At 47.1% G+C, this 71,849-nt stretch overlaps 1 protein-coding gene across 1 annotated transcript; it reads right to left on the minus strand.

The window, feature by feature from the left end:
* Positions 1-344: 344 nt before the first annotated feature.
* GPD1L (glycerol-3-phosphate dehydrogenase 1 like) lies at positions 345-40,863 on the minus strand. The gene is made up of 8 exons (XM_043967167.1): positions 40,706-40,863; positions 24,895-25,072; positions 21,059-21,199; positions 16,742-16,880; positions 12,187-12,299; positions 6,424-6,657; positions 6,206-6,312; positions 345-2,601 (listed from the first exon to the last, which is right to left on the minus strand). The coding sequence occupies exons 1-8, from the start codon at positions 40,750-40,752 to the stop codon at positions 2,505-2,507; spliced, it is 1,056 nt and encodes a 351-aa protein (XP_043823102.1). The 5' UTR covers positions 40,753-40,863; the 3' UTR covers positions 345-2,504.
* Positions 40,864-71,849: the final 30,986 nt, after the last annotated feature.

The following is a 71,849-nucleotide window of genomic DNA, read 5'->3' on the forward strand; positions in this document are numbered from 1 at the left end:
GGTGGTTTTGCCCATTCACAAATGGGCATCCCCTAGTTACCACCATTACTGGGAATCATTAATACAAGTCAACATTGAACCAAAGGTCACAAGGGGTCAGCAGATGGATACAATCGGTAGAATGATAAATAGAATCCTTAGGGTGCAAAAATTTTTTTTAAATCTGCCCCTTTCCATAATGTGTGGCTATTGTATATTGTGGAAGATTTAATCAATGGACTTTATTTAGAGAGAGTGGTACCAGGGCCTGTCTAAAGAAAAAAACCACCCAAGTATAAAACCCAGAGGAAGAGAGACCTATGTATGCAGAGGAGAATCCACAAAACCCCACCCACCCACCCATGATTAAGCTACCCAGGAGACCCCTGATTAGTGCACAGCCCCTTAGGGATTTTAAAATGACACTTTTTAAATGAATGTACAAACTTTTAAAAGGCTTCCCACCAATCAAGTGGTTTGAAGTCAATTAAGAGAAAAATGGGTCCAATTTGGGGCATTTCATGTGCTTTTCACAGGTGTCCATGTTTCTGATTCTAAAATGCCCAGTGATATCTAGGTTGGAATTTTTTAAAATCCCATAAAACATTCATCTACAATCATTTTCAGCAATAGCAAAAATAAAGAGCAAATGTCTCAGAAAGTGATTGAGCAGGCCCTGAATGCTTGGAGACATTCACACATTCCCTTACCAGTTGTCAAGAGCTAGAGCCTGGGCCCCATAGCTGGAACCCATTTGCATTCGAATCCCCGAATGAAAAAAATCACATGTGGTACATAATGTGCGCATTAGCGAGATTTCCAGAGTCACTTTGATGCATCATAAAGACCTGGCAGGAGATCTGAGCAGAGGACAAGCCGTTCTGGCCCAGTCTCTCACAGGGACTGAGGAGGTGGCCAGGGAGCCGCTTCAAGATTGCCTTGAGCCCAGAGCAAGCCTTCTGAAATGAAATGCAGACAGGTTACAGCGGAGAAGGGCTGTCTCAATGTGCGTGGTTGGCCATCGCTGGGTCTCAGGCAAACCCTCCGGCTTTGTCTCCTCCCGGTCCCTCATCCCTGGCTGGCAGAGTGACGGAGGGGAGAATGTGGAGGAGGGAGAAAGCTCAGGTGGTCTTCCTAGGGCCTCCTTACCCTGCCAGGCCAGGTCACCCTCAGAGAATCATGGTTCCCTGTGGATGGAGGCCCAAAGGCCAGGGTTTGTCATGCAGGCCTTTCCCACTTCACTCTTGCTAAAAATCACACCTGTAGTGTTTTCACAGCTTTCCCAACAGAGACACACAGGATGGCTGGATTAGGCCAAGGAGGAGATGCTTCAAGTTAGAGAAGGGGCCTTGACAGGCAGGCATCGTACGGGCCTGATTCTGCACCAAGTCTCCAAAGATGGCGGCAGTATTAAAACCTTCTTTGGAATGCCAGGCACTCCAAGGGGCCCAGAGATGCTGAAGGCTAGTGAGCTGTAGCAGGCACAGGTAGAGATGCTATTTACACCAAGCATTGATTGGGCGACAACACCAAGCTGGGAAGGCCTTAGAAAACGGTTCTGGAAGTGGGGGTGGGGGAGGCATGTGGTCTTCCCAAAGTTGCTCTGAAAAGTCTAAGCCTAAGCAGCATAGCAGAAGGATGAGTGAGGGGAAAAGACCTGTGGGCCCACACCAGCCCACTGCCATTGCCGCTGGAATAGGAAGAATGCAGGTGGTATGGCCCGATTAAAAATGTCATTAAAAACCAACCCCCCCCCCCCAGTATCGATAAGGAACAATGCTGGCTTTGTTATTGGACCAGGAGCTCCTCGGAGGGACCAAGAGCCTGGTTTTGCCTTTCTTTGTCACCGCCCCCCTAGCCCCCACCCCCATGCTTAGCAAGTACCTGGCAGACGGCCAGCGCTTAATGAATGCTTCTTGATTTGACTGGACTGCATGAGGTAAAGCTATTCCTTCTTTCCCACCCACCACAAGAATGCTGGTTAATTGTTAAAACAAAATTGCCCTCGCCCAGAGACCTAACCTTAACGAGTTCAATTTGAAAAGAAACAAAAAGCAACTAGGAAAGACAGTCCCACTCTCCCAAGCTACCACTGCAGAGTAATACCAAAAGATGAATCCAAAAATTCCCTTTGGTGGGTTTTGGAATGTACGCGCGCACACTCACTCTCTCTCTTTCTCTCTCTCCTTCTCTCTCCTTCTCTCTCTCTCTCTCACACACACACACACACACACACACACACACACACACACACACACACATCGACTTGGGTACAGCTGTGCAACACTTGCATGACGGTGTCTCACACCCCCACATCTTGGCCAATGAAATGAGTTGCAAATCCATCCAGCGCTGGACCATCCACCTACTTCCTCTGCACCGAGGCTAGAAAAGAATGAACCTGGAGAAAGCCACCAACATTCATGTTTGGAGCACAAAGTCAGGCAAGGAGTGTCTGGGCTGAGCCACCATCGGGCCCCCTGGAGAGGCAGAGGCTGCCCGGCGCGTGGCGGGCGCCATCCCCGCTAGATATGCTCTGGGTGGCTTTGGAGGCAGGAAAGCATCTCCTGGACCGGTCGCCCTTCATAGCAGATCTGATAGACGGCCGTGAACAAGGGGAACCTGCAGGGAGGGGAGAAGGGGGCACTCAATAAGACGGGCCCATCTGGCTCGAAGATACAACAACGGATGCCGAAGCCTGCGTGTCACCTGAAAGCGGTGTTTACCCGGTCCCCCAAGCCTTCCTTTACATCCTTTCCCCGCCTTCGTGGTTCTAACCCAATCTGAAGCCTGCATTAATGCTCTGACGAGGCAGCAATGGAGGCAGGCACTGGCGCAGTTTACATTTAAGCCAGTGATGTTGGGTCCAACCGCTTTTCAGCATCTTCTTTTCTATCATCAGCCCCTGTATGTACATGGTTCCCCTGGTTCTGCTTTTTTTGCTCTGCATCAGTCCATACAAGTCTTCCCCATGTGCCTGAATTCCTCACGTTCTTCCTTTCCTACATCACAGTAATATCCCACAGCCTGCAGCTTCTTCACCATTTATCTCCCACCTCTGTGCCTAGGTAGTGCTCATCCCTTAGGTCTGGAAGGCTCTCCCCTCTTCACCTGTCTCTTGGAATCCCAGGTTTCCTTCAACACTCAGCTTAAGCACCATATCTTCCCTTGTCCCACTCCCACTTCCACCAGACACTAGTACCTTCCCCTCCAAGGTTTCTTTCAGTCAATCGACAAGCATTTATTAAGGGCTTACTATGGATCAGGTGGCAAGCTCTGGGAAGACAACTACGGAGGGAAAGCCAGCCCCTGCCCAATATCTGGGGAAGACAACATAGAAAAGGGTAAGGGTGGAAGACAGCCAAGTCCTGCGGACATAAGTGAGCAGGACAGCCTAGAGAGGCATGATGACATGGCTGGTCTGGGCTTTCTTAGTGTGGAGGGTCTGCAACAAGCAGCCAATCAGGGAGAGGCCAGTGGGCCTGAGGGGCTGAGATGTTGTCCAGAGGAGGAACAAGCTTCCAGGGCAAACAGACCCCGGGGTCCCACAGCCACGGTCCCCACACCTAGAACGTCCCTTCCTCAACCTCAACTCCAGATGGGGTAAAGCTTGGGCTGCTTCTCAGCATGTCCCTTCTCTGACCAGGCTTGGCCAAGTGGAAAAGTCCATATTAATTGCTCTGTGTTGCAACTTGTATACACCCACCACACACCTCCCTACTGCACTGGCTGCTGTTTTTAAATGGTTCCAAGTTTCTGATGTGATTCTGTAAGCTGGAAGAATTTTTAAATTCCAAATACCTGGGGGCAGCTAGGTGGTGCGGTGGATAGAGCATCAGCCCTGGAGTCAGGAGGACCTGAGTTCAAATCCGGCCTCAGACACTTGACACTGGCTGTGTGACCCTGGGCAAGTCACTTAATCCCAATTGCCTCACCAAAAAATAAAAAATTCCAAGTACCTGTCCCTCCTTAGCATTCTGCTAAAGTATTGGCTGGCAAAATAACAAGTTATTTCACGTATCACCACAACCAACCAGATATAGATTGCTAGATGAAGGAACTTGGGATCCTGCTGCTGCTTGAATTAACCAGAAAATGAAGGGTTAAGTTTAGTTTCACCCACCCCCACCCCTTCTCAACAGTGAATCAAGTCACAAGATGAAAGTGTGGGAGAGTGATGATTGAATGGGCAACCTATGCCAAGACCCGCTGCCAGGAAAGGTCCCAGGGATGTCGAAGAAAAGCCACAAGGAAAGTGATCAGCTAATTGCATTCCAGCCCAATGCCATGCTGTTCTAGACACAGATGGAAGGCTGGGGACAAAGTGCCTTCATCGAGCACGGCCCTGGATTCAGGAGGACCTGAGTTCAAATCTGGCCTCAGACACTTGACACTAGCTGTGTGACCCTGGGCAAGTCACTTAACCCTCACTGCCCCTCCCCCCCCAATAAACAAACAAACAAATAAATAAAGGAATGCAGAGAAGCAAGGAGAGACTCACATGGACACATGCAAAGTGGAGATGGAAGAACCAGGAAAAATATCAAGGACAATGACGCCTGTGGGAAGTAGAGAGATCTCATTTGTGCCTGTTGTCTCCCTCCATCAGATCGGAAGCTCCTTGAGGCCAGGGGCTCCCTTTTCTCCTTTCTCTGCATCAGTGGCACTTAGTATCGTGCCTGGCACATATTAGCCACTTAATAAATGCTTTGGTTTTTTGTTTGTTTGTTGTTGGTTTTTTTTTTTTTTGCAGGGCAACGGGGGTTAAGTGACTTGCCCAGGGTCACACAGCTAGTATGTGTCAAGTGTCTGAGGCTGGATTTGAACTCATGTACTCCTGAATCCAGGGCCAGTGCTTTATCCACTGTGCCACCTAGCTGCCCATAAATGCTAAATGATTGAGAAATATATGCTCCTATGAAAAAAGCGACTCATGTGTTGAGAAATCATAAGGACCAAATGGCCTCAAAGAAGAGAGATGGGAAAACACCTTCCCCCCACCCCTTCACCCCGATTCTCTGACGAGTTCAGGGGGGTTATGAGTATGGAACCCATATAACAGACATTTTTTTTGGATACTATGAGTAGTTTTGCAAATTTTTTCCCTTCTAAAAATGATTTATCCTAAGGCCAATGGCCCCTTTGGAGACACAGAGGGTCACATTTCACATCATGAAATGTAAGTGATGTAATTTTTAAAAGGACTAAGACAATCTATTTTAATTCCTTGAAAAATGAGTAAGTTGGTAAGAGAATAAAGTACTTACTCCTTTGGGCCGCTCTCTCCTATAGTGTGAGGGAGATAAGAAGCCAAGGCAAAAGACAACTTCTCAAGGGAATGAAAGGAAGAGAGGCAGGACTATGTGAGTCAGGCAGGGAGGGCCCAAAGCAGCATCAGACACAGTGTCTGCTCTCCAGGAGTATCCCCTGCTGGAGAGGTTGCAAGAGAAGCATGCTGCAGGGGACAGAGCCAAGGCAGGAAGACCCAGGTTTGAGTCTTGCCATGACCCCAGCCAAGAGCAGGTGGCGATCCGCCTTGGCAAAGGGAGCTTCCTAGGAGAGAGTTCTTTCTCTGTCACAGAGTGCCCAATGGCAATAAGTCCGGAGGCGCCTGTGACCCTTCTCTCCAGCTCTCGTACCCTCCTGGGTCCCACCTTCTCTTCACTGCCCTCCACACTGCTGCCCATGTCGGACTGTGCCCCAGCCTGACGCTTCAACATTTCCAGAAGTTCCAAGCTGCCTTCTGGATAAAAATAGACAATCTTCAACCTGACATTTGGGCAAAGATCCCCACAATCTGTTACCAAACTAGTGAGGGCATGAACAGAAGCGTTTCCCATCTGTTCTCAAGGTCAAGTGCTCATATTTAAGTAAAAAGTCTGTACTCTGGAGGAATTTAGCAGAGTGTAAATTCCTTAGAGAGAGGGATTGTTTCTTTTTGTTGTTTTTTGGATCTATCACAGCACCAGACAGACAGCAGGCGCTTAATAAATGCTTGATGACTGTCATGCAAAGCGTTGAGCAGTGTCTTAGCATGGGGACCCAAAGGCAGAAGATACGGTCTCGTTGCCCAATGGGACAACAAATATGGTCAGACACAGAGGTGTCACATGAGGAAGCAGTAAATGGGGAAAAGGCCGTCACATCGCACGCCCGGGGAGAGTATACTGAGGGAAGACTGGTAGTGCCCAAGGGGCTCTGGACCTGCCAGGAAGCAGCTACTCACTTCTCCGGGATCCCCTTCTGCTTGAGGATGCGGTACACTTCTGCCGAAGTCTGGGGCCCCTGCAGCTTCTGGCCATTCAGCATGTCCTTCTCCAGTTCCTCAATGGTCTAAAAACAAAAGATCCAAACACTCACCAGGACTGATGACAAAGGGCACTCCCAGCCCAGCTCCTGCCACCCCAGAGGCTCCTGGGGGCTCCTAGGGAACAGGCCAGGTACCTTTCCTGTCTTGACAAATGCTTCAGCTATTCTCCGGTTACGGCCCCCGTAGCACGTGGTGATCAGGTCGGCCACACCGCAGCTCTCCAGGAAGGTGGCCGTGGACACCTGCCCCTTGCAAAAGATCTTGGCAAAAGCAATCATCTCCATGAGCCCCAAGCGGATGACGGCAGCCTTGGTGTTGTCCCCGCAGCAGAGCCCGTCACAGAAGCCGGCTCCCACCGCCACGATATTCTGGGGGGGGAGGGCGGGCAAAGGAGAAACCGAAGCATTAGAAGGGGGTGGGGAACAACCATAAACACTGAGGTGTTCTCGCCCCATCCTGCCACTGTCTCCTCTTCCCAACACCAATCCTGGTCTGGGGGCTCCCAGGGCAGAACTTCCTGCTAGTTCCCAGGAATAGTTCAAGGTCACAGCCTCCTAGCTGTGGAGCTGGAAGCGCCTTTGGGGTCTAGTCCCATCCACTTATTTACAGAGGGGGAAACTAAGGCACACTTGCCCAAGGTCACGTGGGCAGGAAGTGGCACCGTCAACATTCAAACACAGGCGATGGCCGGCCGGGGCACTAAGAGGTTAGATGCCAAGCTCAGATACACAAGACGCAGACCTGGGCCGCCCCAACTCCAAGCCTGGCACTCTATCCCACACTGCCTTCCTAAAAGAGAAGCTATCACTAGGAGACAGACTGAGGGCAAGAATAGAAAATGAACTCTCAGCTTGGCCCTGAAAATACAGAAATGTGGCTGGTAAAAAGAGAGGCCTCATTCGACAGATGCCATTTCATTGGGATATGTCCACTTTGCAGATGAGAAAATGTTGACCGCAGGAGGCCACCTGCCTCCTCCCTCTCATTTCTCAGGTGAAGAAGCAAAGGGTCAGCACCATGGAGTGATCAGCCCAAAATTAATGGCAATTAATGATCCTTGTGATCAGCTACGCTCCTTCCCCTTCAGCCTTTGTTTCCCCCCAGATGCTTCTGCTCCCGAGTCCCCTCCCCTGACTGTGAGCCCCTACCCTAGAGCAGGATTTCAGAATGGGTCAGGGCTCCCGTGTCTCCCAGCACGGCTCCCGAGGCCTCCTGCCTCTTACGCTGCACCCTTCCGCCCTCTGCTGTGGATCACCTTTTATGTGGCATCTTCCTCCCTTAACACTTAGCACCTGGCAGACAGCAGGTGCTTAATAAATGCTCTGTCTGGAGACTGGAGATCATCTAGGTAAAGCTTCAGGCCTCTGATGGCCCCTTTTCCTCATCCCCACCTGGTCCCGTCCTACACCTTTTCATGTTCCTCATACAGGATGTTTCATCTCTCACCTCCATGACATGTAAGCTAGGGGGGTGCAGTGGGCCCGGTTCTGGGACTCAGAAAGACCTCGAGTGACCCTGGGCAAGTGGCTTAACCTTGGTTACAATGTGGGGGTGGGAGGGATTTTTATTTGACTGCTCTATCTCCTGCAGGAGGCTGAGAGCCAGGCTCACTAGGCGCTGGGCACTGTGCCAAGTGCTGGGGACGGCTCCCCCAGGCCTTGGACTCATTGGTCAGGACACAGTAAGCACTGAATAAATGCACGTTGGTTGATGGACAACACATCACTGGGGAGGCAGACAAGACAAGGGAAGACGCCAGGATGCTTGGCAGAGGCACAGGATGGGGTGAGGGGGCTGGGGTTTGCACAGAGGGGAGCAGCAGCCCCTACCCCACCCCAGTCCATCTCGACACAACAGATTTCCTTTGCGATCCCACGTATTTTTATAAAAATATGCCTTGGAGGTGAGCCTCAGCTTCAAGACCCCCAAAAGGCAAAGAACCCCTGATGTCAGCATTAACTTAGCTTCTGACCCCCCATCCCATAGTGTCTACACTGGTGACTCGTCCTTCAGGCAAGAGGAGACTCCTTGGCCCAGACTTCTGCCCCAGCTCATGCCTTCCATGCCCCCTGGTAGGGGGCAGTAAAAGCATAAATCTAGAGAAAGAAGGGACCTTGGAAGTCACCCAACAGTCCACCCTGCCCCCCTGTACAGCCACGGAAGCTGAGGTCAAGTGACTTGCCCAGAGTCACGCAGTAAATATCAAGTGGCAGAAGCAGGGTTTTCTGTCTCAGGGCCTTTTCTGCTGCCTGTGTCTCACCCCACACACATCCCCTCACTTTACAGAGCTCACCCCCTGCTCTTAGAAATGAATCAATCAGTGGGGCAGCTAAGTGGAGCAGTGGATAAAGCACTGGCCCTGGATTCAGAAGGACCTGAGTTCAAAGCCAGCCTCAGACACGACACTTACTAGCTGTGTGACCCTGGGCAAGTCACTTAACCCCCATTGCCCCACCAACCCCCCCAAAACAAAACAAAAAAAGAAGTGAATCAATCCCTAAAATGCCTATTCCTTCTATCAAATGCATCTGGCAAAGGAGAAACAAACCCACAGGCCAAGATCTGGGTAGTGTATCGGGCGACCAGCCTGGCAGACGTGCCTGGTGTCCACCCAGCCATGAGAGCTATCGTCACACTGGAGGGCAGCTAAATCTGTGGACAATGTTTTCTGAGCTAAAATGATCCCTCTTTTCAGAAGGCAGCTGTACCCAGGCCTCCCTCGCCCTCCGTTTGTGGTAGGCCACAAGGCTCTGAAGGTGGAACAGGGAAGTCTCTTCCAAACCCAAAGGGGAACAAAAGAAAGAGCCAGGCTGGCAGACTGACCCTCTCAGCCTCCACACCACAGGGACATCAGGACGCAAACAGCTAAAGGCATCGCCGGCTCTAGGCCAGTACCGCCAACTGCTAACTAACATGGTGGCACTGTCCCCAGGCCCACCTCCTCCCTACAACACCTGAGGCCCACAAGGGCTTCTCTCCTTCATAAACCACAGGCAAAGAACAGCTAACAGGAGGGAGTGGGTCCAAAAGGAAGGAGGTGACGTGGCATCAGAGATCGGGGCCCCAGCTCTGGAGGACCCTGAAGGCGCCACGAGTTTCCACATCCGTACAATAAAGAGTTTGGACCGATTGCTCTGAAGGCCCCTCTTGGCTCTGACCCTGCTTCTGATGGCCCTTGATCTCTCCTGACCCTGGCACTCGTTGCCCTGAAGTCCTCCAAGAGTGCGGACATCCATATTACAAAGGTCCCTCTTGCTTCCAGACCCTTGGTTAAGCTCCGGTGGTTTTGCCATTACCCAGAACACAAACCCACAAGAACTGCTGTTATAACTCCACTCTGCAGCAGCATTGAAAACCAGCCTTGGAGTTTCCAGGCCAATGCTGAGCAATTAGACCCTTGCCAACATCAATGGTGCCCCCTGCTGTCAAGCGGTCATTACCTTAATGAAGTACCATTAAACTGACATTTAGAAAGGGGACCAACAAAGGTCCAGTCGCCGGGGCCCGGCACGGCAAGCATCCCCCTACAGAAGCAGAGAGAGAGAGATGGAGGCTGGCCCGGGGCCCAAGACCTGAATTAGCTTCAGTTAAATGCTTTCCAATTTGCATGGGGGAGGGGTGCTAGCGCCCATGCTGGTCACTCTAGTAAGTGGCTCTTCTATGCTTCCTGCCTGCCCTGCTCCCTCCCCACCCCAACCCACCCCAACACCAAAGAAATGCCTCAGAAGTAGAGTTCTCACTTCTTGGGAGCCCAAGAATAGGACTTTGGGGGAATTATGGTTAAAGTGGGGCAGAATGAAGCATACACGGATCACTGGCACACATGGCCAATGTGTTCATTTGCTTTACTTAATTCTAGAAGAGAGAGTTCTATTTGGGGAAGGGGTGAGTCACTGGGAAGTGATAATGATGGAAAAAAGAAAAAACCCTTGAAACCAAAGGCCAACGCCTTCTCAACAAGCTACTCACTCTTGAGCCTCTTATTCTCTCTACTGTGAGAACGGGAATGACACCCCTGCTGGAGAGATACTGTAGGGAAGCTGTGCCAAGAGGAGAAGCCACGTGTGGACAAGCCATGCCGCCTTAGCGTCTGGAAGCTGGCTGGCTTGCAACTGTAGAGCCCCCTGTTAGTTCTGTCAATCAAAGCTACCAGCCAATTAGCTTGGAGCTGTGTGTGTGTGTGTGTGTGTGTGTGTGTGTAGCCCTGTTTCCGGTTTTGCAGGAGGCTTCTGGGAGGAGGAAGGAGCAAGGGGGCTCTCTTTTGAGGGGACCGCATGTGGAGTGGAACAGAGATGCTGGCTCCTTTGATAGATAGATGAAGGAATCTTGGCCTCTTTCTCTTTCCTCACCAAATTCTTATGCTCCTTAATAAATACTTAAAAGTCTAAACTCTTGCTAAAGCTTTTAACTTATGGCAACCATTCATAGATTTTTAGACAGTCTGCCTAGAATTTTAGTTCTGTACAGATAGCAACCTTACACTACTAAAGAAGGGAGATCATTTGTATGGTGCTTCATATTAAAAACACTTTCTCATCTTTTGATGTCTTATCACATCACTGCTGCCAGATATATCCCTCCTCCCTCCCATCCTCAGTCACCCAGTGTCATCATGACTTAGAGTCTGCAACAGCTCGGCCTCCTCAGTCCCTGGGGTCAACAGAGCCCAAAGCAGCAGAGAAGCATGAGGGGGAGAGGAAAGAGAATGGGCAGCTCCCCCTTGCCCACCCCCAATCGCTGGTAAACCACAAGCTGCTGCTTCTGCTGTTCTGCACAGGGCATCCTGAGCAGCAAGTCACTGCTGACCGTGACCACTGTGGACCAAGGCATACAGAGAAACAACCGGAGGAACTCTGAAAAAAGTCTTATTTTCAAAATGGTGCATGAGGGTGGTACTGAGTGAACTGGTACTGTCCATGGTCCTTGTATACTGCTGACCATTCCAATGAATAAATGGGAAATGGGAGTAAGGGCCAGGTGGAGCTTTAGAGCACTGGTTTTCAAAGTGTGGTCCAGGGACCCCCCTTTTAGGGGATTCTTGAGGTCAAAATTATTGTTGGTACAACACTAAGATATTTTAATTTTTAATACAGTAAACACTGACAGATTTAACCCACATAAATAATGCTCTTTGCAGAGAGGGGTCCACAAAGTTTGACAACCAATGGTTTAGAGAATCCCTAAACAACTTAGGAAAGTAAGTGATGGGGCGGAAAGTTCTGTTTCAAACTCTGAATTCAATACGCTTGCCATGGATGAGAAAGCCAGTCTTTCCTACAAGGTAATACAGAAACCCCATAGCCCATTTTTCCTTTCTTCCCCCCACCCCTTTTTCTTTTTTGCAGGGCAATGAGAGTTAAGTGACTTGCCCAGGGTCACATAGCTAGTAAGTGTCAAGTGTCTGAAACCAGATTTGAACTCAGGTCTTCCTGAATCCAGGGCTGGTGCTTTATCTACTGCGCCACCTAGCTGCCCTCTCTTCCTTTTCTTAATAAGAATCGATGCCCTTTGGATGCCCTTATATCAGTCATTTATTTCTGGATAGACTTACTACCACTCCCTCTGAGAACCAAACTCTTCCTTGTAACAGAGAAGCAGTTAAGCCCAAACCAGCTTTCCACACCCTGCAGGCCTGAAGAGTCGCCCTTTTATTTTATTATTATTATTATTTTTTTTTTTTTTTGCGGGGCAATTGGGGTTAAGTGATTTGCCCAGGGTCACACAGCTAGTAGTGTCTGAGGCTGGGTTTGAACCCAGGTCCTCCTGAATCCAGGGCCAGTGCTTTATCCACTGCGCCACCTAGCGGCCCCCACCCTTTTATTTTTAAGAACCCCAGCTGGACATTCAGAGTGGCTGCACTGGCAATGTCCTGGAGTCTCCCTAGACCTAGCATTTACCTTGAGTGCCCCACACAGTTCTACGGTGTCAGCATCATCCACGACAGTGATTCGGAAATTCGGAGTCTGGAGGAGTTCCTTGAAGAGAAGCCCATTCTTCAGCACCTTGCTGCCTGTGGTCAAGGGGTGAAGGGAAAGGAAGACATTAAGGTATGTTTTTTGTTTGTTTTGGTTTAAAAAAGATTCTTTTCCCATGATCGAGTGGACACAAAGGTTAAGACTTTGGCTGGGTCCCACAGCTAGTAAGTGTCCGAGGCTGGAATGTCTTCCAGGTAAAGGTAGGGGACGGTTGGCGCCAGCCTCCCTACATAAATGCAGTCCCCTCTCATTACCCCCATGGACCATGGACTCTTTCTTCCTTTGACCTACCTTACCCTGTACAGAAAGCTTTTCCTTATCCCCTCAACCCACTGCCTCACCTCCCTTACTATGGCTTTGAGCTTTCTGTCTTTCTCTGTATTCTTCCTCTTTATCTTTATTAGGGAGAAGCTTATGAACATATTTTCTGATTCCCACCACTGCCTGACTTAGGATCTTTTCCTTCTTGGTTTTTAGCAGGGAGCAGGTGTTTAATAAATGCTTGGATTAGTAAGGAAGCAGAAGCAAAAACACAGAGATGTGAGGGAGGATGTTGTGTGTGAGTGGGCACCAGAACACAGCGTGCATAAAGGGGAGTATTGTGCAATAGCTCTGGAAAAGTCAGCCAGAACCCAACTGCAGAGGCCAGCAAGGCTGCTGTCACACCCAGATTATGAGCTGGTGGAGTTGACTAAACAGATTTTTTTCATCCCTTTTTTTAAAATAACACAAAAACAAAAGATATTAGAACCAGGAAAGCACCATCCATCAAGACTACAACAGCGGACACAGAAAGACCAGCAACAAAACAATCAAACCCAAATGCTATACAGAACCACAAAATTGCTAAAATCAAATGTGAAGAAAGGAGAATTCATAATGGACGAAGATGAAATAATAGAAATTGTTATAAAGTACTTTGCTCAGTTACATATGAACAGAACTGTTAAATGGAACTGATGAAAATTTATTAAAAACATAACATATCCATTAAAAAAACCCTAAGAACTAGAGAATTTAAACAACGCAATCTTAGAGAAAGAAACTGAAATCATAAAGGAATTCTCAAAGAGGAAAAAAAAATAAATACTAAGTCTAACATCACGCAAATTGCTTGCAAAAATAAGGAAAGAAGATATTTTACCAAACTCATGTCATGAAACAAATGTAACATTGACACCTAAAACAAGGAGAGACAAAGAAAAGAAAGAAAACTAGAGACCAAATACTGCTAATGAATATTGATGAAAAAATATTAAATAAAATATTAGCATAGAGGAGTGGCTAGGTGGTGCAGTGGATAAAGCACTGGCCCTGGATTCAGGAGTACCTGAGTTCAAATCCAGCATCAGACACTTGACAATTAATAGCTGTGTGACCCTGGGAAAGTCACTTAACCCTCATTGCCCCTCCCCACAAAAATACAAAAAACAAAACAACCCCCCCCAAGGGCCAGTATTATATCTAATGGAGGAATGAATGCTTGAGAGCTTTTCAGTAACATCGAAGGTAAAGCAAGGATGTCCCCATCTGTCACCAGTCTTATTCAAGACAGTTCTATAGTGAGGACAAGAAATGGAAGCAATAAGCACAGGCAAGGGGCAGGAGGAAGAGAACAAGCATGGATGAAGCGCCTGCTGCATACCAGACACTGTGCTAAGCACGGGACAGAAGTGATCTCTCTTCATTCTCACAGCCACCCTGGGAAGCAGGGGCATCACTGTTGATCCCATTTTACAGATGAGGAAATGGAGGTAGACAAGGTGAAGTGCCTCGCCTAGGGCCATACAGCTAGTGTCTGCCTCAGAGAAGAAAAAGGGATGACTCTTGGCAGATGATACGATGGTTTAAAGAGCCTGACAGTTAACTTCAGTAAAGAGGCCAGGCACAGAATCAATCCACGAAAATCTTGGTCTTTATCTTATCAATGAAACCCAGGAGAAAGAGACAGAGAGAGAAAGTCCATTCAAAATCAGCCCCAGGACAGAGAAGGGGACTGGGAGCCACCTCACTGAGACACGAACGAGAAATGTTTAGAGAAATCTTTGGCCATGACCGCAAGTTATGACTCCTGCAGAGGGGCTTAAAGCGACTCTGCTGACTTACACTTTCAGTGACATGGGCATGCCATGACATCTGCTTCCACAAGAGTCTCTTTTTGCCTTCCTAGTTGGCAACTAATCTATGCTATGTGTGTGGGGGGGTGTGTGAGGGAAATATCTGGACCCCCCCCAATAACAGATGTTTGTTACAGTAGCATTCTAGGGTAAACAATCCCACCTTTGAGTTAACAACCAAAAAGAACGGAAGGGCAACATTTTATTAGGCAAAAATAACAGGGGTATGGGAGTGGAAAGACCCAGCCTGGAATTCCAAGGTCAAGCAGGAAAGGAATTAAGCAAGGACTAGGGCAAGTGTCAGAGCCCCATCTTGGAGGTGAGGCCTTCAGACCTGTTTGTAAAACCATTTTACTGGGGAAACGACCTTTCAAAGAAAAAGTCACCAGCAGGAACAGTGATGACTAAAGGGGAGCCCCCCCCCCACCCCCTGCCAGGGCACTATGGGAGGGAGGAGAAAAGCATCACAAACTAAGCTGTTGTTGTTTGTCCTTTCTCAAAGAGGACCATGAGAGATGTCATGACTTGCACTGTATTAGATTTAAATAAGGGAGAGCTATACAAAGCCATCAACCTCACTCTCTCTTCCAGAGCCATCTGGGTCCAGTGGTAAGATATACATCAGGAGGCCTGGAGATGGCCCTGGATGTTTAAGGCAATTGGGGTTGAGTGACTTGCCCAGGGTGACACAGAAGTGTCTGAGGTGAGATTTGAACTCAGGTTCTTCCAACTTCAGGGCCAATGCTCTATCTACTGCACCACCTAGCTGCCCCTTTTAAGCTAAGCAAAGGCACATCAAAGCCAGGCTCCCCTGGCCCCTTTTCTACTTCACCCTATAATTACCCTGTGGGATAGGTTACCCCAGTTTTCTAGGAGAGTGAACTAGAGGACTAGGAGTAGCTGAACAGCTCCTGATTCTCAGACCTTGGAGGCATTGGCAAAGTGCCAGTAGCTGTTCTTCACCCCCTACTGTTCCCAGGGTCAGACCTGTACTTATTTGCTGGCCAATGCCTTGGGTTGATAAAGGAAGGCACAAGGAGACTCTTGTGGAAGCAGATGTTGTGGCAAGTCCATGTCACCGAAAGTGTAAATCAGCAGAGTCACTTTAAGTCCCTCTGCAGGAGTCCTCCTGACTCCAGGCTGGTGCTCTATCCACTGTACCACCCAGCTGCCCCCCAGCCTGCTTTTCAATGGGTGTTGGCCCAATTCCATAATTCTCCTTCCCTCCTGGGAGTTGGCATTGAGACAGAAACGAGACCCACAAGTAGAGGCCCCCAAATAGCAACAGAACAAATGATGACAACAAGTAAACCACATCGAGGTGCCTTTGTCAACGTTATCTCTCTCCATCCCCCCCAGAACCCAGAGACTTTCCAAAAGTGACAGAGCCCAGAGATGAGTCCTGGGACCCTGATGGATGGAAGATCAGGGCTCCGTCCGCCCCACTGGCTCTGGCCATAGACCAGGGACAGGACGTGGAACCACAACATGCCGACTGTAGGCAGCTAGAGACAGCCATGGTTTGGCTAACCACAAAACAACCTGGTGAGGTACAAGCGACATGTGTGACTGCCCCCATTTTACAGATGAGTAAACTGAGGCTCGGATCACTGACCACACACTGGAGAGAGTTGTGGGGCAGAGCTGGCCCCGGCTGGAGATCTGTCCAGCTGGACCCCACCAGTCCAATAACAAAGAGCCCCCCAACCCCCCCACCTCACACATCCTCCAGGGAAACCATTGATTTAGGTCTGAATGGGACTGGGAGGTCACCGAGTCCGCCTTCCTCATTTTACAGATAAAGAAACTGATGCCCAGAGAAGTTGGCTGGCTTGCATATGATCACAAAGGCAATTAGTGACTGAGGTGGGATTTGAACCCAAGGCCTCTGACTCCAGTCCCAAACTGTATCCCCCCAGGGTTGGAGGGAGGCCTGGGGCAGAGTGGCTCCCTGTCCATGGGAGCTTTGGGCAGCCTCCCCTCCCGGAGCCCTCATCCCGGCTCTCTGGAATCCCTGCCAAGAAGCCCTCCCTCACACCAGAGCTGTGGCACCTCCCCACAGAGATCACTTTGGTGTATTCTGAAGAGACTTCTCTGCGTACCTGTCCTGTGCCCTAGCAGAACGTAAGCTCCCCAAAGCGGAGCCTCTTCTGTCTTTGGATCTATTTCTTCCCCATCCACCCAACTGAGCACAGTGTCTGGCATTCAGTGGGTGCTTAATAAGTGCTTGTTGAATTGAAATAACTTGCCCAGGGTCACGCAAGTAATAAGTTCCAAGATTTGAACCCAAGACTTGCCTCAGTATCAAGAAATTCAGAGTTAAAAATGGCCGCCGCCCCAGCCACAGTATGTGCCCTTACCGATCGTGGTCTCACAAAACTTCCCAGCGGCCACCTCATTTGCGATGTTGGCACCCATCAGCACGCTGATATCGATGCCCATCTTCTCTCTGATGATGTCAGAAATAAGTTTGAGCCCTTCGGGACCCTCATCAATTCCCTAGAAATAAGACATAAACAGGTCAAGGCAGAGACGGACAGATCCAACCCAAAAGGCCACTCAACAATCTGCTTCCTATTAAGCTCGGCCTCTCCTCTCCCTGAGATAATGAAAAGGTGAAAAGGGAAGATGGAGGGGCAGTCGTGGAAGGAAAGTAGCTGCGCAAAGGCCGGCGCGGACACCAACCTCGGTAATTCCTGGCTGCCGCTTGTGTTGTTTTCTCATTTTTATCGAAGGCCAAGGATTCATTTTCTTTCCAAGGCCCACTAATGCTCAAAATCTTATCTGCTCAAAAACGTTCACAGCCACTCTGTTCATACCCCAGGAAACAACTTAACGTCTGGAGCCAGGGACGGGCTGCGCAGGCTGTGCTCCGAGCAGACTGGGAGGCTAAGGCTCCACCAATAATCATGGAGAGGAAGAACACAGCAGGAGAAGGTAAGACCCATATGAAGCAAAGCCAGTCTGGAAGGGAAGCAACGACAGGAAATGCTGAGCGTGACTACCTCAAGGAGGGCGGCTGCCGATCACACGTCTAAAACGAAGTCTGTCCACCTTGTTAGGCCCAGACACACACGCACAGCATAAATAATTTGTGTTTTATTTAAGCTTTTGAAGAGAAGGGCTAGCCCTGTCCCCAGTCCCTAATGGGTGCTTAATCAATGCCTGACTCATCTGTGCACAGCTCTTTTTTCCCATTTGTAAACTGAAAGGATTGGACTAAGTCCCTTCAACTCAAGATCAAGGATCCTAGGATCCACAATATGATTCCCACACTCATACATTGTTGAAGGAATTGCAAATTTGGTCCCATCACTCTGGAAAGCATTTGGGATTATACCAAGAAAAGGGACTGAAATGTACACATCTTAGACCTGGAGATTCCACTGCAAGGCACAGACCTCAGGAAGGTCAAAGACAGAAAGGAGAGCCCAAATACTTATAATAGCACCTCTTGTAAGAATATTAAGAGTTAAAAAAAAACCCCACAAGAATGTACTATAGGGCTTGTAAAAATAAAACAAAAATGGGGCAGCTAGATGGCACAGTGGTTAAAGTACTGGCCTTGGATTCAGGAGTACCTGAGTTCAAATTCGGCCTCAGACACTTGACACTTACTAGCTGTGTGACCCTGGGCAAGTCACTTAACCCCCATTGCCTGCAAAAAACAAAAAACAAAACAAAACAAAAAATAAAATAAAACAAAAATGATCATCAGATAAAGATCTCTAATGTAAAGTAAAGGCCCCAAACTTAAAACTCAGCCCAAATATCCCAATGATTGTTATCAATGGCTGAAAAGAAAGGAACATTCCTGATAGCCAACAGCTAACCTTACAGGTACCTCCCATGTGGCATGCCTCCCCCCGCGCCCCCCCCTTTTCTTCTCCACTGGGGGAATGAATGTGACCTAACTGCCGGCTTTGCTGAGCTGGAAAGGATCCAGGTTCAAGTATAGACTTGTCTGAGGAGCCGGCTCAGCTCAGGCTGGCTTGTTCCCAGAAGGTCCTAGACCAGGTCTGACTTTTCATCAAGCACAAAAAGGACAGAGACAAAATAGCCCTTGGCTGCCCAGCTGAGAAGCATTTGTTGAAGCGCTTGATGTGCACCAGGTGTGTGGGGAGAGTAAACATGCTGCGCCTGCCCTGGGGGGTGGGGGCTCCCATTCTTAGACTCCCTCCCACTGCCAGAGGATGCCAGCAGAGAGGTGGGAAGGGAGGCAGAGGGTACCAAGACTCAGGGCTCCTGGGCTGGCTCCCAACACTGACTATACTTTGATGCATGATCTCTGTGCCATGCGCTGCTTCCCACCTGGGGGCTCCCCCTATCTAAGGCCTCACAACACCTGGGAGCAGGAGGCATCAAAGGAGGGGCAGCTCAGGGGCAGGGTGGGTGGGCATCAAGGGCTGACTTCTCCAAGTCCCCTCAAATAAACATTCAGGAGCACAGACCACCCTGGAGATAAGTGGAACCAAGGCACAGACATTCACTAATGAGGGTGGAGGAGAAAGCTTCTGCAGCCTTGGCCAGCCTGGGGAGGCATGGTGATACCCCAAAACTGAGGGCAGGCGGGACGAGGAGATGCTCAGTTATCATTGAAGGACTGTCTGGGGTGCCCAGAATACTTTGGTAAGGACTGGGTCTGTGAATGCATCAAGTCAGGGGACTGTGCTAAGAAAACTCAGGCCCATCAGTGCAGGCGGGCACCACCTCTGTACCTTGTGGACTCAGAGCTGAGATTCCCAAACTCTTTGGTCTCAAGACATCTTCATACTCTTAAAACCTGAGGGCTGTGCTGCTCACTGCACCCCATCCCCACCCCACCAAGGGCAATGAGGGTTAAGTGACTTGCCCAGGGTCACACAGCTAGTTAATATCAAGTGGCTGAGGCAGGATTTGAATTCAGGTCCTCCTGAATCCAGGGCCGGTGCTTTATCCACTGTGCCACCTACCTGCCCCTCAAGTTTTTCTTTATCTGGGTTTTATTTACCATTATTAGAAATTGAAATGTTTTTGTATTATTATGAAAATAGTTTTGACCTTGCGGACCCACTGAAGGGGTATCAGGGATCCCTGAAAACCAGACTTCTAGGAGGGGGCATAATGAAAAAAACAAGCATTTCCATGTTGCCTATGTGCCAGGCCCTGTGCCAAGCACTTTACAAAGATTAGCTCATCTGACCCTCACCACCACCCTGGGAGGTTAGCACTCCTATTACCCTCATTTTGCAGCTGAGGAAATCGAGGCAGGCAGAGGTTAAGTGACTTGCCCAGAGTCACACAGCTAGGAAGTGCCTGAGCTTGAATTTGAATTCAGGTGTCCCTGATTCAGGAAGTGATAAATACTTGCTCTCCTCTACATTGCTTAATCAATGCTTATCATAGTGTGCGCTGCTGAAAATGGACATTTCACAGAGAAATGGAAGAGGCCAAAAGCCCGTAGGCTACCCAGAAGCCCTATTCACATACATCATAAATGCTTGGCTCACTGCTTGAGCACCCAATGATGTGACTAAAGAAAAGAAGGCCTGCCACCTTGGGCAACATCCAAATTGGTTTTCAGTGTAGAGCGTGACTGGTCAGAGCAGCCCAAGGAGTGCAGAGCTGAATGAGAGGGGCAGCTAGGTGGCCCAGTGGATAGAGCACCGGCCCTGGATTCAGGAGGACCTGAGTTTAAATCCGGCCTCAGACCCTTGACACTTACTAGCTGTGTGACCCTGGGCAAGTCACTTAACCCTCACTGTCCCCCCAAAAAAAAAAGGTCATGGAGGACATTTTGAACCCCAAAAGGCAAGGCTCTAGTAACTACTGACCCATCTCTATGCTATCTGTGTAGAGTGGTCAGCCGGTCAATTAACATTTATTAAGCAAGCACTGTGCTGAGCAGTGAGGGGGCCAAGAAGGGCAAAAGCAATCCGGGCCCTCACCCAAGGAACTCATGTTCTCAGAAGGGAGACAACAGGGCCCATGGAAGGTCACCTGGAGGGGAAGGCCCTCCTAGCTGGGGAACATTCCACCTGAGTCAGGGCAGGGGCAGCCAGGCGTGTGGGAGGAGGCCGGTGCGCCAAATGGCTGGATCCTAGCGTGTGGGGAGGACATGTGGCTCCAAGATGCCTGGGAGGGTGGGAAGGGGTCAGCTAGCAAAGGGCCAAATCACAGGTTTAGGAGGACAGGGGCCCAGGGGCCCCGCTAGAAAAACAAAGCAGGATGAAAGAGCAGGCACCCAGACCATGACATGAAGGTGGACGGGCAGTCGGTCATCTCTGTGTCCAACCTTCCAGACTCTGTCGGCGCGATGTCTCAGCGGCTGCCTCAGCTCTTAGGGAAGCATGCTGGCTAGAGCTGGCCTCAGACCTAGAGAGATCTGAGTTCAAGTGCTGCCTCTGACCCCTAGGGGCTGTGTGACCCCAGGCAAGTCACTAAGCTCTCTGTGGGCTGGGCAACAGAGCAGGTGCTGACCTGCCCTGGTGGAAGGAGTTTCCCACGGTTATCCTCTACTCTATGCCAAGGATAGCACAGATTTAAGTTAAAAAAAAACTGGCCTCTGTGGAGGACCGATGGATAGACCTGGGCAGGAACCAACCGCACAGGATGTGGGCTTGCGATCTGCACTGGTGGAGGGAAGGACCAAATCGGGGAGACCCCAGGTCCATGGAGGATTAAAGTGCCCCACCTACCTTGATGAGGGTGATCCCCAGAGCTTTCTTGGGCACTTGCCCAGTGATCTCATCACAGATCCTGTGAATGAACTGGTGAGGAATCACAAAGATCAGGAGGTCAGCATCTCCAACAGCATCACTAAGACTTGGGACAGCAATCTGCACAAGGGAAGGAGAGGAGACTTTAGGGAGTCCCCTGGATAAATCCCACCACACACAATTTCCTCCAGGCCCCCCAAATTCACCAAGGATCGACTCTGTGCCCAACACCAGGCAAACAACCAGAAAGACGGCAAAGAAGGGTCGAGATGGAGTGGTAAACCTGCATGAAGTGTATCTCCAGCACCACACCTTTGCCTAGGCTGTGCACCACACCTGAAAATCATTCTCCCGCTTTCACTGGGACTCTGAGTCCTCAGCCTCCTTCAAAGGTTCAGCTCAAGAACCGCTCCCACTGGGCAGCCCCTCCTTATCCCCCAGCTGTCTGAGGAGCAGGAATGCCCAGCCCTCTAAAGGACCCTGGGCACCTTTTCTTGACTTAGTCTCACTACCCCCAGTACCTAGCACAGAGTCGCTGCCTGAGTCGACCAAGACCAGGACCTTGCCTTCTCAGGCCGTGCGCGTGTGTGTGTGTGTGTGTGTGTGTGTGTGTGTGTGTGTGTGAGCGCACGCACATGTGCACCTGTGCAGGGCTCTGCCCACACCACACAATGCCTGTGGCCAAGCCACTTTAGCCCTCCATGCTTCAGGCGGCTCCTGAGGTTCTCGGCTGCAAAGGAGGGGCCTCCGTGCCCAGGGATGGGGCAGAGGGCCGGCTGGTGATCTTGGGAATACAGAGAATCCCGAGTGAGGAAACTCCCTCACCTGCCTTAAGGGGATGACCCTCATAACCCCATGAGGATCCCCATTTTCTTTTTTTCTTTTTCTTTTTTTTTAATGTATGAGGTATTTTATTTTTTCCGTTACATGTAAAGATAGTTCTCAACCTTTGTTTATACATGCTTTACAATTTCAGATTTTTCTCCCTCCCTCCCCTCCCTCCCCCCTCCCCTAGACAGCAGGTAATCTGATATAGGTTATATCTATATATCTCTATACATATACATATATATATATATATACACACACACACACATACATATATATACACATAATAACATTAATCCTATTTCTGCATTAATCCTGTTACAAGAGAAAGAATCAGAGCAGTGATGCAAAACCTCAAAATAGAAAAAAAAAACAACAGCACCCAAAACAAAAGAAATAATATGGTTCAATCAGCATCTATACTCCACAGTTCTTTCTTTCTTTTTTTTTCTTGGATTTGGAGATCCTCTTCCATCGTGGAGGATCCCCATTTTCTACGTGTGTCAAGGCTACTCAGTGAGGAGGGGGGATGTGAGCCGAGCCCAATCTCCAATAAAAGCCACCACACCTGTGTAGCCTCCCGCCGGCTGCTGGAGCCTTAGCTCTGGCTGGAACAAGGCCCCAAGATGTTAAGAGGTCAGCGATGACAGGAAGAGGAGAGAAGAGAAGGCCACGTCTCCAGCTGCCAGGGCGGGCCCTGGGCACCAAGTTTCTGCTTTCTTTCCACAGCTGGAGGCTTCATTAATGAAGTTCCATCAACACAAAGGGCCAGGGGAACTTTGTTCAAAGACAATTCCCGGCTCCACAGTCTGAAGTGCTCAAAAGCCAAGGCCCCGAAGCCCACAGACTAACAACACTCCCATGCTGGATCCTGCTCCCCTCCTTCTCATCTCCCCTACAGGACTGAGGCAGTCAGAGCACTTTGCTCCGAGAGGGAAGGACACACAGACAGGGGAATCCACAGGTATGACCACCGACAACACAGGAAATGGGAGAGCCGGAGCCACAGGACGTTGGCCAAGTCTCCTGCTTCCCCAGCCGGAGGGGGAGGGGGGTCTAGGACCCTCCCAAGTTTTCTATGGCCCACTGGCCATCCCTCAACGCTGCTCTCCATCCCCTAACTCCTGCCCCAAAAATGACACCACTGATGAAATTGCATCAACTCTCCTCGAATTTGGCCAGACCGCACCCAACCATGCAGGGAAGTTTACTCCACGGCAGGAAGCTCATTGTGTTGGGGGGTGATCTGAGTGGAGATAATCTGTCTCAGGGCTGTCTAGGTGGTGAGGCCGGCCACTAGGATTGTCTTTGGGCTAAGAGACCAGTCTTATTAATAAAATGACTACATTACCCAGAAGCCCTCTCTCAACTTCTTACAAGTCACAGAACTATCTTCCTTGTCTCCCCAACTCAAAACTCCCAGCTTTTGTCAAAGGCCTCAGGGCCCCCCCAAAGCACCTCGCATTTAACGGGGTCGCAGTTATTCCTTAATGACACAGCATAAATGCACGAAGCTGACACTTACATGGGCTTGTTGGCCCCTTAAGAGGAGCGGTCACTGCACGGTCTTTGTGCCCCTAGTCCCTGTGCACTGGCCCGGGAGGCACTTAAATTTGTTGATTGACCTCAGAGGCTAGCCCAACCCCCTCATTTCAGAGATGGGGAAACTGAGGAGCAGAGATGGGATTTGAACACAGGTCCCCTGTATGAGGTTGGGATACTGGAGACAATTGATCTCTGTGAAAATATTTTAAACTAATTTAGGGGGGACTAATCTGACTGCAGGCTTAATCTAACTGGAGGAATAATCTGGGGACTTCTGAAGGGCTGGCTATCTGACTGCTATTAATTTAATACGGGCTCCCAAATTGATAAGCAAAAGATTAAGAAGCCTCTTAATTAAATAATCAAAGCAGAATTTGTTTATAAAAACAATGCAAAAGATAAGGGTAAAGAAATGCAGATTATACAACCTGTCTGCTTTTAATTCAGTAAGGGCCATGGCAGCCTCTTGCCTTAGGGTATGCTCCAGCTCTAACTGTTTCATTCTCCTTCCTGGCTCTTAGTCTCCCCCTCAGCGTCTCTAGTCTCCTCTGGCCTTCTCTATCCTTCCGTTCTCCCAATCTTCCGGCCTCCCCGCGTCCTCTCCTAGTTCTCCGGCGTCCCCCCTTCACTGTCTGGCTAGCTCTGTATATCTCTCCCTTCGCTGTCAGCCCCCTTTTATTAACCTGCTCTCCCAGGTGAATCTTAAGTCTGACTTCACAGGACCGCAGCATGAAAGCTGTAAGTCATGAGGTACGCTGGAGGCAGCCTGGGGGTGCAACAGATAGAACACTGAACTGGGAGTCAAGAAGCCAGAGTTCAAATCCACTCTCAAAGACTCACAGCACAACCTGGGGAAGTCACTGCACATGTGCGTGCTTCAGTTTCCTCCTCTGTAAGTTGGGGGTAACAATGGCACCTCCCTCCCAAGATTGCTATGAGGATAAAATAAATTGATATTTGTAAAGCGTTTTGCAAACCTTAAAGTGATCACAGCCCAACTGCCATACCTTATTGACAAGGAGAGTGAGGCACAGGAAGATGAAGTCATTTGGCAGGTCTAGGGCCCTATCCACTAAGCCATACTGCCTCTGTCACCAACATGTAGAAAGTACTTTATAATCACTACACAGCAACCCCAGGAGGGGGATGCGACAGGCAGCATCATCTCCATCTCAGAGACCTGAGGTTACTCCTCTGCAGTCACACAGCTACTAAGTGTCACTGTCTGGATCAGAACCCACATCTTTGCAATCTCAAATTCTGTTCTCCAGCCATTCTAGTGCCCGCCACCCACTGCCTGCTCTAACCACCATTATACTCTGCCTCCTACTACCTGTAGATTTCTGGGGGCACAACCTTCCAGAACCCCGGGTCCCCTCTATGCCCTGAGGAGGCCTCGGTGAAGGACTCAGCCTGAGCTCAGGCCCTCCCCCCCCACTCACCACATTTTCAGGCAGCTTGTGTCCCGGGAGGTACTTGACATTCTCATGATCATTATTGATGATGTCCGTGAGTTTTCGTCCATTCACCGTTTCCTCAAAGACCCACATCTTGACCATTGGGGCAAACTTCTGATGCGTCTTGACATTATTGCCAATGATTTTGGCCACGGCTGAGCCCCTACAGAGAGCAGAAAGGACGGGCCACGGTCAAGGTCTGCCAAGGCAGGGTCTGGGCCTAGCCCCCCCAACCAAGCCAAGCGACATCATCTACAAATCCGATGAGGATAAGGTCCCCTCTCACTCCTCACTGGCCATTAGGAAAGTCCGACCAGAGGAGGTGGGGAGAACATGGAAGAAACCACAAGATGCCGGACAGATCCAAGACTTCCGGCCCTGATCTCAAACCCAAAGGCCCTGGCTCCCAATCAGCTCAAGGATCACCCCACAGGCCTTTGTTAAGTGGCCACAGCCTATGCCAGGTGCTAGGGAGGGGCCTGGTATGCCCTTGGCACAGGGCACTCACGTGAGGAAACTCCCTTCACCAGGGCAGATCATCTCCTTCTTGGCATCTCTGAGCAGGGCTTCCTAACCTGAGGCTTCTGGTTGTGTTTATAGGGGGCATGGAGCTCCCACAGCCAGGACTTTGGGGACAGCTCCAAGTCCTTGAACTTGAGGAGCTTCCCTTGGGGGGGGGGCATGAAATGCCCTTTTCCTTGGAAGCCAAAAGTAGCCATCAAAGTCTAAAGGGACGATGAGGGGAGGGGAAGAGATAAACCCAAGATCCTTCCTGCTAGAAGCTGAGGCTAGAGGATCCCTGGAGGGGGCAGGACAGCCGAAGTCCTATCAGGTGACCACACTAAGCCTGGCACCAATGTGGTGAGTGCCCAGGAGTGTGGGGTGATGTGGCTGAAGTTTCTGTGTCAATCAGGAATGGGGGTGGGGCCAATAGGGTAGGGGGAAGGGGCCTCAGCATCAAGGACGTCCTTGGTGAATGCAGAGCCGAAAAGTCTGGCAAGTGAGGAATAGACGATAGACAATCAGTCAGCCCATGTCCCCTGCTGACCCTCACTCAATGCCAAGAGACTCAGTGGAGGCCCCCCAGTGCCTCGATTTCCCATCAGCCTCTCACTCCCTCCTCCCTCCCTGCAGCCCGAAGACCAATGAGGGTGCCATTCCCTTTCCACAGGACAGCCCACACCTAAGATGGGACTCTATTCCTCCAGGACCCCCAGTGCTTAGCACTGTGCTTGGCACACCATGAGCATCATCATTCATTCACCTGGGATGCCCCCACCTCCCAGCATAGACAAGAACCTCGGAGGATGGGCCAGGTGTGGCCTGGCTGCTCCTGGCAAACCTGGGAGGAGTGAGTGCCATGCTGGCGAGGGAGTTTGGGGAGAAGAGCAGGTTGGGCCTCAGAGAAACATGAACAAAAGGAAGGAGCCACATCAGGAAGCTCCTGGAATGGCCCGGGGTCAGTCACCTCATTACCAGGAGTAGAGTCACTCCAACCCCCAAAGCCTTTCAGTGCCAGCCTGACACCCAGGGGTCTAAATCCCAAGCAAGGTCTACATCTAATCTTTTTTAAAAATTTTGTTTGGTTGTTGTCCTTTGTTCTGTTTTCATGTGTGAAGCAATTGGGGTTAAGTGACTTGCCCAGGGTCACACAGCTAGTAAATGTCAAGTGTCTGAGGCCAGATTTGAACTCAGGTCCTCCTGAATCCAGGGCCGGTGCTCTATCCACTGAGCCACCTAGCTACCCCTGGTCTACATCTAATCTTGCCCCTTCCCATGTCCCTCGGGCAGTGAATTAATATTTTACAGGCCAGGCACCATGTTAACTCAGTGAGTTACAAATACAGAAAAGGCAGCCAAGTCCCTGCCCTCACAGAGCTTACAGTCTAATGGGGAAGACGACACACAAAAGCCAGCCAAGAGGGGGTACTGGGAGGGTCCTAAGGAGTGTATGTGAGCAGGAAATGGAGAGCCAGCAGGAGCAGGTGTCCCCCCACTATAGAGGGAACTCTCCCCCCCGCCCTCCAATCCAAGGCTGGGTCAAAGCTGCCGTGTGTCAAAAACAAGCTCTGAGGCTGCCCAACAGACTTCAGCAAGCATTTATTAAGTACCAACTGTGCCAGGACATTATTTTTTTGTGTGTGAGGCAATTGCGGTTAAGTGACTTGCCCAGGGTCACACAGCTAGTAATTGTTAAGTGTCTGAGGCTGGATTTAAACTCAGGTCCTCCTGAATCCAGGGCCGGTGCTCTAGCCACTGCTCCACCTAGCTGCCCCATATGCCAGGACATTATTAAGCACTTCAAAAGCAGGCTTTGACTTTGGAGTCCAAGAGAAATACTGACAATCCCTGGGTTATGTCCCACTGGGGAAATTAATTGGTAAGCGTCCAGTATAGAAACTCCCTCTACTGCCTATCTTGGGGCAGTGAGGGGTCAAGTCACCAAGCTGAGGCAGGATTTGAACCCAGGTCTTCCTAGCACCAAGGTTAGCCCTCTAACCACTGGCCAGAGGGGCCAAACAGACCAGGGCCCCTTGGGGCCAGGCCCACAACATTCCTGAGTATGGGCCCAAACCAGATGAAAATGTACTTCCTGTCTGATTTTAATGTGTTGATGTACTAATAAAAAAACCCAAACTTACAACCATGTGGTTTTCTAAGTCAACATGTGGTCTGCAAAGATCCTCAAGCACACTTTGGGAGCCCTCCTCTCCATCTGAGTTTGACCCCTGCCAGGCCACATGGCCTTTCCCATCCAGCAGGACCCAAGGGGCTGAGGAGGCAAAGGTGGATTTGGTCAGTGAAGGGATCTCCCCTTACTTAGGAGACATGGAGGAGGAAGTCTGTATAGGCCCAGGCGGGCAAACTCAGCCGCTCTGGGCAGTTTAACATGTCTTCATCTTGGCCTAAAGGAGAACCATGCCTGGTAACCAGGCACACAGCCCTGTGATCCCCAGCCTGCACCCCTGTGTCCTCGCCGCTGAAACATCCTTATTCCTTCTGGGCCTAAGGTGCCACAGTCATCTCTTCTAAGAAGCCTTTCTTAGGAGTGAGTGCTCCTTCAGCAAGCTAGCCAGGGGTTGTCTTTATTTTTTCATTTATTTATTTATTTATTAAAGTGAGGCAACTGGGGTTGTGACTTGCCCAGGGTCACACAGCTAGTAAGTGTTAAGTGTCTGAGGCTGGATTTGAACTCAGGTCCTCCTGACTCTAGGGCCGTGCTGTATCCACTGCGCCACCTAGCTGCCCCTGGGGGTTGTCTTTAAACTTCTCCTTTGCACAAACCTGTAATACATTATGTTTTTACATATGTATGTATTATGTGTGTATAAATATGCATATATACACACACAGGTATATATCCATTTATATATACATACACAAATCTACATCTATCTAGTATCCGTCTGTCCATCCATCCAAATATAGTGTCTCCTGTCCCCTAAGAGAGAGTAAGTTCCCTGAAGGCAGGGACTAGATCTTATTTCACTCTGAGAAAACCAGGGCCTATCAGCTTAATAAATCTTTCCTCTTCAACAGAAGCATACTAAGAGGCCCCAGTCCTGACATGATGATACAGGACCCTCAGCTGGCCCTGAGAGAAGCTGTCCACGCCCACAGGGAGGTCAGGAGGTGCCCTGGCCGAGGGGAATCCAAGCAAAGTCTCCCACTGGTACCTTGGGCAGTGATCCGAGGACTCAATCTCTTACCCAAGTGGCTAAGAAAGGAGATAGCTTGTTCCTTGTGGGCCACCCTTGGGAGACAGACAGTTCTCAAACTTGGGGGGGGGGTCTGTGGACCCACCCACCCCGGACCACCCAGTCCGTTCTTTCCCACAAAACACTCAGAATGTTCCTTCCTTCCCAGGATCCCACAGCTGTCAGGGGGCTCCAAGGCCACCAGTGGGGGTGAACAAGAATCCATTCAACAAGGTCCCCACCAGTGATCCTCCAGCGAGGAGGAGGAGCCACCCTGACCAAAGGCAGCCCCTTTCAGGTTTCAATCAAAAACTCTGCCCTCGGTCTCTGTCTCTCTGCAATCTCTCTGGACTCAGGCAGAAGAGCTCTCTGATCTCCCCCATGAGACAGCCCTCCAGATAGTTCAACATAGGCATCCTTCCCTCATCTCTCTCTGCCAAGTCCTGTCCTCTCCGGGCTCACCGGCCCCAGCTCCCCCGCCCGCTCCTGCTCCTGCTCCTGCTCCTGCTCCTGCTCCTGCTCCTGCTCCTGCTCCTGCTCCTGCTCCTGCTCCTGCTCCTGCTCCTCCCCTCCCCCAGCACGATCTGAGGCCCCGGGTCACTTCCTTCTGGACGTGCTCAGAATGACAGCTCGGGTGCCAGATGGGGTGTGAGCAGAGCGCAGGACAAGGGGATCATCAGCGTCTTTCAGCAACACCTTCCAAGCCCTTAATGAGATTAGGCATGTTTATGCACAGCGCTGGGCGCCAGCCCCCAGGTTCAGGGAGTACCGCTGATGCTCAAGGAGGAGGTGGCACTTTAGCTGGCCAGTGATCCCGAGGGGAGACCAGGAAAGGGCGGGACACAGCAAGTGTTTGTGACCGGACATGGCGCATGAGGGAGAGACAGAGAGACAAGGATGAAAGGGAAGCTCCTCGGATCCTTGGACAAAGCAGAAGGGGCCTTAGAGACCACCTGGCCCAAACTCCTATTTTACAGAAGAGGAAACTGAGGCAGTGCTCAGGCTCCAATGCATTTGCGTTTCATTGCACGGAGCTGAGTGCTGGCTACAGGATGGAATTCATGGGGAGGAGGAACAACGCAGCTCGTGTGGGAGGAAGGCCGGGGAGCCATCAGTGTGAAGGAGAGGACATCCCTGCTCTGGACAAGGCTCTGAAGAGGGAGAGCTTAGTTACCAATTCATAGCCTAGTCCAAAACACCACATGTGGCCAGGGCTGGCCTGTCCCACACCCAGAGCCCTCCTGCCCCCCACATAACGGCTTCAGACCAATGGTGAGGCACACAAAGATGTCCTGGCAGGCAGACAGGCAGACAGAGAGAGAGACACGTAGATGGAGAATGTGGGCCTCTCTATCTCTGACCCCAACCCCACTTCCAGAGAACCAGAGAATTCCTTCATTCCAGGTATGTCTCCAGCCAGTATCTGGCACACAGTAAGTGCTTAATAATTGCTCTCTCTATCTGGTGCTCTAAGCTTTGCAAGCCCTGCTGCTAACTTCTTGGGTGAGCAGGGTTAACCTTTTCCCTACTCAGATTACCTCGCCCCTAGAAAGGGAGAGCTGGTCTATATTTTATTTTTTTATATTTTTGCTAGAACTTTTTTTTTTAATTAATAAAGTATTTTATTTTTTCCATTACATGTAAAGATAGTTCTCAACCTTTGTTTATACAAGCTTTCCAATTTCAGATTTTTCTCCCTCCCTCCCCTCCCTCCCCCCTCCCCTAGACAGCAGGTAATCTGATATAGGTTATATATATATATACACACACACATATAATAACATTAATCCTATTTCTGCATTAGTCATGTTATAAGAGAAAAAAAAATCAGAGCAATGATGGAAAACCTCAAAATAGAAAAAAAACAACAGCATCAAAAAAAAAAAGAAATAGTATGGTTCATTCAGCATCTATACTCCACAGTTCTTTTTTTTCCCCTGGATTTGGAGATCCTCTTCCATCACGAGTTCCCTGGAACTCTTCTGTGCCATTGCATTGGTGAGAAGAATCTAGTCCATCACAGTAGATCAACACTCAATGTTGATGTTACTGTGTACAATGTTCTTCTGGTTCTGCTCATCTCACTCATCATCAGCCCATGCAAGACCCTCCAGGTTTCTCTGAACTCCTCCTGCTCATCGTTTCTTTGGTCTATATTTTATTAACAAAGACGTTTTCTGCATTACCACCTCGGACTGTAGAACAGAATTTGGGAGAGCCAAGTCAGAGGGCCTGGGTTCAGATCCCAGCTTGAACAGGACTTTGGCCAAGTCACTTACCTTTTCAGGGAGGAGGCAGATCAGGTGGCCTCCAGTTTTCAGTTGGGGGGATTAGTATTCCTTTTGTCCTGATAGCCTGCCTGCCTTCCTTCCCTCGATGTCTATGAGGCGCACATGCCCCCCAAGGTGCTGGGCTGCCCCCTGGGCAGCATCCGGTCCTTCTGTCTAGATCTCAGAGAAGAGGCACAAGGACCAGGCAATCAGGCCCTAATCCAACTTTTCCAGCCTGTCACAACCTCCCCTGGCAGAGCCTGGAGAGGCCAGGGTCACCTTGAGCCCATTGGAGGCATCCGAGAGGAAATGGCGATGACAACCCATGCTGACACGCCACTGCTTTGCCCCTCTAGGAATCTGGGTCTGAGGCCAAGGCCAGGCAGGCCAGCTCCAGCCCTCAGACCAGGCTGCATCCCCAGAGGGGTCTGGAATATATGACAATGCCCTTGAGAAAAGGATGTGGGGAGGCTTATCCTGAAGAAGAACCATCCTCCAATATTCAGCCTGGCATACAGTAAGCGCTTAATGTTTGTGGACCGATTGCCCTCCACAAGCATTGATTTAAGAGCTTCCTATATCTTGTGTGCCTCCACAGGACAGAACAGGGACCAATGGCTGGAAGCCACGAGGTGTCAGAGCTCAGTCTAAAAAAAGCACCCACAGAACAGGGGACCTCGAGGGGAGTGAGTGAGGCTGAACCACGAGGCCTTGAAGGCCCCTGTGCCTTTCACATGACCGTCTGGACTCTCGCTCTACTAGGCCTTGTTGTACTGAATAACATCTGGGTCACGCCAGGACCAGTCTGTCTGTTAGATAGAGATTCTGGGGTAACAGAATTTCATTTTCCTTGGTGCTTCTCAGACCAGAGGCTGCGGGAGCACATCTGGATGGAAAAAGAAATCTTCTTCTGAGTCAAGGCCCCCCCTTTTATAGATGTGGACAACTGAGGCCCAGGCATGTTAAGCAGCAGGGGTTAGGATTTGAACCCAGGCCCTCTGCCCTCCAGGTCAGGGCTACCCAGGTGGAGGAGGCCCGTCCAGCCCTCCTCCGGATAAGCCTGGTTCAGGTAAAAGGGTTCAGGCATCATTCTGCTTTCAGCCTCTGTGCGGTGTCACGAAGCTGGTGCTTCCATCTCTGGCCTTCCCTCCTGGGTGACCACTAGGTGGGAGCCCCACAGCCCTACAATTACCCCAGCTGTCAGTGCAGATCCCCTAGGGGAGCCTGGGAACAGGCCTTTATGTTAATGACCCTCAAGCTAAAAATGAGCATTTCCTCCATCAGCCTGAGAAAAGGTACCAAGGGCTTCACCAGAGGACAACAAAGGGGGCTAGAACCTAAAGAAGCAGAAGAAGCCCTGGAGCAGATCCCCCCAGATCCTAGAGCTTCTGAGCTGTCCAGGGTCCTGACCTCTGTTTCTGTCACGCTGCATCCTCAGGAATTAGCGGTCCTGAAAAGCAGCAGTGCCTTAAACCCAGTAAGGTACCAGGGCCCAATCCCAAACTGGGGTGTCATGCATCGGCAGAAGATGGGGAGAGAATAAGGGAGGGAGAGAGGGGGAGAGGAGGGAAGGGGACGCTTTACTGGGACAGGGAACCAACACCCCCATCTGACCTCCCCTGGCACTTCCTGCCTACAGTGCCCAGGACTGTTGGTAAGGCCCAGAAGAGGATCAAATGACAGCTCTCATACTGTGATCATTGCTAACTGTGAATATAATCAGATTATTATTGTTATTAATAATATCTATTTTTAAAGGGCAGTGAGCATGCTCACTAATATGGCCATTAATATCTATTACCAGAGAGAGTATCCACTGCTCAGCCCACCGATGCACTAATTAGGTTCCCTTTCAGCACAAGTGCTGTCCTCTGTCCCCTTGGCCCACTGCCCCCCCCCATGTCCTGTCTGCCATCCTGCAAGGCCTGGCCAGCCCCCTGCTGGGAATGCCCCCTCTCCTTGCCTCCCTAGGCTCTGCCTCAGCCAAAGGCCCCCTTCTGCAAGACCCCACATGGCTTCCAGTTCATATTTTTCAGCTGAGCAAAGTGAGGCCCACAACAACCACTTGCCCCAAGCCTGAGTACATCGAGTTGTGGAGTTGTGGGCGAGGCAGGCTTAGAAGTCAGCTATGTGAGAAATCTACCCCTCTGGGCTATTTCGGGATCCAATGAGGTGATGTTTATAAAAGAGGCCTCGGCATGATGCCAGGTACACAGCAAGAGCTTCATAAATGTTATATGCCTGCCTGGAGGAAACACCTTATGCCACATAGAGAGCCATGAAGGGGTGGGTGGGGCTGCCCGTCCCCTTGCCCTAGGCTTTCAAGCTGTTTTTCTTTGCTTTTCTCTATTTGGTTCCTACTCCCTCACTGTTCACTGCCAGCAATGGGCTTGTTTCCAGTGAGCACCCCAGCTCCTAATCTGCTCAGGCCTAGGAAACCAGAAAAAACAACAAAGAGCTTAACTCCTACCTGCCTTTCACAGTGATTTCACATCCACTCTCAGTTAATCCTAACCAGGCTCCAGCTGTAGGTAGAAAGATATCACGATTCCCATTTTACAGATGAAGAAACTGAGGCTCAGCACAGGGCTAGGTAGGCACTATATCAGGGAAGGGAATAAGTATTTCTACTATGAGCTAGGTAGGCACTGTGCTATGTTTTTTGTTTTAAATCATTATCTCAGGGCAGCTACGTGGCACACTGGATAAAGCACCGGCCCTGGATTCAGGAGGACCTGAGTTCAAATTCGGCCTCATATACTTGACACTTACTGGCTGTGTGACCCTGGACAAGTCACTTAGCCCTTGCTGCCCTGCAAAAAAAATAATAATTATCTCATTTGATCCTCACAACAACCCTAGGAGGCAGGTGCTATTATTCCCATTTTACAGTTGAGGAAACTGAGACAAATAGCAGTTAAGTGACTTGTGCTCAGGGTCACAGAGCTAGTGCCACCAGCTTACTCAGGAGTTCTTAACCTGGGGTTAATTGGGAACTTTAAGATTTTGTTTAATATTTGGATAACTACTGCAAAATAATTGGTTTCCTTTTTAGTCCCATCATATGTGATTAAAAATATTATTCTGAAAGACTGACAAAGAGGTCCAGGACACAAAAAAAAGGCGAAGAATCTCTGCACTAGACTGAGGCATATATTTTCAGAACAAGGTTGACACAGCATTTTGTTTGGTTTAACTATGCATATTTCTCAGGGGCAGCTAGATGGCGCAGTGGATAGAACACCAGTCCTGGAGTCAGGAGTACCTGAGTTCAAATCTGGCCTCAGACACTTAACACTTACTAGCTGTGTGACCCTGGGCAAGTCACTTAACCCCAATTGCCTCACTAAAAAAACAAAAAAATGCATATTTCTTACAAGGGTTTTGCTTCCCTTCCCCCCCCCATGGGGGTGTAATGGAAAGAAAACATAGATTTTTGTTTAGTGAAAAAAAAATTGTAAAAGAAACTGCTCACTATAGAAGGCTTTGTTGAATTGGATAATGTTTAAAAAAATAATCATAGAAACAACCAAGTTCTGGTCAGTTTCAATGGTTAATGTGCCTTTCATGTCAATTATCCAGAAACACCCAAACCCTGGTTAATTACAATAGTCAATGTTCCTTTCCTGTCAATTACTTTCACTTGCCCAGAGACAAACAAGCTCTTGTCAATTACAAGGGTCATTGTTACTCTTGCCCCAGCTGAAGGAGCATCTCTCCTTCCAGTTAACTGCTTTAACTTTTCTTTCCAGTATTTGGGGGGGGGGGGCTAGTGATGAATGCAGTCTCTCTGTTTTAGCTGGGGCATTTGTTTGGGTATATGCTGGGCAGTCCAAACAATATGTCACAATAAATCGTTTTTTTAAAGGTTGTTGAATTGGAGGGACATAGCTAGTGTCAGAGCCAGGTGAGAAACTGAGTAAGGCAATTAAGCTTGTTGAAATATAATTATACAGAAGAAATAGAGTATGTCAACACTTGGAAAGGTCCTTAAATTTGACCCGTTAACTGAGGCTTGGGAAGTTAACTGAATCACCCATGGTTACAAAGCCATTGAGTGTGTTCAAGGGCAGGATTTGAACCCAGGTCTCCCTTTGATCACTTTGCTGAGTCCACTCAGTTGTGAACACTCTTGCTAATGAGGAAGGCACGCGTGGCTTTGGTCTAGGTCTATCACTGGACCCTTCCCTGGCTGGCTCTCAGACCTAGGAGAGCTTGAAAGAGTGTGGTTCAATGATTAACAATTCATTCCCACTCCTAGAAAATCAACTCAAATGACACCCTCTACTGGTTGCTACTATGACAACTACTACGGGTAAATAAAAACAACTCACTTTTAGAGCACTCGTTAAGAACTCTTGTTCACAATAAAGAACAGCTAGCATCTATATAATTTGATCCTCAGAGGGAAGGAAGCAAGCATTTATTAGGTGCCAAGTATGTGCCAGACACTGATGAGCACTTTAAATTTTATCTTATTTTTTAAATTTTAATAAATTTTATGTATAGTATTTATCTCACAACAACCCAATCAAGGTAGAGGTAAAAAGATCAAACCATGTAGCATATTGCAAACTTTAAAGTCAAGGGGTGCATGAGCTAGATTGCTGGTCTTGGAGTCAGGAAGACTTGGAGATGAAATCTCACCTCAGACATTTATTAGCTGTGTGATCCTGAGCAAGTCACTTAACCACCTCATCTGTCAAAGGAGGATAATAACAGCATGCCTCTGCTGGGGCTCTTTGTAAAGCATTTTATAAACATTAAAACACTATATAAATGCTGCTGCTAATCCAGCTAACTAGTGCTAGCCACTAAAGCCCTAGCTATTATCATTAGGCAGAGCCTTTAGCAAGCACCTACCATGTGTTAGGCACTGGGGGGGACGAATACAAGCAAACAGCAAAAAAGCCTCTGCCCTCAAAGAGCTTCCATTCGGATGTCCATTCAGACAGTCTGACGGGAAGCTGGCAGGAAAGGGGGTGCTAGGTGGTGCAGTGGATAGAGCACTGGCACTAAAGTTGGGAGGACCTGATTTTTAATCTCACCTCAGACACTTATGAGTACTAGCTGTGTGACCCTGGGCAAGTTAGTTACTTAACCCCAACTGCCTCAAACATCCAGGGCCATCTCCAGACCTCCGGATGTACATCTTGCCACTGGACCCAGATGGCTCTGGGAGTGAGGTTGGAGACCTTGCACAGCCCTCCCTCCCTTAAATCCAGGTGACATCACCTAATATCTCTTTGAGAACCAAGGACGGACAAACAACAAAACAGAGTAAGATAATGTCGGTCCCTGGCAAGATTAAGACAAGAGCTCACCTCTCAGAGCCAGGGGAAGAGTCCAAGGATGTGCTGAGAGGGAGAGGAGGGAGAGGAGGGGGAGGGGGCGGGGGAGGATGGCAATAGATCTTACAACCAGGAAGTAGGTAGGCAGAGCAAGTTTAAACCCATTTAACAATTGGAAGAAACTAAGGCCCAGAGAGGTTGAGTGTTTTGCCGAAGACAAAACCATGTGCCTTACAGACCACACAGGTGAATACTCCCATTCCCACCACCACTGTCCCACCAGGGGTCTCACAATATTGATACCAGATTTAATATGGAAACCCAAACAGCCGATCCCACTATACAGCTCAGAATTCCCAAATTCAGAATCTACCTGCTAGCCACAGCCTCCAAGGTAATTGGGATTACAGGCCTGCATCACCCTCTCATTTTAGCGACCCAGGAACATAATCAGTCATCAGCCAAACTGGGATTTAATTCGGAATCTCTTCCCTGCCCCCCACCTCACTGCCTTTCACAAGTGGGAGCTAGGAGACCAGCTCCCCACTTGTGCTAACAAAACCCAGAGCTTCAGAAACCAGCCATGATCCTGGCAAAATCAGATCCCACCTGGAAGGAGGGAAATCAATTAATGTCCTTCCTTTCTCTGCCATCAAAGCAGGGTAATCCTGAGGGCACTTTGGGGGAGAAGGGGGAAGGGGACAAGGAAAGGAGAATGATGGAGGGCTGAGGCTGTGAGGGGCTGCTGAGCACAGCCCGAGACTAGAGATATCTTGGCCCAGCTTCTCTCATGGAGGAGCAGGGAAGGCACTATGAACTCAAGCTTCTCTTCTCATTTCGTGTGTCTTCTCCAGGACCACTAACTACAGCCCCGTCATCATACAGATTAAGACACTGAGGCAGAGAGCTTCTGCAGAAGTTTGATCCAAACTCAGGTCCTCCTGTGCCAACTAACCCCTTGAGTCCAAGTTCTACAACTTGATAGCTGGGAAAACTTGAGTTAAAAAGGCCCTTCCCTTTTCTGGGTCTCAGTTTACTCATCTGTAAAATCAAAGTGCTGGGTCTAGAGTCAGGAAGACAGATTCAAATCTGGCCTTGGACAGTGGCTAGCTGCGTGCCCCTCCCAAGTGACCTGAGCCCTGTCTCCCTCAAGTTTCCTCTGCAGTAAAGTGAGGACGATAATGGCACCTATCTCCCTGTGAGCATTTGATGAGTTAAGACCCATCAAGTGCTTTATGCAAAAGCCAGCTATCTACACTGCCATCTGCTTCCTGGTCATTCTACCTGGCTGGGAATGGCAAACAGGTGGGCCCTGAATGACAGCTCCTGACCACAGGGGAATCCATCCAACAGTTCCAACTGCTCTTTGGTCTCTGTGAGAATAATCACGCTGATCCCAGGCACGGAAACAAAAGGGCTTGGAGGGTGGGGAGAAATACAAAGAACCTAAAAACCCCACAAGGCACAGACCTGTGCCAAGTGAAGGTCAGTTCTCCCCAAAGTCAAACTTCTTCCTGGTCTCTCAGGATTGCATAAAACATCAGCTGGGCCCAAGGACAACAATCTCTAGGGCCAAGGGTAAAGCAATGCTCAGGTGGGGCTGAATCCTAAGGTTCTTTCCAAACCTTCAAATGCTCCTAACTCGTAGGATATACAGTCCTTTACCAAAGGGGGGTATCCTGGACCTCCCCGCCCGGGGAAGTCTAGGGAAGCCTCCGGACTCCCTTCTCAGAATGATGCTTTTGTAAAATAAAATGGTTAAAGGGAAATAGAACTATCAACATTTTTTTAAGCAAGAGACTCTGGATTAACAAGCCCTGCTGCCCTAGGGAAGCTGGGAAGTGTGCCCTGTACTATCTATTTGAAGAGGATAAGATGGTGCCCCAAACAAGGGTGTGGAAAGGACTGGGTCTGATAGCTTATTCTCACCACAAGAACTCGGGCAGCCATTCTCCTCAGGGGTCTATACATATTCAAAGATCAAAGATCAATCAATCGACATTTACAAAGCACCCACCCCAGACAAATATGGCAGGCCCCATGCTAAGCGCTGGATCCCAAAGTCATGATAAAGTAAGTTGGGGCCTGTGATTGGGGGCATCCACACAATGTGTTGGGAAGGGGCTCAGAATTCTCACTCATTTCCTCTCTGTAACCACTGGCAACAGCTAGCCACTGGCAAAGGCAGAGATAGATGCCCTTCACTGTATCCTTTACTTTCCTGCAGACAGCAGAGCAGAGTGGATCTGGTATTAATCAGAGAGGTGGAAAGACCTGGCTTTCACCACCAAGCCAGGCACCTCCTGGCTGCGGGGTCCTAGACAAGCCATGGAAACTGGTGAGTCTCTTTCCTCATCTGTAAATCCGGAACAATCTACCTCAAGGGGCTCCAGTGTGGTTCCAATGACAAAATGCTTTGCAAAACTCAAGGGCTGGGGGCAGCTAGGCAGTGCAGCGGATAGAGCACTGGCCCTGGAGTCAGGAGTACCAGAGTTCAAATCTGGCCTCAGACACTTAACACTTACTAGCTGTGTGGCCCTGGGCAAGTCACTTAACCCCAAATGCCTCACTAAAAAACAAACAAACAAAAACCCTAAAGGGCTAGTTGTGGTTTTTATGTGTGTGGGAAAAGTCCTGGGGAAAGAGAGATGGCTGGAGGAAGGAGGTGGGGGGGCAGGGCTGGAAAACTGACCTGAACCTGTCTTCCTGCCTCCAAGGCAGGCAGTCTCTTGGTCTGTTACCCAGCAAGGCTTTCGGTAAATAATACTCTGCCTTTGGTGCCAGGGCCACATGGGGACAATAACAATGGAAACGATAACTTCCTGATTTGTGGCAGGACAGGAGGGCTCCCAGGCCAGGCCTGCCACAGCAGCACCTGCTGCCCAAGCAGAACCATGCGGGAGGAGTTTGGGGAGCTGATCATTTCTGATCACAAGTCCCAGACTCCTAGGCTCAGCTCTGAAGGGACCTCCCAGGTCAAGGAGGGCACTTTACAGGTGAGGAAACTAAGGCCCAAAGGTGGGTTGAGTGACTTGCCCCAACAAGTTTGTACTTGAACCCAGACTGTGCTAGGTTGGGGATGCCAGGCCAACACAGACCTATTTCCAAACTTGCGGAACTTACATTCTAGGCAGGAGAGGCCCAAGGACACTGATCAATTCATCATACTAAGATACAAAGTAATTTCAACGAGCAGAGCAAGTTCCCAACTTGGGGAACAAGAAAGGAAGGGAATTTGGCAAAGCTTGAAGCAAAGCTGAGGCTTTCTACTGCTGGGGGTGGAAGGGAGGGCATTCCAGGTATGAGGCCCATCCTGGGCAAAGGTGAGGAAGCAGGAGATGACCTGGAGTGCTGGGGAATGGAGGGAGCAGCATCCTGGGCAAGGCCATACCCTCCAGCCAGCAGCCAGGGTCTCAGTTCGGAAAAGGGAATGGCGTTTGAAAAAGGAGAAGTGAGCTCTCCAGGCATAAGGAAGCTGCTCTCTCTCCCCCAACTCCTCTGCCCTTTGCCACAAAAAGTCATGCCTCCAGGCTCGAGACCTGGGAGGGGAGGTAGGCCAAGGGTGGCCAGGGAGAAGGGAGAAGGGACAGAGCCTGCTCCCAAGCCGGCGTTGCCCCTCCCAGCCTGCCCAGAACCCCCCTCTCCTCCGGGGTTGACAGCAGCTGGGGAAGGCAGGTACGCAGCTGGGTGAAAAATACCCCGAAATTTCGGCCATGTGGCGGGCCAAAAACAACAGCACCCCACCCCGACCCCAACGGTCGGGGCCCAAAAAAGTCCCTTCGATTTCCCAGCCATATTCCGGGTCCTCCAGGGGCTGCCTTCACCTTCGGGCGCTCCCCGGGACCGCACAGGCCGGGCCAGGGAAAAGAGCGGCTTCTGGAAGCTGTTCGGCTCCAACGCCGAACTTGTCCCCCCACTCCCGGGTGCTGCCCCCTCCTAAAATAAGGGGGGCTGCTCCCCTCCCGGGGAGGGGACGTCAGCGGCCGCGGGGCCCACGCACGTCTCCAGCTCTCCCGCAGAAGGGCGTGGGGCGCAGGAGGTCCCCACAGGCTCCGGGAATTGGGGAGGCGGCCTGGGCTGTGCGCTGCCGTCCGAGGTTGCCGGGGCCCCCAAGGCTGCGCTCAAGTTCAAGGGCTCTGTGGGGTGCAGCAAGGCCGGCCCTGGCCCCTGGAGCACCGAGGAGGGAGTGCAGGCGTAACCCCAGAGGGGCCCCGGGCGGGGCAGGGGGAATCCGGCCCTGGCCACCGAGGGGGCCCAAGGAAGGCGGGGAGAAATGTTGGCCCTAGCCCTCCAAGCAGGGGCCGCGGAGCCCGGGCCTTCCCCCCCTCCCCGGCAAAACGCGGAGGATGGGGAGGTGGAGGAGGGAAGGTAATTAACGCTCCCTAACCCTAGATGTGGAGACCAGGGCGGGGCCCGGAGTCCGCGGGCTCAGCGCCCCAGGCCCGGCCGGTCCCGCGGGGGCGCAGCGCATGGGGCGGGCGGGGGCCGCGCAGCTGCTCTCTCTCCCTCCCGGTCCCAGCCCCCGGCCCGCGCTCACCAGTTGCCAGAGCCCACGATGCACACTCTCAGGGGCGCGGCTGCCATGGCCGAGGACCAGGAGGAGACGGCGGCGGCGGCGGCAGCAGCGACAGCCCCGGCAGCACCGACCGCACCGACCGGCCGCAGCAGCAGCAGCCGCCGGGCCCAGCCCCAGCCCGCCAGCCTCCCGTTCCCAAGGGCCGCCCCAACACGGTCGCCCCGCCCGCTAGGCCCAGCTCGCCCAATGGCCGCGCCGCCCCGCCCCTCCATGGACCGCTGGACTGGCTGACGGAACTCCGGCCCGCACGGACGCGCTCCGCCCCCTCGGCGCCCCGGAGCACTCTGGGACTTGTAGTTCGTGGCTGCCGGACGCCCGTAGGTTGCTCGAGCCGGCCCCCTGGGGACTTCGGGGCAGCTGGAGCGCCCGGGGAAGCTTGCTGGGGCGCAGCGGCAGATTTGTGCAGGGAGGGGAGGGGAGGGGGAAGAATCCCTAGGGTCGTGACCGGAAGAGACTCTAGTGACATCATCCTCCTCATCAACGACTAGACAAAAATTAATAATGAGGAGCAATAATGATACAAATTAGCGCTTCTAGGCACTCCGAAGACTGCAAAGCGCTTTGAATGGATTAGCTCATTTTATCCTCACACCAGTCTTGGGAGGTCGGTGCTCTTTCTATCCCCATTTGACAGAGGAGGAAACTGAGGCAGGCAGAGGTTAGGTGCTAAAGCCCAGGGTCCCACAGCGTCTGAGATAATCACTTGAACTCAGGTCTTCCCAACTCCGAGTCTGATGCCGTGTCTACAAGTGACGTCTAGCTAACTCTATACGCTACCATTTGACAGAGGAGGAAACTGAGACCCAGGGAGGGAAGGAAGGGTCACGTATCTAAGCAGCGATAGCCAGGCTATGGAGCTGGACCCCCTTTCTCCAAAGCTAATGTTGTTCTTACTGTACCTGAAACCTCTGCCTTCCCCCTTCTCCCTTTTCTAGCCCTCAGCTCTTAGAGAGGCAGGTCAGCAAAACCGAGTGTTGGGCACCTCCACGCTACCCCTTCCTGGAGGTAGTGGCCCATAGTTTGGACTTTTTCAATGTATGGGTCAGTTGGGCTGATTTTTTTTTCTTCTCTAAAATATACTAAACACGGGATAACTATGGTGATGTAAGAAACAGAAGATGTCAATGAAAACAAAAAACAAGTCACCCATTAACAAATCAGACAGTAAATTCAACATTCCATGCCCACAGTCTCCCACCTTTGAAAAGAAGGGAGGGAGGTACATTTTTCAACTTTCCCAACCCTTCTTTAAGGCTGAATTTATTAATAATTAGCTTAGTCATTAATAATAGAGGCAGCCAGATAGAGCCCTGGGGTGTGGAAGACCTGAATTCAAATCCAGCCTTAGATACTAAAACAATGTCAACTCAGGGGAGGGGCTTTGTCCTTGACACATTCAGGTCCTCTTGCATACTCTGGGTCCAGAACTTCTGGAAAATATGGAAACTCAAAAAGACGAGTTCAGGGGATTCCTTAACATTCCTTAACACTGGGTGACCCTGGGCAAGTTACTTAAACCCTGTCTGCCTCAGTTTCCATATATGTTAAATGTCAATCATAAAAACACCTGCCTCCCAGGGTTATTGTAAGACTTGAAGGAATATTTATAGAGGACTTTAGAAACCTTAAAACGCTATAAAAATGTTAACTTATTATTAATCATGAAACACCAAGTTCCTTTTTCATTCTTTCCATTTTCATTGTTGTGGTTCTTCTCACTTCAGTCTGCATTGGTTCATACAAGTCTTCCCATGTTGCCCCAACAGCTTATTTAGATATACCCCTCAGGGAAAGGGATTTCGCTATAGTCCCCTGTGAGGTAGGTAGTTAGCTCTTGGGTTTCTTTTGGTCTGGTGAGCTCACTGGTACAGGGCACTATCTCCCTCCATCAGGGCAGATCAGTACCTGCCTTGGAGAATTGACTAGAGGGTGTGAAGTGGTTTGCTTGTGTTCAGTATTAGAAAATTGTGGCACTTGGACCCATTCTTCTCATTGAAAGTCCAGCTTCATGGGGGCAGCTAGGTGGCGTAGTAGATAAAGCACCAGTCCTAGACTCAGGAGGACCTGAGTTCAAATCCGGCCTCAGACACTTGATACTTAACTAGCTGTGTGACCCTGGGCAAGTCACTTAACCCTCATTGCCCTGCAAAACCCCCCACAAAAACAACAACAACAACAACAAAAACAAAACAAACAAACAAACCAAAAGTCCAGCTTCATTTCCCCTTGCCTAGTTCCCTGTTAGAAGCACTCATTGGTTGGTTGGTTGGTTGGTTGGTTGGTTGGTTGGTTGGTTGGTGGTCACTCAGCATTCTGAGTGAATCCAGTGAGCCTAGCCCTTTTGCCTTCTGTCTCACCCAATGCTCCATTTCCTGACTAAGCCTTTTCCCTGGCTGTCCCAAGCCTGGAATTCTCCTCCCTCCTAATCTCCTCTCAGTCACTACCTCCTAGCTTTCCTGGCTTCCTTCAAGTCTCAGGAGGTTAGCTTGTGAGACCACCCTGAGACTGCCCCCTCAAATTTCTATAAAAATCCAATTCATGAACTCATTGGCTCGCTCCTCATCCCTTGCATGAGGTCACCTATTCTCATGAGAATGAAATCAATCTGTTTCTGCTTGACTTGGTGGTCTCCTTGGATTATTTGGGTAAACTGAGGCAATTGTCCCATACAATCAGCTCATCTCCAAAATCTTGGGGAATTGTTTTTTTTTAATTCATTTTTTGTTGTTGTTGGGGTTTTTGGGGGGGGCAATGAGGGTTAAGTGACTTGCCCAGGGTCACATAGATAGTAAGTGTCAAGTGTCTGAGGCAGAATTTGAACTCAGGTCCTCCTGAATCCAGGGCCGGTGCTTTATCCACTGCGCCACCTGGCTGGCCATATTTATTCATTTTTAAAGGTTTATATTGTCTTTTATTTTGATGCCAGACATTTCAAAATATATACCTTTCTTTGCCATTAATCCCTCCTCATAACAGAACATATTGGATCAGATCCCAAATTCAGAGCTCCTGAAACCTCAGGTGCTCCCACTGGGTGAGCTTGGTGAATACCAGTTTCAAACTGTGCTGGATTATCTCTCTTCTGTCCAGCCATGGGAGGAGTAGCCACTGAGGCGAAACAAACTGAACTGTGAACTTCCCAGAATTCAGGTGTGAAGCAGCCCCTGGTGTATTTATTGCCTGGAAATGGACCGCAGGAATCACTGAGAAGTTGGACAGGCATGGCCAAGGAGTAAATGCTTTATTATGGAGTTTATTGCTTTATGGATTCTATGCTCAAAGAAAATCAATTAATAAACATTTGTTTAGCACTTACTATGTGCCAACTGCTGTGCTAAGTGCTGGAGTACAAATACAAAAAACAGCCAAAAAAATGGTCCCTGCCCTCAAGGATCTTACAATCACAAAAGAAAGATGAAAAGGGGAAGAAGGGGGAGGAGGAGAAAGTGTGTGATCTGGGCATGGGGCATGGTGGAGCAGTCTGAGAAGTCCCTAAGTAGTTCCAAGTGAGCAATGAGATGTTCTGAGGAGCATGGCCCTATCTTCCAGTCACAGGGGCAGAGGGGAGTGGAATGCCATCAGTTCTTTTTTTTTTTAATCCCAGGATGTTGAGATTATCCCAATAATGAGCTTCCCAAGGTAGGAGTTTTGGGAGGAGGGGGGATTCAGTCAGCGAGGTCTCACAGTTCAGACAAAGTGGATAGGAACTTTCCTGTCTTAATACCTTATCTGTAGTGACCTCTGGGATAAAGAGACAGTATTTAAAGTTTAGGGGCAACTGGGTGGCACCATAATGCATAGCCCTGTGCTGGGCTTGGCCAGGAAGACTCATCTTCCTAAATTTAAATCCAGCCTCAGACACTCACTAGCTGTGTGACCCTGGGCAAGTCACTTCACCCTGTTTGCCTCAATTTGCTCATTTGAAAAATGATCTGGAGAAGGAAATGGCAAACCACTAAAGAATCTCTGCCAAGAAAACCCCAACTGGGGTCAGAAAGAGTCAGATATGACTGAACGATAAATATTGTATCTATCCATCTTTAACAATAATAGTAGGGGGCAGCTAGGTGGCGCAGTGGATAGAGCTCTGGCCCTGGATTCAGGAAAACCTGAGTTCAAATCTGGCCTCAGACACTTAACACTTACTAGCTGTGTGACCCTGGGCAAGTCACTTAACCCCAATTGCCTCACCAAAAAACAACAACAACAACAACAACAAAAACCCAACGATAATAGTAGATAGCATTTATACAGCACTTTGAGGTTTGCAAAATACTTTACCAAAAAGTAATCTCATTTTATCTTCACAATAACCTGGGAGGTAGGTGCTATTATTATTCTTATTTATAAGGGGCAGCTAGGTGGTGGAGTGGATAAAGCACCAGCCCTGGATTCAGAAGGACCTGAGTTAAAATCCAGCCTCAGACACTTGACACTAACTAGATGTGTGACACTGGGCAAGTCATTTAACCCTCATTGCCCTGCAAAATAAATAAATGAATTAATAATTTAATAATTCTTTTTTGTACAGATGAGGAAACAGGCAGGCAGAGGTTAAGTAACTTATCAAGGGTCATCCAACCAGCAAGTATCTGAGCCTAGATTTGAACTTAGGTCATGCTGACCCTAGACCCAGTGCTTCCCTCAGGACCCCCTAGATGTTTCTCATTTATCTATCTATCTGTCCATCCATCATCCATCTCTATCATCTCTATGTGTCTATCCATCCATCCATACCTATTTATCATCTGTCTCTGGTCAGTCTTCATCTATCCATCTCTATCAATCCATCCATCTGTCTGCCCACCTATCCATAAATATCATCTCTCTATCCATCTCTGTCCATCATCTCTATTTACCTGTCTATCCATCCATCCATCTCTATCATCTCTATCCATTCATAGCTCTGTTCATCCATCATCTATATCTGTCTATCCATTCTATAAGTCTATCCATCCATCCATCTCTATCATCTCTATCCATTCATAGCTCTGTTCATCCATAATCTATATCTGTCTATCCATTCTATAAGTCTGTCCATCCATCCATCTCTATCATCTCTATCCATTCATAGCTCTGTTCATCCATAATCTATATCTGTCTATCCATTCTATAAGTCTATCCATCCATCCATCTCTATCATCTCTATCCATTCATAGCTCTGTTCATCCATCATCTATATCTGTCTATCCATTCTATAAGTCTATCCATCCATCCATCTCTATCATCTCTATCCATTCATAGCTCTGTTCATCCATAATCTATATCTGTCTATCCATTCTATAAGTCTATCCATCCATCCATCTCTATCATCTCTATCCATTCATAGCTCTGTTCATCCATAATCTATATCTGTCTATCCATTCTATAAGTCTATCCATCCATCCATCTCTATCATCTCTATCCATTCATAGCTCTCTTCATCCATAATCTATATGTCTATCCATTCTATAAGTCTATCCATCCATCCATCTCTATCATCTCTATCCATTCATAGCTCTGTTCGTCCATCATCTATATCTGTCTATCCATTCTATAAGTCTGTCCATCCATCCATTCGTCCAGCCATCTATCCCAAAATGGACTGCTGCCTCAGGAGGGCATGGGCTTCTACTGGATGGAGGTCTCCAGGCAAACACTGCATAATCACTTGTAGAATGTATTGTAGAGAGTGTTCTCAGGCAGGTAGAGGGTGATTTAGGTGGTCTCAATGTTTGCTTTGGGCTCTAAGATTCTGTGATGGTGTGTGACTCATTCAACAATTATCTGAGAAGAAGCTTCTCCCTGGCTCCTGCCAGGACTGTACTTAATCACACTTTAGACAAACAAGTGCCTTTCTTCTTATTAAAATATGCAGCTCAATGTCCCTGCCGCTAATGACATGCTGTACAAATAATCTGCTGAATGTAAAATTTGCTCTCTGTACAGCAATCTTCTCAAACGAAATTGCTCGACTTCAATATTGCTAACGACGTCCTGGTGAGAGTTTCCAAAATCTTTGGCTGGAGAAATTTAAAAAGCCTCATCAAGAGAAGCAATCAAGATTTTCATCTTACTTCCTTGAGGTGGAGAGACAGGTTTGGCAGACAGCAAGGGAGCAGGAGATAGCTCCAAGCCTCAAAAAATAACAGGAAGAATTGTATTCAGCCCACACACCAAAAAAATCATTAAGGCATGAAAGAGGGTGGAGGGAACTCTTCACTCCCACAAAATCTAGTTGAAAAGACTGGGACTTTGGGGTTGGAGGCTCCCACTACTTGCTAACTCTGTCACCTTGGGCAAGTGGTCTCAGGTCTCCAGACCTGAAATTGAAAATTTGAAAATGAGGAAGATGGGACTAGACTATCTCAATTGGTACCTCCATCTTCTAAACCTATAACAGGACCATGTGGCTTGGACAGTCTAAGGTGGTGGAACTAGTAGTGTCTATGTGTGTGACCTTGAGTAAGTCACCTCACCTCTACGGGCCTTAATTTTCTCATTTGTAAGACAAGGACTGGACAATCTCAATGGTGGCTTCCAGCTCTGATAGCCTGTGCACACTAGTTATCCAGAGCAAGCAGGGTGTGCTTCTATCAGCCCTGCTCTTAGCTGGGGCACGTATTAAGGGTCTGGAGCTTCTTTCAAAGGATAAACTCTCAGTCTGAGTTTCATACAATGATGCCCCCATCCATGGACCTTTGTGCCAGATGTCTCCTCGGGGCAAGAATCCTTCTTTACCTCTGCCTCTTTGAAACTTTCCTTTCCTTCCAGAAGTGACTCAAGCTCCATCTTCTACATGAAACCTCTCCTGATCACCATAACTATTAGTGCCTCCCCACCATAGCTACCTTGTATTTATTTGGGGATGGATAGATAAATAGAGACAGAGACAGAGATAGAGATAGACAGAGACAGAGAGAGACAGAGACAGAGATAGAGACAGAGAGAGACAGAGATAGACAGAGACAGAGATAGAGACAGAGACAGAGATAGAAATAGAGACAGATATATGTATAAATACACGTACATATGTTATATGTGCACATCCATGTAGATACAAACATGCAGAATAATATACGTAATAAGTCACATAAAGTGAATAAACATATGTACATCTATCTACATGTGGGCAGCTAGGTGGAACAGTGGATAGAACGCCTGGAGTCAGGAAGACCTGGGTTCAAATCTGACCTCGTATAATTACTAGCTGTGTGACCCTTGGCAAGTTACTTCACCCTGTTTGCCTCAGTTTCCTCATATGTAAAATGAGCTGCAGAAGGAAATGGCAAACCACTCCAGTATCTTTGCCAAGAAAACCCCAAATGGGATCATGAAGAGTAGGACACAACTGAACAATAACAACATATATGTATATGTATATATTATATGGAATACATTTTACATACATTTAAGTATGTGTTGTCTCTCCTGACATCACGTAAGTTCCCTGAGGGCAGAATCTGCTTCTCTGTCTGCTTTCCCAGAGCCCAGCATCTTGCCTAGAATGTAGTAAAGCCTTAGCATCAACTGATTGTACTGTCATTTTCAATCATATACAAACTCCCTTGAAGCCTGGACAGATCAGCTTCCTTGAATTCTGAATAGCCTTGAAAGCACTCAGGAAATGCCCAATTCGGAGAAGTAGCTCAAGAGAACTATTGCACCTCTTCTCTTCTGACTCCTCCCATCACGGATGGATTTATTGATAGTGACAGTGTAGACAAGAGGGTGCCACTAGGACCCAGCCTTCCAGCCTCAAGTCCCCTTGGCTCTCTGCCCAGCTGGTGCCCATCCGTCTGCCTCTCCCTTGGCTTAGAAATTTCTGTCTCATTCCCTCTCTCCAGCTCAGCTTCCTGAATCATCCCCTCCTCCTCCTCTCTCCTAGTGAATGCTGGCAAACTTATGAGCTAACCTTCCTCCCTCCCCTAAGCCTTCCTCTACCTCACCCTGGCCAGTTTCCAGCATCTGACCCAACTGTCAGCCAACTTCAGAAGAAGACACATGCCCCTACCTGCAGCTCCCTCCTGATGCTCTTAAATAGGCTCAGGGAATGGCTTACAGATCCCTCCTTGCCCTCCTCCTCCCTCCCTTCTCCCTTTCCTGTCTTCCTCCCTCTCTCCAGCCTAACACATGAAGTTATTCCCTCTTGATCATTCAAGCCCATGGCATCCTGAACCTTGTTTTACTTTAGTAACTAGTGGGGCAGGTCGACTCTCACAGGGTGCAGAGCATTGATTGTTACCACCAAAGAGAGAGTCCCGGACCAATGGGCTTTGGGACAGGGGTGACATAAGGCACCACTAAATAGGTCCTCACAGGCAATACTAATTATACTGACAGATCAGGGAAGATGAACGATCTCCTAGTGAGAAGCTGTGATAGAACAAGAGTCTTTGAGTCAAAAGAGACCAGAGGCAGGACAGCCTAGTAGAAAGAGCATGGGATTTGGGCTCTAGGACCTGGGTCAAGGAGGGCAAGTCATTTAGCTGACTTCTCTGAGCCTCAGTTTCTTCATTTCTAAAATGAAAGGGATAAAGTAGACTTGCAGGGGGTATTAACCTGGGCCTATGAGGTTTTTTTTAAAAGATTTGATAACTGAATTTAACATAATTAGTTTCCTTTGCATTTTGTTTTATGTATCAATCTCATGAAATAATTGTATCCATTTATTGCATCTTATGTAATACAAACATTATTCCAAGGAACGGTCCATAGCTTCACCAGACTGACTGCCCAAGGGCTTCAGGACTTAAACAAGCTTAAGAACCACTGGACTGGGGGAAGCTAGGTGGCACAGTGGATAAAGCACCGGCCCTGGATTCAGGAGTACCTGAGTTCAAATTCGGCCTCAGACACTTGACACTTACTAGCTTGTTTCCTAAAGTGAATCAAGATTTTTCTGTGGAGGTATGCTGCTAGAAATAGCATGATGACATGTGCTGGTCTTGGGATCCCCAGAGCACAGATTTAGCACTAGAAGGGACCTCAGAGACCTTTTAATCCAATTTCCAACAGCCAAGGAAACCGAGGCACAGGCCGGGAATCAAATTGATGTCCTCCGAATCTGCTATGGTGGGGACAGCTGGATGGTGCAGTGGATAAAGCACCAGCCCTGGATTCAGGAGGAGCTGAGTTCAAATCCAGCCTCAGATACTTGACACTTACTAGCTGTGTGACCCCGGGCAAGTCACTTAACCCTCATTACCCCGCAAAAAAAAAAAAAGAAAAGAAAAGAAGAAAAAAGGAAAGAACCTACTATGGGCAGAGAGACAGTGTAAAGGATGGATAGAGATGGGCTCAAAGCCTGGTAGCCCCAGGTTTAAGTCCTTCCCTTATTACACACGTGGCAACTCTGTTCAGCCCTTCATTTTACAGAGGAGGAAGCTGAGGCCCAGAGAGGAGACAAGTCTTGCCCAGGGTCCCAGAGGTATCTCAGGTAACAGAGCCAAGCTTGGGACCGCAACCCTCTGACCCCCCAATTCACTCCTTAATCCACTGGGCCACCCTTGCAGTTTTGCTTCCAGGCCTGGTGTGGGTTGCTGAAAATTACCTTGCTGCCTCCCTTGCCACAGTGCCATGGAATACTGGTCACCCGATACCCAGCAGGGCCACGTGGATTAACTCAGCCTCAGTCAAGGTGGCTGGGTGATATTTTAGGAAGACCAAGGACTCAGAGACAGGAGACAGATTCTCCAATCCTGTGTCACCAGCATGACCCCAGACAAGTCACTCCGTCTATAAAATGTACATTATTCACTTCTATTTTTATGGGCTATTTCCTTATCTATAAAACAGAGGATTAATTAATATTTTATAGGTGTTTTCCTCATCTATAAAATGAGGAACATTGGCCTAAATGATCACTAAGATTCCTTTCTGCTTTAAATTCCTTCTACAACCCCTGTAAGTAACTTCTTTGCTCAGATTTCATGAACTTTATTCTTTTAATTTGATTTCCTTTCTAACCCCTCCTAGTCAGGAGGGAATTTGTTGCTGACCTTGATGTGTGTAGTTCTCATAGTAAGTTATTAAATTGGCTTCGGGGCCTAAAGCAATTTGATGTGAGTCTGGTGACAGCAGCATCCAATTTTTCTGAGCTTGCTCGCCCCTAGGTGCACAAACCATCCAGGGTTTAGACCCTCAAAACCGAGAAAGTGAAGTCCAGGCTACAGAGAGATCAAATGAAATGGAGACCTTGACTGCTTGTGATCATAAAATAATCCTCCCCTTACCAATAAGACAGGAAGGAAGTTGTTTTTTATTTAAAATTTTTTTTCCAATCTTAATAGTATTTTTCCATTTACATATAAAGATAGTTTTCTTGTCCATTTTTTTAATTTAAATTTTTCTCAATTACATGTAAAGATATTTTTTGAGTTCCACATTTTTCTCCCACCTTCCCTTCCCCACCTCCTCCCAAGGCCAGCAGGCAATATGATACAGGTTACACATTACAAATGATGTAGGAGGCAAAAAAGGGGTTAATAGAAAAACCTAAGACCCAAGCTCTAATTCAGATATTAGCTCCAAAAGGGAGTTAGACTCTAGTTAATGGATAACTTATGCTAGGTTACCGTACCCACAGTGATCAGTACCCATAATGGGACCATAACAGGTCAGGTCAAATAACAATAAAGGAAATTACAAGGGTGTAGAAATTCTAATGAAAAATGGATATTTCGAAACTAGCCATGGGAATCAGAAAGAGACATGCACAGAAAAGGCCAAATTTGTCCCCAGATTCACCTAATGACATGTAACCCCCCCAAAACACACCTCCACTGAAAAAGGTACCCTCCTCGGGGGTTGGTTTAGGACTCTAGGAACTCCAAATTAGCATAAGCCCTCCTCTGAAACACCCCTAGGTGGAGAATATTATAATGAGAAGGACAGGGTCTCCCCTGTACCTCCCCAAGGTAGAGATTATTATAATGAGCCTGATAATCAATTTATCCATACTATAAACATAAATGTCTTTCCTTTCATTATTTGAGAGATGCCTTTCCACTATTCTGGTTCTCTCCCTGTGGTCACCCAAGTATTGCAATAAAACTTAGGAAACTGAGTCACTGAGTCTTGTAATTTTTTTGGGACAATCAATCTGACCCTAAATTCCAGCCCATATCACAATCATGTTAAACATATTTCCACATTAATCAGAACAAAAGGGGAAAAAACACAAGAAAGAATAAACTAGAACAATAACAAAAAAACAACAAAAGTGAAAATAGTCTGCTTCAGTCTGCATTCAGACTCCATAGTTCCCTTTCTGGAAATGGAAAACATTTTCCACCTCAAGTCTTTTGGCATTATCTCAGATCATTGTATTGCTGAGAAGAGTTAAGTCTATCACAGTTGATCATCACGCAATGTTGTTGATACTGTGTACAATGTTCTCTTGGTTCTGCTCATTTCACTCAGCATCAATTCATGTAAGTCTTTCCAGGTTTTTCTGAGATCCATCTGCTTATTGTTTCTTACAGTATAATAGTATTCCATTATATTCATATACCACAACTTGGTCAGCCATTCTCCAATTGATGGGCATCCCCTCAATTTCCAATTATTTGCTACCACAAAAAGAGCAGCTATAAACATGTTAGAAACAGGTAAACTGAGGCACGACTCCCGGTCTGGTGCAAAGAAGGGCCATTTTATTATGATCTTGCAAGAAAGGGCAGGCACTCCAGAGGAATGGTGCGACTTATCCCAGTAAAGTTCCCCTTTTATCCTAGACCTGATGAAAGGTCCTCCCTCACTCAGGTTCACATTCTCCATGACAATTCTAAACATGTAGACCGCCCCCCCCCCATGTGGTGCCAATGCTGCCCCCACCCTGTGGGACAACCAGACCCTGAGATTTTAAGATTCTTTGTTCTCTAACTTCAGAAAACCTCTGTTGACTCAGAAGGGAAAGGAAGGAAAATTTTGGGGGGTGGGGATAAGCCTTTAAGGCTTGAACTATATAGCTTGTTCTTATCTGAGAGGAACATGCTCTACTCATTAACTGTTAGCTCAGCAGGAAAAAAGGAAGGAATGGTGGAGATGGGGAGGGGGGAAGAAACCCCCAGGACTTGAATAATGTATCCTGCCTTCTGAGGACACACCATTCCTTTCAAAATATTTTTGTACATGTGGGTCCTTTTCCCTTTTTTATGATCTCTTTGGGATATAAACCTAATAGTGGTATTGATGGGTCAAAGGGTATGCATAGTTTTAAAGCCTTTTGGGCATGGTTCGAAATTGCTCTCCAGAATGGTTGGATCAGTTCACAGCTCCACCAACAATACATTAGTGCTCCAATTTCCCCACATTTTCTCCAACATTTATCATTTTCCTTTTTTGTCATATCAGCCAATTGGATATGTCATGGGGAGAATGGGGTGGGGGTTTGGGAAGGGGCTTGGGGTAGGGGTTAGGGGTTTGGGGTCCTTAGGAATTCCTCTTTAAAGAATTACACTCTCGGCTGCGGCCTTTGTGTTCTGAAGAGGGATCCATAGCCACCTCTCATCCAATTCCTTTAGTCACTACCAGTGGGGGATGGTCCTTTCTCACTAAAGGAACTTTTCACGGGCAGATGGTCCACCCCCATCAGTCTTCTATAAAAGTACCTTCCCGTCTCCTGTTCAAGGAGATTTGGTACCTCTGAGCCATGTGCTTTATGCCAAATCTCCCCACGAAAAGTCCAAGGATTTCTTTCATGGTTTCCCTCCCCCCACCCTTCCCTTCCCTTACTCCTAAATAAACTATCACCTTATTCTAACTAAAAAAAAAAAAAAAAGAATTACATCCTCTTGCACACAAAAGCAGTTAGAATAAGACAGTAGTTTATTTCAGGGCTGAGGAAGGGAAGGGAAGGGAAACCAAGAGAAATCCTTGGACTTCTCATGGGGAGAGAGGCATGGCACAAAGCCTGGCTCTGAGATACCAATCTCCTGAGCAGGAGACTGGCAGGTACTTTTTGTTTGTTTTTTGTTTTTTGTGAGGCAATTGGGGTTAAGTGACTTGCCTAAGGTCACACAGCTAGTAAGTGTTAAGTGTCTGAGGCGGATTTGAACTCAGGTCCTCCTGACTCCAGGGCCAGTGCTCTATCTATTGTGCCATCTAGCTGCCCCACAGGTACTTTTATAGAAGACTGATGGGGGTGACCATCTGAGGGAGAACCATCCCCCACTGGTGGTGGCTGAAGGAATTGGGTGAGGGGTGGCTGTAGATCTCTGAAGCCATCTACTCAGGACAAAAAGGAAGCAGCTACACCTAAATTTATCTTCCCAGGGTTGAGGGAGACTAGAATGAAGGGTGGAGGTCCGGAAGCTAGCTCAGTCCTATCCAGTTCCACTTATCTCTTTAGATATGTCTGTCCTTTGGTTTAGTTTCTCAAGGAGAAGGTTCTTTGATGTGCCCCAGAAAACTTCTGGGGTGCCCTGGGCCCATAACAGATAGATAGGTGTGAGGTGGTGCCTCAGAGTAGTTTTAATTTGCATTTCTCTAATCAGTAGTGATTGAGAACTTTTTTTATATAGCTGTAGATAGTTTTAATGTCATCATCTGAAAACTGCCTGTTCATATTCTTTGACCATTTCTCAATTGGGGAATGACTTGTATTCTTATGTATTTGATTCAGTTCTCTATATATTTTAGATGTGAAATTTTATTGGAAAAACCATCTGTAAAAATTGTTTCCCAGCTTTCTGCTTTCCTTCTACTCTTGTTTGCATTGGTTTTGTTTGTGCTCAATTCTGATTTTTAGGAAATTATTCTCCTTTTCCAATTTTCCAACTGTATTTTTTTGGGGGTGAGGCAATTGGGGTTAAGTGACTTGCCCAGGGTCACACAGCTAGTAAGTGTTAAGTGTCTGAGGCTGGATTTGAACTCAGGTCCTCCTGACTCCAGGGCTGGTGCTCTATCCACTGCAACCTTATTTTCTTTTTCAAAGCTATTGACTTTCTCTTGCATAACTCTCATTTCTTTTCCAAATTTTTCTTCTACCTCTCTTATTTGGTTTATAAAATCCTTTTTGACCTCTCCCAGGAGGGTTTTTTGGTCTGGGGACCAATTCTTCCTCTTTAAGGCTTCACATGTGGGAGTTTTATCATTGTTGTCTTCTGAGTTTATGTTTTGATCTTCCTGTCACCATAGTAACTGTCAATGGTGAGGGTTCTTTTTTGTTTCTTATTCATCTTTTTAATTTTTATTTTAGCCTCTTTTGTGCCTTTTAAGGTTGAGTTCCACTCCTGGGGTACAGCGGACACTGTCTAGCTTCTTTTTCTGGGGGCCAGGGGCCGAGTCACCAGCTTTCAACTCTGAGGCATCAGCAGCGTTGGGGCTGGAGTTTTCACAACTGGTCTGCTGTGCCACTAGCTTGCTGAGCTAGGACCTCGTTATGACTAAGAAAGAACCTTTTGCTGGCTGGCCAGACACCCTCTGCGCTGATCTATGCTCCCCTTTTACCCAGATGAAACAGACCTTTCCCTAAGATCTTCTAGGTTATCTTAAGTCGGAAGATTTGTTGTTGTTTTGGGGGATTTTTGCAGGTGTTACAACTCCAGAATCTGTTGAAAGGCTTCATTTGGGAGAGCTCAGAAATCTTCCTGGTTTCACTCCTAAAGATAGCTTTCAACATTTGTTTTTATAAGATTTTGAGTTGCAAATTTTTCTCCCTCCCTCCTTTCCCTCCCCCCTGCCCAAGACAGAAAGCAATCTGATAGAGGTTATATGTATACAGTCACATTAAACATGTTTCTTTATCAGTCATATTGTGAAAGAAGAAGCAGAACACAAGGGAAAAACCTCAAAAAAGAAAAAAACAAACCAAAAAAATGTAGAAACAGTATAGTTCAATCTGCATTCAAATTCCACAGTTCCTTTTTCTGGGTGTGGAGAGCATTTCCCATCATGAATCCTTTGGAATTGTCTTAGGTCATTGTATTGCTCTGTCTATCTATTATCACACAATGTTGGTTTACATTGTTCTGGTTCTGCTCAAGAAGTTGTTTTTTAAATAAATGTTTTCCATATCTGATTGATTACCGCCTCAGGGAGGGGGTAGAAGAGGAAAGGATTAAATTTGGAATGCAAAATTATAAATAAAAATGTTTATTTTTTAAATAGATAGATAAATGTTTTATTGAGTATTTTAAACATTGCTCTCAAACTTTCTTCCTCACCCCCATCATCACCCCTCTTCCCATGGTGCCTTGTCTTTCTTTCTTTTTTTTTTTTTTTGGTGAGGCAATTGGGGTTAAGTGACTTGCCCAAGGTCACACAGCCAGCAAGTGTCAAGTGTCCGAGGCTGGATCTGAACTCAGGTCCTCCTGAATCCAGGGCTGGTGCTCTATCCACTGTGCCACCTAGCTGCCCTGGTGCCTTGTCTTTCATCAAAAAAATACAGTTCAGCCAAACAAAACCAATCCATTGGCTTCATCAGAACACACATGCCCCATTCCACACCAGGAATCTAGCATTCTGATGTCTTTCAGTATCTTCCTTCCATATGGAAATGTTAAAGCTGGGGACCTATAGACCCCCAATTGGTTCTTGGATAGATTTCAGGGAGCAGGCAATGACAAATCACTACAGTTATCTTTGCCAAGAAAACCCCAAATGGGGTCATGGAAAGTTGGATGTGACTGAAAATGACTGAACAACAACAGATTTCAGGGGGTCTGTGAACTTGGATCTTATTTTTACTCATCTCCAACTGAAATTGAGCCCTTCCTTAGATCATTTAAAAAGGTGATTCTGGGAAGGGGCCCACAGGCTTCACCAGAGGGGTGCAGGCCATACAACAAAGGGCAAGAACCCCTTTTCTAGAGGGATGCTGGCAGCTAAAGACCCTGAGAACAGCTCCTCTTCAGAGTGATCACTCTTTCCAGAGCAGAAAGTCAGGGGACCAACCAAACATCATTTAGTCAAGTTGTGTGACAGTTAAAAGTAGAAATGATTCTGGGCAACAATACTTTGGATTAAATTCCCTGCCAAGGGCTTGAAAGATGGCTGGGGGCTGCCATCAAGACCAGGGAATAAATACACCATTTGTAGTGAATCAGGGTTATGGTTGAAGGTTATCCAGGGGCCACACCTTGAATCAGCACCTGTGACTCACCTTTCTGTTCGGTGCTAGAACAAGGAAAACTTCCTATTGAAAGGGATCTGAAGATTAAGATTGTTAGACAAAGGGGTGTGCCCCAGCTTGGGAGGTGGGGCAGGAGCCAGGAAAGAATGCTACTTGGGAGCATGATAGAACCCAGAGCCTGGCTCAGGCTACCTGTATGACCTGTGTCTGGCCCGGGTTTGCCCATCTGTGAAAGGAAGAGAAGGGGCTACAGGACCCTGATACCCCTCCTAGCTCTAATATCTATGATCGTACATCTCCAATAGTCCATAAAAATATGCCAACCCCCCCTTTCAGTTGGTTTTTATTTTTATGGTTTATCCTTTTTTTTTTTTTAATTTGATGGGTACCCATGGAAGAACATAGAATCGTGGATCTACTTCTCAGAGGTCATGTATATACCTCTCCTTATTTTATAGAAGAGGAAACTGAGGGTCAGGGAAGTTAAGGGACTTATCTAAAGTCATATTGCTAATGTTTTTCTGACACAAAAAGTGCTACTATGAATATTTTGAAACTCCTCTGTTTCTGTCTCAGTCTTTCTTTCTCCATCTCTGTCTCTCACTCCCCCCTTTTTCCTCCCTCTCTTTCTTGCTCACATATATTTGTATATTTGAATATATATTTGCATATATGTATGTAGATAAACATGTGTCTGTAATTTTGCTGTTTTTTAGCTTTGATCCTCACAACGAGTCAACAACCTTGGTGGATAGGTGCTATTATTATCCCCATTTTACAGATAAGAGAACTGAGGCAGGTGGAGGTTAAAATGGCTTGCCTGGGGCAGCTAGGTGGCGCAGTGGATAAAGCACTGGCCCTGGATTCAGGAGGACCTGAGTTCAAATCCGGCCTCAGACACTTGACACTTACTAGCTGTGTGACCCTGGGCAAGTCACTTAACCCTTATTGCCCTGCCAAAAAAAAATTTTTTAAAAATGATTTGCCCAGGGTCACTCTGCTAGTAAGTTTCTGAGGCTGGATTTGAACTCAGGTCCTCCTGACTCCAGAGCTGGTGCTCTCTCCACTGAGGTTTATTTTTTTTTGAAACACAGTTTATATATATATATATATATATATATTCAGACAGGTTCAGAACCCCTGCAAGAGAATGAGAACCATAATCCTTTAGAGCTTCAGAGACTGGGCTTTTGAAATCAAGACCATGCCATAGGATATGCTCAGTGGTGCTTTTTATTTAGAAAGAATTTTTTAAAAATGGATTAGACAATAGCACATGAATTAGTTTATTTAGTTTTCAACATATGACTCATCAAATATTCCACAGAGTAAGACAAAATAATAATTAAAAATATTAAGTATTTTAAATACATAAGTATTTAAATAATTAAATGTACCATTCTATGTTGCATACAATTACTATAATTTAATTATGAATTGCCAATCAATTCATAATACAAATTATTCAGATTAATTATTTCAATAATAAATTTTGAGAATTCAGTACTTTGCCATTAATTTAGCTGTGTTAACCCTGTTCCTCTCAATATTAGGTGGTAAGACTTGCTTCCTGGTTTGTCATTGTAGTAAGTATGTGTACAAAGAACAGCTCTGCTGATTGTCTCTGCTTCCTCTCCTCCTTATGAATTCTCAGCACTCTCCTAGCTGGTTTTCCACCTGATGACTCCACCAAAAGTACTCTCCAAGGTTCCAAACACTGTCATACTTGGTGTCACGGTCTTCTCTTTGGTCCTTCCAGACATCATCCATGTTTGTTTGTTTGTTTGTTTTGCTTAGGCTGTCCCCTGTGACTGAAATGAACCTCCTCACTTTTGTCTGTCTAAATTCCTAACTTCTGTCAATGCTCAGTTTCCATGCTGTGTCTTCCTGGGAAGCTTTTATTGATCCCTTGGTCCTTAGCTCTCTTTCCTCTTCCAATCACCAGGTATACACTTATCTGTTTAAATGGTGTGCCTCCCATCCCCCATCTAAGCTCCTTGAGGGCAGGGACTGGTTTTGTTGTGTTGGTTTGTTTGTTTTTTGCCTCTATATTCAGTGCCCATCACAGTGCCCTGCATAAAACAAGTAATTAATGCTTGTTGGATTGGGTTGCATCCAAACTTAAATGTACTAGAAAATCTCAGCTTTCCATTTTAATGGATCATATGATTAGGATTTGTCAGACAGAAAGATGTGACCTGGTCTGCCTCTGAAGCAGCAGCCTATAAAAGCGACCATCTTCACAGCTTTGGGCCCCATTTGTTCCAGATGGGGTTCAGGTGTTACTTAGGATGTGGTTGTTAATCTCTCCTTTAACACCAATCATATCCTTCCTCTGAGCATGGAATGCCCTCCTATGGTCCTTAGCTTTTCCTGGCCAAGCAATGGATCTCTGAGCTCCAATGATCCTGAACCAAGCTTCCCTGAAATTGTTTTAAGCTTTGAAGAGACCACCATAAATCAGGAGTAACTGTGAAGTATGAGGATACTTGTATAGAGCTTAGTATGGTAATTCAATTAAGCCCACAACCAAGGTAGGCTGATATATGTTTATAATACACATAATTATTACTGCTTAGTGATTATGTATAAATAGTAAACAGCTTCCATGAATCATAGTGATCCTGGGCAAGTAACTTAACTCTGTTTGCCTCAGTTCCTCATCTGTAAAAGGAGCAGGCGAAGGAAATGGCAAACCACTCCAGTATCTCTGCCAAGAAAACCCCAAATGGGGTCATGAAGAGTGAGATAGGACTGAAAGACTCAACAATAACATTACTTTTACATGGACAAAGCAGATTTAGTTTTTCTCTTCTCATTTTAAAGATTCTCAAGTATTTCTGGTTAATGTCAATAATGACAGTTTCCTTTATACCTATATGAAATCATCCTCACAAAAAAAATTTTTTTTTAAAAGACCCTGAATATTTTCCTCCAACAGCTTGGGTTCCTTGCCCCTACTACTCTTGACTCTACAGGTTCCGTTTATGTTTTCCCATCACATTTGTCCCCTTCTTTATGTCCTCTGTGATTCCAAGGGGATCTTGGGTCACCCCAAACTGCTCCCTAATTCAGAAGGGCATCTGGAATGTCGGGTGGTCTTAGACAACAGAAATTCTGGCCATGAATCTGTGGATTTCCCATATAGGATAAAGACTCAATTCCCTATTTTTCTTTTTTGTTAATATAAACATCCAGTGTTATAAACTTGCCTCTGAGTTCTCTTTTGGCTATATCCCATATATATTGATATGTGGTATCTGTTTGGAAATATTATATTTTAAATCATAATTGTTAAATCCATCTTTCTCCTCAACCATTATTTATTAAATCATTATTTGATTTGTCAGAAGAGATTATCAACTTTCTTATTTTGTTATTTGTATAGTGTTGTGCAAACCTTTAAATGTTGTGTAAATGCTAGCTGTTATTATTACTTATTATTTAATTTATTGTTTATTATACTATTTGTTATTATTTTAAATTAGTCTTAAACATTCTAAGTAAGATTCTTTCATCTTATATTGCTAATTATATCAGTATCTTATACAGAATGGGCAGGTATGGATGGGTTGCAGTCTTCCAAATTGATAATATAACAGACCATTAAACTTTTGAATACAAGTATTTCTCATGCTTGAATCCCTCACTATTAAAAATAGGAGTATCACGTTGAGATCACTTCTCTCCCTTCCTCTTTTTCCTTTCCACCTTCTTTTTTCCTTTTTGATTTTTCTTTGTCTTTCCCCCCTGATTTCACCCACACAACACATTGTTCTTATTCTTGCTTAGGAACTGGTTTATCATGGCATAAAAGTATAACTTCTTCTAGGTTCTAATCTTTTTGATTTGAAAACCATAATGCTTTTTTTTTAAACTTTTTTTTTAACCTTTTACTTTTCATAATACTTTTTGAAGACAGCTTTGAAAGGTATTTTTTAAAATTGTGAATTATTTTCAAGTTATTTTGACCCACAAATCTCCATCTCCTACCTTTTTTTTTACAAAAAATAATAAACATTTTTATTTAAAGTTTTGAGTTCCAAATTCTTTCCCCCTTCCCCACTCCCTGAAGCAGTAAGCAATCAGATATACGTTATACATGTGTAATTATGTCAAACATTACCATATTAGCCATTTTGTATAACAAAACTTGAAAAAAAGAAAAAAAATGAAAGAAAGTGAAAAATAGTATGTTTCAGTCTGTATTGCATCAATATCAGTTCTTTCTTTGGAGGTGGATAGTATGCTTCATCATTAGTCCTTTGAGATTGTCTTGGGTCATTGTATTGCTGAGAATATTTGTCATTCACAGTTCTTTATCCAACAATATTGCTGTCTCTGTGCACAATGTTCTCCTGGTTCTGCTCACTTCACTATACATCAGTTCTTTCCCAGTTTTCTGTTTTCCTAATAATTTTGGTTGCATTGGTTTTGTTTGCACAAAAGATTTTTAATTTTATATAATAAAAATTATCTATTTTATATTTTGTATTGCACTCTATATCTTCTATGGTCCTAAATTCTTCCCCTGTCCATAAATATCTGACAGATAAACTATTCCATGCTTTCTTAATTTGCTTATGGTATCACCCTTTTTGTGCAAATCATGCACCCATTTTGACTTTTAGTATATGGTGTGAGATATTAGTGTATGCCTAGTTTCTGCCATACTATTTTCCAGTTTACCCAGCAAGTTTTGTCAAATAATTAGTTTTTGTTCCAAAAGCTTGGATCTTTGGGTTTATCATATACTAGATTACTATAGTCCTTTACTATAGTGTAATTTGTACTTATTGTGAGAAAATAATAATTTTTTTCTTTTCTTTTGTCTTTTTTTTTTGGTGGGTCAATGAGGGTAAAGTGACTTGCCCAGGGTCACATAGCTAGTGTCAAGTGTCTGAGGCTGAATTTAAACTCAGGCCCTCCTGAATCCAGGGCCAGTGCTTTATCCACTGTGCCACCTAGCTTCCCCTTGATTACTTTTATGTCAACTTAGCAGTAGTGTTTATTTTAATTTTTTAAAATAACATAGAGTTGGACAGCTAGGTGGTACAGCAGATAGAGCACTGGCCCTGGATTCAGGAGGAACTGAGTTCAAATGCAGCCTTAGACACTTTACACTTACTAGCTGTGTGACCCTGGGCAAGTCACTTAACCCCAATTGCCTCATCAAAATAAATAAATAAAAATTTAAAAAATAACATAGAGGTGACACAACTTGGCATCTGATTGGGTGGGCAGAGTGAGGGAGTCAAAACTTGAGAATGACTAAAGTTCTTGGCCTAGGTGACTGGAAAGATGGTGGAGTCCTGATTAGAAATAGGGTAATTTGGAAGAGGGGTAGGTTTTGGGAGAAAGATAAGTTCTATTTTGTATACATTGAATTTCAACTGCCTAATTGGAAATAGTCCATAGGTACCTAATGATGTGAGAATAGCCCTAGCTAAACATTTATTATGTGTTTATTGTATACTAGGCTCTATGCTAAGTGCTAATAAACATTTAATAAGCACCTACTATTTGCCAGGCACTGGGAATACAAATAAGAAAAACACAGTCCCTGCCCTCAAAGAGCTTACGGTGGAATAGGGGAAGACAGGTCACAAAGGGAAGTTGGGAAGGGGGGGATCTGTCTGCTTAGTATGGGGGCTTCATGTACCATAGAATTTAAACCAAGGAGAGCTGCAAATGATAAGTGGAGAATTATCTGGAAAGTCCAGGTGTACCCCTCTATGATGCAAAACTTTGGGGGGAACTTAGTGCTCTACTCTTCAGGCCTCTGATCAGAGCAGGGAGAGATATAAAGAAAACAAAAGTAGGGACGGCTAGGTGGCACAGTGGATAGAGCACCGGCCCTGGATTCAGGAGTACCTGAGTTCAAATCCGGCCTCAGACACTTAACACTTACTAGCTGTGTGACCCTGGGCAAGTCACTTAACCCCCATTGCCCTGCAAAAAAAAAGTAGACTGTCCTTAGGGACAGCCAGATGGCACAGTGCATAGAGCACCAGTTCTGGAGTCAGGAAAACCTGAGTTCACATCTGAACTCAGATACTTACTAGCCGTGTGACCCTGAGAAAGTCACTTAAACCCATTGCCTCCCTGCCCCAAAAAATAGATTGCCCTTGGGGAGTATACAGTCTAATGGAGAGAGATGAAGCATAAAAGTGCTTTGGAAATGTTGGGGGTTTTTCTAGGTAGGGATGGACAGAAAGAGGTAGAGAAACCTGGGTCTAGGCAAGGTAAGACAAAAGTCTATCTTTCAGAACCCAGGACAGCTCTAAGAGCAGAGTCTTTTGGGAAGTAGAGAAGGTAGAGATGAAGGCATGGTCTGGGGGTGGCAAGGAGGCCTGAAGCTCAGGAGAGAGATGAAGGAACAGCAGTGCCCTCGTTGCCTCATAACCAGGTATACAGCTGAATCTGGAGGAGGGAGAAGAAGACAAACCCCAACAGCCTTGAGATTCCAGTTTTCAAAGCCTTTTCTATCCCACATCTTGTTTCTCTTAACACATAGCTAGTTCTGTAACAATTGGAATGATGCCACCTGCTGGAGACTTACCGTAGAAAAGCTCCGCCATGAGGTGAAGGTCTTTGAGGGCAAGTGTGTCTTTTCTTTGGTGTCGGGAAGTGACGTTTGTTTGTGGGAGGAAGAAGGGGGAGCCTGGCGCTCTGACCTCAGGCTCTTTCCTGTGGACGCTGGAGGAGAGCAGAGCTAGAAATGTGCTCTCCCTTTAACTGATAGATGAATGTAGGCCTTTCTCTCTCTCTTTACCAAATTCTTATTCTCCTTAAATGCTTAAAAGCCTAACTCTTGCTAAAGCTTATAATTTATTGGCGACCACTCATTAGATATTTTAGACAGACTAGCTAGAATTTTAGCCTTTAATAGTTCCCATCCCAACCACCTAGTTGCCAATCACCAGACACGGCTAGTTCTCGATCAGGAGTGATGAACAATAGACACATAGAGCATCAGTCCATGGGATGTCCAGACAAGCCTTGGTTGTCATTGTCACTGCTTGTCAGACCAAGAATTTGCACATGGACATAATCATGACCTGACTCACAATGACTCCTGATCCACGGTGATGATTAAAGATAATCCTGGGGGACAGCTAGGTGGTGCAGTGGATAGAGCACTGGCCCTGGATTCAGGAGGACCTGAGTTCAAATCCGGTCTCAGACACTTGACACTTACTAGCTGTGTGACCTTGGGCAAGTCACTTAACCCTCATTGCTCCACTTAAAAAAAAAAAAAAGATAATCCTGTACCCTTACACATATGGATGATGCTCTGACTGTTCCTTGGTCAAGTATGATTTTCCCTAGCATTGCCTTCAAGGCAACTTCAGCAACCACTGACACCCCCCACCCTGTGCATCAGGCACAGGGCTCTGTCATTTTAACCCTTGTATTGGCCCTTGGGAATACCTGCCCTATTCATTTGTATTTCATTCACAGGAGGCAGCACCTTTGACACCATAATCACTGCCCAATCAGTGCTGGAGTGAAGGATGACTTTATCTCACCTTGGGTTTGATCCCTTCAGGGTCCAGGAGTAGGCTTCCTGCACTCAGAAATAGTCTCTCCTTAAACTGGTAGTTGTCACCTGAAGAGCCTTTTGTTCCACATTTGGAGATAAAAGGTTTCTATGATAATCCTTATGTAAACACCTTGTGACACACAGGATTGGGGTGCCCTATGTGCTCTTCCTCTGCGCGTTTAGCTTACAGTTATCTTATCCAAGGGAACATTCCTCACATTTTCAGGAGATGACAGGTATCCCAGCTACTGATAGGATTAGTCAAATCTTCTAAAGACATCAGTTTTTCCCAATTACCAGACATTCCTAAGGTAGAGTAGCATCTGTCCTCAGGTAGCATGCCCTCACGTAGACATCAGAGATTTTAGGAGCAGGAAAAGGAGGAAAGAGTTCACTATTAGCTACACTTAGAATGTAAATACTATAGAATTCTGAGCACGGTGGTTATAGTGCTGGGCCTGGGATCAGGAAGACTCATCTTCCTGAGTTCAAATCTAGCCTCAGACACACTACTTGCTGTATGACCCTAGGCAAGTTACTTCACCCTGTTTGCCTCAGTTTCCTCATCTGTAAGATGAGCTGGAGAAGGAAATGACTACAGTGTCTTTGCCAAGAAAACCCCAAACAGGGTCACAGAGAGTCAGACATGGCTAAAATGACTTAACAACAGAATCCTAGATCTTGAGTTGGAAGGGACCTTGGAGACCCCCTTCGAACGTCCTCTTTCACAGATCAGAGGACTGACACCTAAGAAAGTGAGGAGATTTCCCTGCAGGTGACAGAGGTAGGAGTCATTCTAGAATCCTAGGTATAAGGGGCAGCTAGGTGGTGCAGTGGATAGAGCATCAGCCCTGGAGTCAGGAGGATCTGAATTCAAATCCAGCCTCAGACACTTAACACTTACTAGCTGTGTGACCCTGGGCAAGTCACTTAACCCCAATTGCCTCACTTAAAAAAGAAAAAAAAGAATCCTAGGTATAGAGCCGGAAAGGGACTTGGAGGCTATTTTAGTCCTAACCTGTCCTTTTACAGATAAGGAAGTCATGGTATTAGGCCCAAACTGGGGTGGGAACCAAGTGAGCAGAGAGAAGGGTTTGGATTCAAGAAATGCAGAGGGAGGGAGAAACAACAGGACTTGGCAACTGATCCACTCTGTGGGTGCGGGAGAGGAAGCAATAGAGGATGAGTTTCCAAGCTTGGCTGACTCTTCTTCACCAAACCATTTTTGTCCCTAATGTTTTCCCTTTCTCAGACTCTAAAATATGCTTCTGGATCTTGGCTCACTAACATCAGATTTTCAGAAGACCCCGCCAAGGGAGGTGGATGGAACTGGGTATCTCAGCATCCCCATCAGTATCTGCTGAGCATCAATGATCCATTAGGCGAGATGAATTAGCTCCAATTAGAGCCTGCCCAGGGTACACACTGAACTGGTGGAGGGGAGTGATTGATCTGGTTTTTCTTCAGAAAACTCTGTAATTAGGCTGCCCAGCCTCACTTTGAGAAATACTGTTCACTGGTTCTTCCCAGATTAATTGGAATCTCTAGTTGATTGATCCCCCTTTCTGCAAACAACTTTAGGGCTTGGGTAAGCGGGAAGAGCATGGAGGAAACACTCAATTCCTAACCTCTTCCCAGGAAAGAGGATGCCAAAAACGGAGCCCCCTCATTTCTCTCTTCAATATAAAACACGAAACAAATAGACCAAAAAAAACCCCCCAAAACCTCAAAACCTAGCTCTGGGCTGCTCAGTATAGGACCCTAGATTTTACAGATGAGAAACCTGAGGCTCAAAGAGGTTTGGTGAATTGCCAAGTTCATACAGCTAGTAAGTGAAAGAGCCAGGATTTAAACCCAGGGCAACAGAACTTTCTATAGTTTATCTGCTAATGGGTGTGGATTAAGGAGACTTCGTTTAGAGCAGAGCAACATCTGACTATGGTCTGTGGGCCTCCAATACCTCCCTAGGATTTAGCTAGAAGTCACAGTCTGGTTTCAATTGTCTGCTGGTTTGGTAGGTCTTGAAAGACTATTTTTGAGGGTGTGGGTAAGGGAGCTCTTGCATGAAAAACAAATGATAGGATTCCATCTCACATGGTGTTTTTTTTTTTTATCTAAGTCATTCTGAAAAAGACCATATGTCTTTTTCAAACTGTCACTCAGTTTGTCTCTGTCTCTGTCTCCCTCCACTGCCTTCCTCTCCCCTTCCTCCCCTCCCTCCCCCCCTCTTTTCTCTCTCTTCCCTATTTCTGTTTTTCTTTGTCTCATTTATTTTCTTGGGTTTTTTGTTGTTTTGTTGTTGTTGTTGTTTGAGGGGCAATGGGGGTTAAGTGACTTGCCCAGGGTCACACAGCTAGTAAGTATCAAGTGTCTGAGGCTGGATTTGAACTCAGGTACTCCAGAATCCAGGGCTGGTGTTTTATTCATTGCGCCACCTAGCTGCCCCCTGTCTTATTTCTTTTTTTTTTTCTTTTTGAGGGGCAATGAGGGTTAAGTGACTTGCCCAGGGTCACACAGTGTCTCATTTATTTTCAATGATTTTATATATATATATATATATATATATATATATATATATATGTTTTCTGTGGTGAGGCAGCATGGAATATGTTATAGGCCTAGCACCCCAGAAGTTCTCTGGGGTACATCAAAGAACCTTCACCTTGAGAAACCAAAACAAAGGACAGACACACCTAAGCAGTCTCCCTCACCCCTCAGGGGGATGGGATTGAGTGTGGCTGCTGCCTTTGTGGCATGAGGAGCAGAGGGATGGTCTGAGAGATCCAGAGCTGCCCCTCACCCAACTTAGCCCAGCCACCACCAGTGGGAGAAGGTCCTCCCCCAATAGGGGAACTTTCCACAGTCAGATGATCACCTCATCAGATCACCTCATCAGATCACCATGGACTTCTATCTGCTTGTTTCCTGCTAGAGGAGATAGGTATCTCAGAGCCACGCCTCTGGGCTATGCCTTCTCCCCATGAGAAGTCCCAGGATTTCTCTCTTAGTTTCCTTTCCCTAGCACCCTAAACAAACTATCATTTTATTCTAATTGGTTTTATGTGCAAGAGGGTGTAATTCTTTAAAGAGGAATTCCTAAGAACCCTAACCCCTACCCTTACCTCTATCTCAAACCCCCACCTATTCTTCCCATAACAGAATAGTTAATAGATCTCCTGCCTCAGAGACAAGAAGACCTGAGTTCAAGGCCTGCTTTTGACTGTGTGACCCTACATAAGTCACTTAACTTGTCAGTGCCCCAGGCTCAGTCTAAGACTCTAAATTGCTGAGTAGGGGCCAGTCTGAATGGGCATGGGGAGGGAGTTCCCTCACCTGGGAGCTCCCCATCCCAGTGCAAATGACAAGTCCCATCCCCATCCCAAGGCTTCTTCTGACTATACTTGAAATGAGGCAGTTGGGGGACCCCCCCCTCTTATCTGCTGAACTGGGCACCTTCCCTATGGAGATAGATTCAGCACCAAAGCACCGGATTTTGGGGAATGAAGCAACAATTCCTACTCTGTCCCTATGCCTGGGGGCTGTGTCCATAAAGTCTGGGATAGTAAGACATCTACCTCCCAGGGTTGTGAGAATCACAGGAGATTTTACTTGTAAAGTGCCTAGCCCAGTGCCTGGCACATGCAGTAGGGCTAAATAAATTCTTGTTCCTTTTCCCCCTAATATGTATCAGGCACTGGGTCAAGCACTTTACAAATATTATCTCATTTGATGTTAGAACTGGAAGGAACCTTAGAGAAAATCTAGTCCATTCCTCCCACCCCCATTTTATAAATGAGGAAATTGAGACTCAGACAGAGGAAGTCATTTGCCTTGAGGTTACCTACAGAGTTTAGAGTCAATCTACAAACACTTATCAAATACTTACCTCAGGCTAGGGACTGTGTGAAGAGCTAGGCTTACAAAGAAAGGAGAGACAGAGAGAGACAGTGACAGTGACAGTGACAGAAATGGGGTAGATAGGTGGTGCAGTTAGATGAAGCGCCCAGCCTGGAGTCAGAAGACCTGGTTCAAATCTGGCCTCAGACACTGACTAGCTATGTGTCTCGGAGCAAGTCGCTTCACCCTGTTTGCCTCAGTTTCCTTATTTATAAAATGAGCTGGAGAAGGAAATGGCAAACCCCTTCAGTATCTTTGCCCAGAAAGCCCCAAATGGAGCCATGAAGAGTCAGACACAACTGAACAACAAGTGCATAGACAAACAAATCAATAACAGTTCCTTCCCCTGAGGAGAGTCCATTTCAAAAGGGGGAGATGACTTGTGAATGGAAGACATGGTGTATCCAGGTAGGCACCCTGAGGACCAGTACAATTTTGTTCTTGCCACACTTTGTAGCCCTCAAGGTACTTAATCAATGCTTCTTAATTGATTGATTGGTTAACAGTCCAATAACACAGCCTTCCCAGACACCTTGTCACCTCCATGCCCCAGGAACCATCAGAGAATCTTCATGGGCCCTTAGAAGTTACTGACCCATAAAAGCTTCTCAAACTCAGGATGTTTTACTATTTTCATGATCATTAAACGCATGAAGATTGGGAAGAAGATTTTGTGCCTAACTTTCCCCATGGCCTGAAATTTCAGTTGTCCCTCATCTCTGCTCCAGATGACATGGCTTTAGCGCATCCTCCTCAGCTGCTCTCAGCCATCCCTCTGTCCTGCCCCAAAGACAGGGGATGATGGCCGATAGCTACCCTCCATTCTGCCCAACTCCCACAAGGGAATTTTATCACTTGGTGCTTCAGGGAAATTTAGATACTGTAAATATAACCTCCAAACCTCTCAGAGTTGATCCCCATTTTTATTTTATGACCCAGTTTTCTGCTTTACTTAAAGGTTTAATGGCATTCTCTTTGAAATTGGCTGCAAAGCAATTTCCAGAAATGGTTCACAGAGTCTTTTTTTAATGGGTGCTGTTAGAGTGTTTACTGCTCTCGGGAAGATCATTCCTCTTCTTAATTATTTGTTGATATCTGGTGCTGGTGCCTGGAGCTGGGTGAGCCCTAAAGGAGCAGTTACCTCTTATCCTATGGCTGCAAAAAAAAATTCCCTGCTGGACATTGGAAGTTGTTGTTCAGTCATTTCAGTCATGTCCAACTCTTTGGGACCCCATTTGGGTTTGGTCTGTTGTTGTTTGCAGAGAAACTGAAGTGATTTGCCATTTCCTTCTCCATCTCATTTTACATATGAGGAAACTGAGACAAAAAGGGTTTAGTGACTTGCCCAAGGTCACATAGCTATGAAGTGTTTCAGAGGGGATTTGAACTCAAGAAGATGAGTCTTCTGTGTGACCCTGGGCAGGTCACTTAACTCTCATTGCCCAGCCTAAATAAATAAATAAATAAATTCTATTCTAAAGATACACCATGTATATAGATAAGTAATTACCAAAAAAGAAAAAAAAGTCTTTCAGGCATCTAGGTGGCACAGTGGATAGAGCACTGGCCCTGGATTCAGGAGTACCTGAGTTCAAATACAGCCTCAGACACTTAACAATTACTAGCTGTGTGACCCTGGGCAAGTCACTTAACCCCAATTGCCTCACCAAAAACAAAACAAACAAAAAGAATCTTTCGGATTCCAATCCCAGTGCTTTGAGCACTATGGCGCCACCTAGTGGTCCTACTTAGTCTCATTTACCTTCAATTTAATTGTTGCTCAGATTTATAGGGCATTTTAAGGTCAGCCAAGTGTATCAAGTTATCTCCTTTCAGACTCACCTTCTCCAACTTTCCCTGCTCTGGTTGGGAACCAACCTTTCCCCACTTTCCCAGGTCTCTACCCTAGGAGTTATCTTCACCTACTCACTCTTCCTCATCCTTCACATCAGGTGCCAAGTCTTAGCAATTTTCCCCCCACCAGTCCTGTGATTTCAGAGGTGTTGGGAGCTGCCGGAGAGACTCCCCTGGCCAAGGCAGATGAGTCCCTTCTTGCAATTTATAGCCCTAGGGACTTGCCTGATTTGTGACTTCTTCTGGTGGTACAATGCCAGAGCTGGGACTTGAACCCAGGATCTTCCTGACTATGAGGATGCTTCCATAGGCATTACTCTTCAGTGAGTTTCTTTACTGATTTCACCTCTGTGCCCTTCTCTACACTCAATGGCCACCACCGTTGATGAAGCCTCTTACACCTCTTGCCTGAATTGAAGAAATGGTGACCTAATTGTTCTATAGCCTCTTTCCTTTCCAATCCATCCTTCCCCCAGCTATTACTAACCCATCCATCCACTCAAGAATCTTCAATATCTCCCTATTACTCCCAAGGATCAAATGCAAGGTCACTTCAGGTCCTCTACAACCTGGCTCCTCTTTAATCCAGTGACCCTGGCCTCCTAGCTGTTCCTCAAACACCAGTCACTCTCATCTCCAAACTCCATGCATTTGCCTTGGTTGTCCCCATGCCTGCAACACTCTCTCTCATCATCTCCACCTCCTGGCTTCCTGTAAGACTCAGCTCAGATCCCACCTTCTGCTGGAAGCCTCTCCTGTTGCCATCCCTCCCCCATCCCCCACCTTGAGCGACTCCCCCCAGGATTGCCCCCCCTTCCCCCATCCACTCTGTCCATAGCTTGTAGGCACCTCATTGTTTACACGTTGTGTTCATCTCTAGTATGGAAGCTCCTTGAGGCCAGGAGCTGATTTTGGCCTTTCTTTGCATGCCCAGAGATCAGAACAGTGACAGGCCCATAGTAGATGCTTAATAAGTGCTTGTTGACTGATTGTCACCTATTTGGGTCTCAGTTTCTTCATCTATAAAATGGGGGTAACAACTCTGACCTAGATCACCTCTTGGGTCCCTTTGACCTCTAAATCTATGGTCCTCTGATGAGCAGAATCTTTTTCAGAGCAGATGGAGAATCATTGCTTTATGAGTCTGTGACTTCTGGGATCCCCACAGGATGATTTGTTTTGGGGGTTTTATTTTGTTGGGGTTTTTTTTTAGGGGCAATGAGGGTTAAGTGACTTGCCCAGGGTCACACAACTAGTAAGTATCAAGTGTCTGAGGTCGGATTTGAACTCACGTCCTCCTGAATCCAGGGCAGGTGCTTTATCCACTGTGCCACCTGGCTGCCCCCGGATGATTTGTTTTTACTGTGAAAACTCCTCTTCTATGACTGGGACCTCTGACAGTGGGTGGAGTCAATCCAATTCAATTCAAGAAGTAATTTGGTGTAACTAAATTTTAAATCAAATCACCAAGTTTTTAAGACTAGCCTTTTTCTCCCCCTTCTCTTTACCCCCAGCTCTGGGGGGAGAGTCGCCTTTGGCGGTGCTTATGGGGTTGAGACCATGATCCACACACAATAGAGGCTGCTAAAATTAGCAGGAGCTGTTTGCCATCTGCAATCACAGCTGTCCTGCCCCTCTCTGCCCTCCCTGGAGGTTCCTGCCTGCATTGCCCTGGGGCCCTGTTTGCATGTTAAGTAAAAGGTCACTCCTGGCTGGAGTTGACCAAAAAAAAAAAAAAAAACGAAGCCCCA

This window comes from Dromiciops gliroides, chromosome 5 (genome assembly GCF_019393635.1).
Source record: "Dromiciops gliroides isolate mDroGli1 chromosome 5, mDroGli1.pri, whole genome shotgun sequence".
Classification (NCBI taxonomy): domain Eukaryota; kingdom Metazoa; phylum Chordata; class Mammalia; order Microbiotheria; family Microbiotheriidae; genus Dromiciops; species Dromiciops gliroides.

Coding starts and splice junctions, on each gene's coding strand:
- GPD1L (XM_043967167.1), bottom strand. CDS start 40,752: ATGGCAGCCGCGCCCCTGAGAGTGTGCATCGTGGGCTCTGGCAACTG. Junction 16,881..21,058: donor TGGGGATCACCCTCATCAAG/GTAGGTGGGGCA, acceptor TCTTATTTCTAG/GGAATTGATGAGGGTCCCGA. Junction 12,300..16,741: donor GTTTTGTGAGACCACGATCG/GTAAGGGCACAT, acceptor CCTTGACCACAG/GCAGCAAGGTGCTGAAGAAT.